Below are 72089 nucleotides of genomic sequence, written 5' to 3'. Positions count from 1 at the left end.
ATATTGAAATGAAAAATTAATGCCTTCTAGAAAACCACCGATTTTCTTATTTTGAAAATTATTTTAAAAAGCATTACAAATTAAGCCAAGAAATTCCTCTAAAAATTTATCATTTACCAAAGGAAAAATTCTATTACTTTCAGGTAAGAATTTCTCAGGGTGACTATTTTGTTAGGAATCAATAGGTCTGTGGACTCAGTTACCTGTATTATAGCGTTCAAGTTAAAATATTCAACCTGAATAAAAGCCAGAGATAACTCCTATACCGTGGCATTGTATTACCAGGGGAAGACAGGGGACAGTGGAGCGCAACTGGCTGTGTTATCTCTTTAATGAAGTAGACAGACGTTTCTACCCAGGTATCTTACAAATATTAACCATGGTTTAATTAAGGAAAATACTGCTACATGGTTTTATTTTATGGAAATTGGAAGTTTACAGAGGCAAAAGCTGTCCCCATTTTGACTGTAATGTTTTTGGCTTTTCCTGTTACTCTCTCAAATCTCAATCTAAAAAAAGTGGGATCTTTTCTTTACAACCTTTCTAAAAGAAATTTTTTTTTTTTTTTTAAACACCCACTCAATAGATAGTCAGAAGCGTAAGAACCAAGGGATTTCACAGACAAAAGCATTAATGAAATATATGTGTCTGGGTTTGACTTTTGTAATTGAAAACAGAAAGCATTTCTGTGATTTCCTGACTACATCTATACTATGCCTTTCCTTCGCACCTTCCTTCTCATTCTCTCCTACCAAGTGTTTCTGCAGTGACCCGCACGTTGCTGATGCCAGCCACAGAAAAGAGCCTACAGAAGTCTGACACGTGCCCTGCCCATCCAGAGTTGCTGTGAAAGCTTCATAACTCAGCCGGTGGGTTCGCTCAGTCAGCCGGGGGACACAGAGAGGCTGGGTGATTGCAAAAAATGTGTTTCCTAGGAAACCAGAAAATCCTGAAAATGCAATATCGCTTGATGAAAACAGTTCGTTCAGGGATTTAACTACTTCCTCTAGATTTAATTTGGTCTCAGTGACAATTTTTTTTTAATTTTGAATCTTTAAGTCGAAAAAACCCTCATTTTACTTTAATCCACATTTTTAAAATCACTTCACAGATAGTTCATAGGACTTGGGCAAAGATACAACAAAGGCTGCTGGCAGGACTGGAGGCTGACTTTTGATCTCTTGACCTTCTAGATCAGTGCTTCAACCTTTCTTTAGATGATTAATTTAAGATTTTTTTTTCAGAATTTCTGTGGTTTTGTTTGAAGGTTCAGGCTTTATCATTATCACGTTTCAATGACTGCAAGAGATTTCAAACCTATGGCTTGTACGTACCAGCTACCACAAATTAGTCACAGAGTTAAATGCAATGAGATTGCTCTGTGTGCTTTGCCCTTGATTGCCTCTACATTACAGAGTTGGAGATTTTTTTAACTCGTGCATTTTTTAAAACGTGGTTAATTTTGAAAGGTCAAGTAAAACGTTTTCCCATGCTTTGCATTTAATGTCATTTGAACAAAGGTTGGCACAAACAATTATGATGCAGCAAGAGATTATGGGTGCGCAATCAGTGCCTGCTTAGCAAGTCTGGCTTGGGAAGAGCTGGAAGCAGACGCCACAATTCTTGTTGTTACAGTGCTGTCTGAACAAGCTATCACATACAGTATTCTTTGTTACTTTAGGACAATCCCTAATAGACTGAATCACTACCTCACTGTAATCTGATTTAAAATGAGAAACAGCCATAAACATCTGCTGCATCACCAGCCAGTTTGGCTTTACTAAACTCCTGGGTGTATTGCAATGAAGAAGCCACCGTCTGTTGCCAAGGTCTTGCCCTTTCCATCTTCCATGCCTCTACTAACAACCTCCAAGAACAAGAAAATCCATAGAATGACTCGGAAGTAGAGCAGGACTGAGACCAGAGCTCAGTGGAATTTGTCACATTGCATGGTAGGTCAAAACACCCAGACAGTCACTCACGGCTTCCCACATACTCCCACATAAATACATGTGTGTATTTGGAGAAGCTCTGGCTGTGGAGTCATCCCACAAACATCAGTGTTATTTGCTACACTTCCTCCTCCAAAGGATCATGGCGATATGGGTCATATTTGGAGGAAGCTAATTAAATTTCCTGAGCCAAGGGGTGGGGCAGGATGAGAGAAGACTGACTGTGAATCTGTACTATGAAATAGGAATAAAAGCAACCCCAGTTGCTGTATATATTAGTATGCTCATGTCATGTTCTTGCTTATTTTTCTACTGTGAAAGAAAATAAACCAGAAGAGATCCATCAGCAGCTTTTTTGGGCTGCTTCCAGCTATGCTGTTACAAATACCATGGATTTGGAGAATGCATAATATTTCCTGACCTTCCCAGTGAGGACCCAACCCCAGCAAAACTCATGGGCAAGAGCAGCAAGTAGCAACATAGACCACTTCTGGGGTTATGGAAGACCCTTTGCCCTGACTGGCCAAAGATTTTCCCCAGCGTTTTAGTTCATCCTCAGACATTCATTCTGGATCCCAGTGTTTTCGTTTTCCAGTGACTTTTGTCAATGATAGACCTCAAAAAGTAATCAGGGGCATTACATTGTAAAAAGAAAAACAACCCAGAGAAACTCCTCGGCAAACTGTCTTCTAAAAAAACCCCTGTTATCTATACAATAAATTAAAAATAAAACACATGCATGATAGAAAAAGAGAGTAAGGAACGAGTCACTCGCCTTCACTGTTTGGCTTCCTGTGTATTGACTGTGTTGTGCAGAATATATTATTCAACCCCCCCCCAACAACCTTTCACTTTCATGGACCTAAGGGCCTTAGGATCTCAGAAGACAGTTCTCACACAGTTGTTTCAGTCTTAAAATCTCTCTGCTAAGTAAATGTACGTAAACCAGTGACAGACTGGACTCTTATTGTAGACAGAAGAAATAATCAAGTACGGGACAGAAAATCCCAGACACCCATATGACTTTACTGCCATAGAAACCAGTTGGTTTCTTAAATTACACAGAACATGTCAACAAATGGCAATAATGTAGTGAACTATGGCATGGAATGGCTTGATCCCTACTCTAACACAGTGCTTGGCGTGTCCAGCGCGGGTCTAATCTTTCATCTTTGCGGTCAGAGAAAAAGGAAATGCAAAGTTGGCATGAGTCTTGCAGAAAGATTTTGGGGGTAACAGAGATACGCTGCATCTCTCGTCGTATATTTCTTTGGTAGTTAAGTGGGATTAGATGCGGAAGGAAGACATTTTTCCTTCTAGTTTTTCAGAGGCTGACTCTTTTTAAAATAAGGTCTGTTTACATGTCAGAGCTCTCTGACCTGTGGCACACAAGTTAGCACATCCATAGCACAGGCAAGGCCTGCAGCTCCATGCCGGGAAAGGCTGCTGCAGCGTCTTGATACCAAACTCACTCTCCCTTCCTCCGAGGAAGTCATGGAGATGGGACTCTGCTCCCTGCTATATACTTTCTGTTCATTACAGTGAAACCCAGACCACAATGTTTACACATTTCAAATGTCACCTTACAGAAATCCGCCCTGTGTTAGTTAGCACAGGCTCCCCAAACCCTGTGGAAGACATCTGTCTTGTGTATATGATTAAATACAAGAACAGTAGTGTTGCGCAATTCAACCTCCTTCTCCACAGAAGTCAGGGGCCACTCCCAGAGAAGCTGCCTCTCCTCCTCATCGTGTATACAAAAAGGGAATTGAAGCTGATCTTAGCTGACTGATCTGTGACGAGCGTTTCAGCCCAAGACTCTGAAGTCTCAACTTTGCTGAAATAGGTAACAAAGCTCTCAAGAGTTTAACGAAGCCAAATCTCATCCCAGTTCCTGTTTTCCAAGTCTAGGGCTATTACATTTGTCCATGATACTTGTAAACAAAAGACAGTTTCCCAGAGATAAAACATTCAGCCATTAGAGCCAACAGACCGGACTTACCTAGGTAACTTTCCTTCTCTTCTAGATAAGCGTGTGAAATAATAGATGAGCAGATACTTCTGCTCTTCACATTTACAAACACACTGGCATTCATCATGTTGTCCGCCCCTGCCTTATAGTCACTGCTCGAAGTGAGAAAAGCACATTCATCTGTCCAAAGCCTCCAGCGTGTTTGGATGGAAGGAAAGGGGGGGAAAAAAAAAAAGGCAACCAATCTCCAGTGCAAGGGCTTGGGATATGCTGGTACAAAAGTTATCCTTAACACCTTGTGAAACATCATGGGCTCCAGCTGTTCTCCAGGAAATGAGAGGGAGGTCAGTGCCTGTGCAGCAGATACTTAGCACCTGATAGACACTGTTCCCTAAAGAAATCAATTGAAAATGTTTTCTTCTGGCCACCGCTGACTTTGTGTTAACATCTACCTTCCTCCCCACGTCCTGCCTGCTTTTTGGCTTTTATTTTGTAACGTTGCCTTGTTGAACCTGCGTGGCTGTAGGCTTATGCAGCCTTAGGCAAACATTAGCAGATCTCTCCCTTGTTTCTATCCAGACTAATTTTTAATACTTTTTAATTGGGTTATTTAGCATAATGTCACAGAACTACCTTTTCAGCTAAGAAATAAGAAATATTTTAACAGATGTTGTCTGCCTTGTCTTGTTTTTCATTCCCTGAGCAGCAGTCCCTTGCTCAGTGCCTTATGGAAAAGATGTTGCAGAAAGGTTACTGCATCCCTCAGACACTTTCAATGGTTTTTTTTCCCCTCATTTTTCTCTCTCCCATGTGATTTTTTTTCCTCCTCTTCTTCTCATTTTACTCTGTTTCCTTTGATTTTCTGTCGTCTTTATCTTTCCCCTTTGTCTTGAGCTGCAGGTGCCCTGCAACACCCCCAGTCCTTCCAGCTGCTTTTGTTTTTCAAATCCCCGCAGCTGCAGCCAGGAAAAAACCAGGAGGGATGAGAGTCCTGCAGTCATGTGCTGGGAAGCAAGAGGGAAGCCAGGAGCCAGAGGTGGGCAATCCAACCAAGGACTGCGAGGGACAACAGCCTTGAGAAACGAATACACTGTGAATGTTATTCGAAAACACAGCTAAAAAATATAACCAGAGAAACTGAGGGGGCTGAGGCTGAAAACTTCCATTTCATTTCAGTGCCTCCTGGACTCCTCACTCCCTTAAGATCCTTTCAAATTGAGTCAAATCTTGTGGTCCTCAGACAGGCAACTTTCCTACTGACTATTATGAAGTATCCTGCTCGCACACCTCCTGAAGGATGCATCAGGCCGTGTTTCCACAATGAAGAAATTATTTATTCCAAACTGACACACCAGATGGACATACAGATCTCCAAAGATGTTAATTCCAACACCCGTCCTCTAGTTTGTTTGAGGCAACCACAGTAATGAAAATAAATGCCTTGGGCCTGACAGAAAGCAGGCGTTTGATTACATTAACAGCCAGTTTTCCAGCCAAAAGTGGTAACAAATTAAATAGCCATCTGAGATGTTCAATAATAAACCCATGTATTCTGGCACAAATTGCCATCTGTGGCTTGCTCACTGAGGGTTCAGTCTTCAAAGGCACTGAGTGCCTTAGCCCGGATCCAGCAAAGCATGTGAGTGAGTGGTTAGTTTTAAACACGTGTAGTAGCAGTGAAGCCCAAGAAACAACTCATGTAATGAACATTATATCTGTATTTAATTACCTTGCTACAATAAAGGCAGAAAATTCAACTGAACATTTAATATATACATGAACATTTAATATATATGTGAGCAAGCACCTCCTTAAGTAAAGCAAGTGATGAGTCACTTCAAATTTGCACTATTAGGAATAATATCCTGCAGTAGATATAGATAGCCTGTATTACTTTACAACAGTTAATATTTAAACCTGAAGCAATAAAACTATGTTAGTTCAGAGAAAAGGTTGGAAATTAATTTCTAATATGCTTATTTTAGTAGATGCTACAAGAAGTGTTTCTCGTAAAGGGTGATTTCATGTTTCTGAGGTTCACACGCTCCCATGTAAACATTTGCTCTGCACAGCAATGCAGTTGAAGAAATGTCAGTTCTGAAGCATAAAATCCCACTTCTTGAGGTCTCACAGGTTGCTACCCAGGTGTTCAAGTTCTCTCCACGGGAGGTAGCTTTGTGTGAAAATATTCACTCTAAAAATTGTATGCTTTAAATGAAAAGCTTTCTAAGTGAAGTTCCTCTGCTGTATTTCCAGAAAGGATGACTCCACTACTCACACTGAAGTTGTGTTGACATATGAAATGAATGAATGTTGTCTTCCATATACGATGCCTGGCAACAATATGCAGGTTAATGTCTTCAGGGCTGGGAAAGTGAGAAGTAAGAGTGCCCCTGAGAGTGCTTCCAGATACAGTCACAACATACATTCTCAATAGGTCCGGGGTCAGTTAATTTTATAAAGATCATTTACAATCCAGGCATTTTCCTGCCAGCTATTCTGTGTTCAAAAATTATTACATCTATTCCTAACCGCAATAATACATTATGCAAGCCAGTCCCTGCTTTGCAGATTCAGCATATTCTGGGTTGCCTGAACTGTTGCCAACACTATGCAAACATCCTCAAGGGTTTGATCCTTTCCTAAGTCGGTACCAAAATTTCCATTATTTCTGAAAGTGCAGGATAAAGCTCTAGTCCTGTGGTTGCGGGCCCCCAGTCAGACTGCTATGCAAGGTGCTGCACAACACAAGTTCCCATCTTTACAATCTGAACTATTTTGGTATCCATAGCCCAGGGTTGTAAAGAATATTATAGCGTGTCTCTTGAAATAAGAGGGGAGCAATAAAGCTGACGGGAGAGCTGGAAAACATCACTTACAAGGAAAGAGTGGAACTGGGAATGTTTAGTCCAGACACTGAAAGAAGTTACAACAGCCTTAAGCTACACGAGATGATTTTGCTGACTGCTCTTCTCTTTGCAGTTCTCCATATCCACTGGCGATGGGCAAAAAAGAGCGGGCTTGAATTGCAGAAGGGAGTTTGAAAACTAGAAAAAACACCAACAACTGTCTTTCTGCTGTTAGAGAGAGTTCAGCACCAGCAGCACAGGAATGGATCAACGCAGGACGTTCTCAATTTGCCATCATGGCAAGAGAGGGAATGGACAGCAAGGGGACCAACTTAGGCAAGTATCTATTAGAAATGGGATACAAATAGTTTAAGCCTGCTTTGGAATCAGGCTTATGTGGCCTCTAGAAATTCTTTCCCTCCCTATTTTTTATTACTCTGTGTTAAGTATAGCTGGAAGATTTCTGCAGTCCCTGTAGGCATAGATGATTCTGCGACTGCTCAAAGGCAACAGTATTTCTTCCAAGGAGAGTCTCACCCAGCAACAGGGGATATATGGGTTGTGTTAACTATTCCGGTGCTCCTCAAGGAAGTAATTCATGTAAAATGCAGCATTAAGTACCTCCTCCCTCCGTTTCTTAACAAAAATGGTTAAAAAAAGCAGCAAACTGTTAGGTACTCAGAGGTCTGCGGGACAGTCTAAAAGTAAAATGCTTTACGATTAGACTTATCTCCTACTTATTCCAACCCACAAATAATTTTCAGTCCACCTGATGTTTAGAAACCTCCACAGTCACACTGTCCTCCATCCTAATGAAAACAACTACATGCACATTTTTCCCCAGCATGTGTATTTTTTGCCAGTGTGTAACTTATGATCTGGGTACTTGCCAGACTGCTGGCATTTCAAAATTTATCACATTCCCCTTGTTCTGTCCCTCCGAGGTACTCATGTTAGGCTGAAATTGTAATCTAGATATTTCGTTTTCCTCCATTATGTCACTCATTTTAAAAAGATCCAAAGAAGGAGGGGAAAAAAAGAGAAACAATTATTTTTTTTTATTTGGAGCACATCACTGGAACAGACAAGGTACTCCTGATCTATCCACTCCTTTCTTTCTGTTTTACAACTTCATTATTTACTCTTGATATAATACATGAATAGACATAACAAAATCCAATGGGAGATTTAGAGCAGTGAGAAAACTCACCACTGAGCAAACTTGCAGTGAGAGGAGTGAATGCTTTGGGTGGTCACAAGCTAGTGGGATTGACACGAGACCGGTGGAATCCATTTTGTGACCCTGTTACACAGATCAGAATAGATGCTATAAGATTGCTTTGGTTATAAAACTCTCTCCAGTACTCATGTATGCATGGAAGTAGAGAGAAAGGTATTTCACAGTTCTGCTAATGGAGCACAAGCTGAAGTTTCTCAGCTGGTCTTTCAGAATAGAGAGTTATTAAGGTCAGAGGAGTACGGATGCTTGAAACAGTACTACTGCTGGGAGACTGTCACATCCTCTGTATTGTAAGTACTTAAATTCCAGTATGCTGCAAGAACACCATGTATTTGAGATGAAAATTGTTGGCTGAATCATGCTCTGCAGAAGCCTGTTGACAGGTAAGAAAGAGGCATAATCAGGTACCAGACAAAATTATACTGCTTAGGGTAAGCTGTAGTCACACGACTCCTTCATTCAAAGACTACAGTAACCGTTGCCTGTGGATACACGGAACTGCAAATGAGTGCCTGGGCACCCTTATTATTCCTCGTCATTGAAACAAAGGCTTTTAGATTTAATTATGGCAGAGAACTGTCAGAAGAACATGTCAGACACAGGGAAAGGTAAGGATTAGTTTCTTTTTGCTTCATGAGCACTGTGTTGCCGGTGTCAGGTATACAGAAAACCAGTCTAGAGATCAGCTCCACATAAATACGGGTCACCAGAAGTTAGCAAGTAACCTGCGGACAGCTCACTGCCCTGCAAAGACAGGCTGTAACGGAGTAGTTTAGTGCTTAACAGTGACGTCACAGGCTGTCTTGTTCCCTGCTTGTTATAAAGCTAGAGTTTGCTTGTACATCTGCTTTTCCTTTTTCCCTTACAGATCTTAAGTGGACAATAATGGTTGAAAATATAACCCCTTCCCACAGTTTCAAACAAAAATTAGCACTAAGAAATAAAACATACTCTTATTGCAAAGGCTGAGTATTACAGCTACCACATAAATGGACTGCAAAGCTGCTCAGAACTCTGAATTCAGACCAGAAACTGTGTTTCATTATGTCACTTATCGTAAGAGAGATCTGACAGTTGTAGCAATTTGATGGACTTGACAAACAGAGTAATTTAATTAATTAACTTCTGCCTTGCTCACTATTCTGCTGTTCCCGAGACCGCTAGCATCGTTAGAAATCTCTGAGCACTATAAATCAGAATAAATGCACCAGTAAAGTTTGCTTCTCCTCTGAACACTCAGAAAAACCCACTTAAGAGGATGGCAGCTTGACTAATATCCATGCTTGGAACAACAACCTGTCTCTGAAGTGTCTCATTATTGCAGTTCTTCTTGGGTTGAACAACAGCTTTACATATGCAGAGACTTTCTAGTGGACTATGCAGCAATTAACTTGCTTCTAGTCCTCAGAATGATAATATACCAGATGACACTTTTTTTTAATAAAGACATTACTGAATTTGCTTTTAAACTGAAAACCTGTGACCAATTTGTCCTGAGTCTTAGAGAGAGACAGCTACAAAAACTACATAATAAAAAACACTGGGAAGGTTTTAAAATTCCTCAAAACGTTTTTTGTTTTGATCAGTGGTGGATTATGTGGGCACAGCGCAGGGTCCTGGAGGTGCTGGCTCACACCTGTGGTGACCACAACATGCTCAGAGCATCTCCACAGAGGTCCCTGGTGGGGATGGGGCAAGAGGAGCACACCAAAAAGCGTATCTTCAACCTCGCGAAGCCCAAGGCTACTGCTAACTGCAGTGGGAGGGAGGTCTGGAAGGTGAAATATCTTCTTCCACACGTTTTGGGCACCAGGGTAAAAAATGGCAGGAATACAAGTACAAAGTAAGACCATGCCCTGGTCAAGAAAAACCCATCCAAGAAGCACCAGAAAGTCACCTCCAGTTTCTCAGTGGTCCTGAAGTCAAGAAAAGTTTTTCATTGGCTTTACTGGGCTTACGCTTTAAAAATACACATATACATAACACATTCACATATGCGACATATACATTGTCACATAATCTTAGACACTAATGCTTGCATGACTAAAACACCTTACAGTTAAACAAACCTGACCTAATAGTATAATCACTAAAATGTTGTAATTATTTTGCTAAGCAAGTCTGTAGCTCCTGGACCCAGGCTCGTGACAGTCTGAGAGATGGGCAGAAGTACATGATCCTTTTAATTCTTTTCAAACTCAAATATAATCCTGAAGATATTAAAATATTAATGATACTAAATATTTAAATTCTTCCACTCTTCTGGCCTGGATACTTCTACATTCACCAAAAAAAAAAGAGAGAAAAAAGGGGAGTTCTAACATATGCAAAAAACATATACAAAAAGCTAAACAGAAAAAAATGTGTGTTCAGCAAACAGAGGTATTTGGCAGATAACAGCTTTTGTCGAACGGTGATAAAGCATTCCCTATGAAATAGAGATGAATATATTACAAAGGCATGGCAATAAGAAATTACCTTCCTCACTGTACAGTGGCACACAGAGAACTAAGGATCAGGGTCAGCTCATTTTACAGACCTTAAGGGTTAGATTTAAAATTTAGACCCAGATTTGATTCTAGAGCTCTTCAAACTTCAGGGTCATATGCCAGAGGCCTGCTGTATATTATTAACCACACACACTTTTCTTTCTCAGAATATCCAAACATGGGGATGGAAGGCATTAGTTAAACTCACAGACAGGCAATGGGCCAGTCACATTTGGGTTTGACTAGAGGGCAGACCTATTGAAAATATAAAGCTACAGATCCTCAGGTGAGATAGCTTTCCCTTTTTTTAAACATCTCATTCACAGAAAGTGGAGAGGGGAGAGAGAGGTGTGAGACAATGCATTAAAACAGATACTACTGGAGAACCCAGATACAGAAAGCCCTCCTTGATGGGAATCTCTAAGCCAGATACTGGTGACCACCGTGTCCCAGGAGCAGGCTTCAAACCAGACTTCAGATAACTTTCAGATGAGGAAGCACTTACTTATGAAGGCAACTGCCCCCCTCTCAACCAAGAAGGACATTCTCAAGTCTTGATGGGTGACCTTTTAACAGGGAACACTTACTTTATGAAATATGTTTTAAGAACAACTAGATCGAGTCCAAAATCACCTCTTCTCTTTAGACGCTTACTGACTGAGACATCCAGATCCCCTCTCACACTTGATTTTTACTGGTCAGCCTTTATGTTTTCCAGAAACACATGAGCCAGAATTATCCACAAATGCATGAAAAGATGTTGATGTCGGTATGCTGAATATAGAAAACACATGAGCCAACGTCTTCCAGATACATTATTAAAACTGAAGTAATAAAGTTTATCTGACTCTGAAAACATAAAGAGACAAAAAAGCCAAGCAAATAAAAGGCTAGTTTAACCTCGGCAGTTTGACTTCCAGATGCAAACCCAAAGCATTCAAAACAAATGGAGCATTTCTTTCATTTCCAGCCATGTGAGTGATGCTGAATTAATATATAGGTCACATTTGAAAGGCTTTGCTCCGACATTAGGCCTTTGAATAAAATTTTTTGTTCATTATTTCTTTCTCCCATTCTCTTTTCTATAATCCTGGGGTATATGAGGTATTTTAATCCTTTAGGTCTTCAAGGTTTTATTCACCTTGATACAGCTGTAACCACAGCACCAGGTCACTTTACTGCAATGCCAGAAATTTGTACTACTACTCGTTACGTTGTGATCAGCAACAAGAATTCAGAGCTCATAGGGAAGAATTATTCAAGAGTAAGTAATTTTCCAGAGAGGTTTAGAAATACAATTCTTAGAATTTGAACTCACTGAGGGCAAATTGCCTCAAGTTATGAAATTTTACAGATCATTTAATTTTTAAGGTTTTATATGAACATGATACAGGGTTCTTGGAAATTTCATTACAAATTTTTTAATCTAAATGATCAGCAATTTTAAAACCCATGTATTTTATGAAATGTTTAGAGTACAACATTTATACAACATTATAAAATGTATAAAATAGGTAGACAGACACAGTTACATCGAATATGGTGATTTTTTTTTCTCTGCACAGCCCTGTGGTGTCATGTGCTTCACATTTGCACCTATATTGCATGAGAGTGAGCAAAGAGCTGTGGCAAGGAGGGAGGCCTGACCTTTGCACTGGAGTGAGCAGTATTCACGCCTACATGAAGCTTTTTGTTCTTTTGCTTAATTTGGCCTGCTGGAACTGATTTTGCTCTGACCAGTAGGGTGTAGGCAGGAAATCAGCTTCTGCCAAACAACAGACTGATCTTTGAAAAAGCTGATGGGATAAATAGTATCCTGAAAAGCGACTCTGATTGTGGCAAGCAGCCACATGTTCAGCTCTGACCCTACTGAAACGTGATGGCAGGAACCTGAACCACTGGACGGGGCTTTGTTTCTCAACACAGCTAGTTAGCATAAACAAGGACAACAAAAAAAAAAAAACAGGAGGGGAAAAAACAGTGATTCCCACCCTTACACTTAGTGATGGGTTTGAACTGGATGGTTCACATGCATGTTTTGAACCCAGAAGTGCTCTGCAGAGAGGCATGCAGAAGGTGCATCTCATTTCTGGGTCCCTGTTGGACTTCGGCACGGGGTGAAGAAGCAGAAGCAAAGCACTGGGCTCCTCGGGAGACTTAAGAACTCAGGTATCTACGGAGGGCAGATACCTCCAAACGGGGGTGGAAATGAGTGTGGGTTTTTAGGATTGTAATTCCACCATCCACCATCCATCCCCCCTACCTCAGTCTCATTTTCAGTATCGGTATCATCCATTCGTACCCTGGCTTTGCCTATGGCATGGACTGCAGGAGCACTTCCACAAGGTATACCACAAGGTATTCCCTTTGGCTGCACTGTCATCCCACACTGCAGCAAGATATGGCAACGTGGGGAACGGCTCCTCGCACCATGGCTCCCGAGGAAGGAAACCTGCGTGCGCAGGAGGTACAACATGTTCTACACAGGGTTCATGGACTGGATAGCGAGGGGATGAGGATCCTGGAGTGCACCATAGGTCACTCCAGTAGGCAAGGAAAGGTATAACCTCTGCACCTCTATCTTCTATAGAAAAAATGGGGATAAGAGTTCCTTACCCCTCCTGAGATTGCGAAGGTACTTGCATTAAAGCTGGTGAGATACTCAGATCCTGTGATAATGGACCCACACAAGCAACTTAGACTGGAAGAATGCCATTTCTAGACAGCAATCTCTCTTACTGCCTTTTCTATCAAAGGTAAGATTTAGCTTTTACACAGTCAGTTTGTTCACTAGGACTTTCTATGCAATTTTCAAAACCTTTCCACACTCTGCCCCAGAGATACTTAACACAGGAAAGCAAAAGGGGTGAGGAGCCATGTTACACAACTCTCTGTCCTCACCTTTCCTTAGACAAAATGCTTAATATGTGCGCAGTCCGCCAATGTCACCCACAGGACGGTGCTCAGCATCTGTATGGCCGTATGATTGCTTAATCTGCCTGTTTTGTAAGGTAATTACTGAACGAGACATCAATATTAGCCATAACCCATAGCCTCACCAGCTGCAGTGGCTGGTGTTTTGCTAGCACATCTAAACTGGTCAAGTTCAGAGATAATTTTGCAAGGAACATTGAACTCTTCATTGAACATGGAAGTTGAAAGGACAAAATTAGGACTGAGCCTGAAATCTGCTGCTTGGGAGCTCCGAGTCCACTGTCAGTACAACACTTTTGATTGTTAGCAACAGACAAGCCAGTGTGAATAATCCGTCAGCCATTTAAATAACTTGCCCATGATTTCTCTTGCTAATAGAAGAGAATTAGCTCTTTCCGAATAATTGTATTGAAATAGAAAATGTTGTGAAGTATGTTAAATATCTTTACAGGAACTTATAACACTGAAATGTTATGCAGAAAATCATTTCTGCATTTTGTGAATCAGTCCTGCAGCAATGTTAAAGAGAAAACTCCCCATTCCTGTCTAGTGAGAGCCAGAGATTTCTTAAAGGATTTCTTAAAGATTTCTCAAAGATTTCTTGAAGCAGTGATTTTGCCTCCTGCATTTATCAAAATCAGGTATGACATCATTCATCATTTGTGACATGTCTATATCCTACAGTGGGTATGCATATGTATATTTACACGTAGACAAATATGTTCAACACAAGTAGTAAGAATTAAGAAAATAAAGTCAGGCAGTGCTACACAGTAGAGGTAAACAACAATTCTTATAAAACGTGCATGAAAGTGATCCATACAAAATGGCTGTGAGGAAATGCTCTTTATACATGATCTTCTGCATATACACTGCATGAAAATAAAATGCTCTTGAAATGACATAAATATGAGTATTTGTCATATTCCTCTCTCAGTAAATAACTGATCCTTGCCAATGCAAGAAAAAGACTTTCATTCCTAACAAAATGCTTCTTTACATGTTTTCTTTGGATATATTTTGTGACTGCTACCAAAACCCAGTGCCACTCTCCTGCAAACCAAGCGGCCGTGATCCGACACCTCGCGACGCTGTTGCGCTGGCAGGGTGTGAAGGAAGCCCCAGCCTCAGGTTTCAGCATTGTTGGGAGGACAAAGGCAGGCAGGAGAGATGCAAGGGCAAGGCAGAAGAGCAAGATCATCTGCTAGGCAAACAACACCAAACAGGCCAATTTCAAAACAAACACGATACCACTGAAGAGATGGGCTCTTTGACGACAGACTTCTAAACCTCCTCTCCTGGAATGATCCTTTCCATGACTGAGACACTAGTTTTAATGGTGATCTCTTGCTGCTCATGACCCAAGAGAAGACCTTAATCAAACCACTGCTGTTGGATGAAACCATTAATAAGATATTTGACGGCAGCAGGACTGTATATTAAAAGGAGAATAAACAGCCTTTGGGAAAAGAGGTATTTTCCTGCATTAAATGTCAGAGAACAGTTCCAAAAACTGAGCAAAACCAAGACTTACCAACGAAGAAAACTAATGCTCTGCCATGCAGCTCTACTGATTCCAAACAAAAATGACAAATTCACGGAATAGGGTGTTTTAACAATTGTTTGAGTTGACCCCAAATTTCTGGTCTTCTCTCCTCTTGTTGTTTGCCAAAGAGACGAGAGGTAACTCTTGCTGCAGAAGGTACCTATCCACAGCTGGCACAACCCAAGTGTGGATAGCTGGTGCGGCTCAGCAGCTGATTGCCTCCCAAATGCTTTTGAAGCATTCCCAGTTGGTTCCTGCTGGATAACTCACTGGATTAGGTCATTTTAGGAGCCCAACTGTCCCCCTCTGAACGAGCAGGGTGTCTGTCATGGGCCAAATGATGCAGAACCAACTTTAATAACAGATAAGTAAGAAACAACTTTTCCTTAAAAACAATAAGATTAGCAACGGTGGAACCAAACTGCAAAAGGATGAAGCAATGAAAAATATTGACAGTAGCATCCTCTTTAGATGCTATCAATGACAGCATTAAAGGCAGAAATACAGTCGATAAACGTTCATTCACAAATGTGATGACTCCATTTGTTTTGTAATAACATTATTTTGCATAAGTGAACAATTTTTAAAAGAACATTAAATATACAGTTTAATGAAAATGTGTCAATGCAATAAATACATTTCAACATCCCTGGCCTGATTTTCTACTCACGTCTCTCTTAGCTGGTGTAATCCCATGGAATATAATAGCTTTGCTCTTGAGGGGATAAAATCAGATGCAGAAATGAAGTTACAACTGGAAATGATTCCAAAAAGTCACAACGCAACTTGCTCTCCTGTGCAAGTGTCAGACAAAGTCAGAAACTGGCAGAAATTATGTGTCTATATTTTTGTCTAGGTAAGACAAATGAATAGGCAAAAATGAAAGGTCATGTTAATCAGCATTAGACAACACCATTTGAATACTCCCAGAGAGAACTGTCCAAGAAATTAATATCTAAAATCCAGAAATAACCAAGCAAAAAGTCATGGTTCACTACCCTTCAATATGTGCCTTCATTTTACCTCCAGCGTGGGTCAGACAGTCCAGACTCTGCAACTTCAAATACACGAGTGGACTTATTCCTTACTCATATAGGCATTAAAACATTCATGTCCCTTAAAAAAATAAATTCTAAATGACAGAATATAAAAGGCACTGAAAGTTTATTCACTGAAGCAGGCTGAGAAAAAAGAAAATATTTTTAATCCCTATCATTTTCACATCTCTGATCTGGAAGAACAATATGGAATATAAGCTCAAGGAAGAGATACCAGAACCCTAGAAAAATCACACTTTTATAAGATCCATGAAACTGGCTTTCTTAAATGAAGAGTGTTAATTGTCATTCTGCAGCTAGTTTGCATGAGAGTTCAGTCTCTGATCAGACTGCAGTTCATCTATTCATGCAGCATGAATTCCTTAAAATGAGTGTACGACCTACCAGCATAGAGAAGGGAAGATTCAGCAGTGAACACTAGTGTAAAAAACAAATACTGGTGTCACTAGTGCAAACCCAGTATTTCCTGCTCCACTATGGAGAGAGTTTGATGTTGGAGAAGTGCAACATACACAATAAAATAATGTTGGACTGCAGGGTGAGCGCTTCTGCACCAAATTTTATCATGCATTTTTCTATACATACCGAAAGCAAGCTTCCCTAATACCTGATTGCTTAGGTTGTTTGGATCAAAGTCACTGTATATTGCTTTAATTGGTTTATTGTACTGCTCTCGGGGACAAGTTCACAGGTACTGAGTCCCCCTCTTTTCATAAATATTACAGAGTTTCCTCCAAAACTTATTTTCTTATTATTTCTTTGCTGAGGACCTCCTAGAGTTTTCTAGTAGAAGTAGCCTCTTATGTACTAGGTCTTGTGCAGACACATACTGAGAGATAGATCATCTCCCAAAGGCTTTAAATCTACAGAGAGAAGAAACATCATCAGTCTACAGATGGGAAACCAAAGCACGAAGGATCGGATCTTCATTTAAGTGCATGCCTGGGGGAGCAGGAGCCTTGGGAAGCAAAAATGAGGTTAAGCCCAAACATGTTATTTGATATCCTCAGGTAACAAAGGAAAACTATGGTATAGATTAAGCATTGAAGGATTAAAATTGGGTTTCCTTGAACCCACCCAATAGGACAAATAAACAGCATAGCAGGTAACTGCTTTAAGAAGATGAAACTATGGGAATACACTCATGTACTCTTAGAGCTAATCTATCCACAAATGAATCCGGCTTTTTTTTTCCTCTGGTCTTTATTTGAAACAAATGTTACAAGGAACAGCAATAAAATCACTTCCCTGTCAATTATGTATTGAACTGCGAGGCAACTAAGTGAGGAGGTGATGGTTTCTGCATAAAAACGATCAAACATAACAATAAAAAAAAACTGCTTTGGAATTTTTTTTTATGAGTAATGTCATGTAAATGTTAATAATAAGCCAACTGGCACTTTCGGGGCTTTCTCATGAATATAGCATCTGAAATGAGTTAGTCATGAGACTGTATTTTTGAACAGTCTACATTCATACTAAAAGATGATATAACTCTTAATAAAATCAAAAGGATGGATAGGTTCTATTTTCATCTTTAAGTCAGCCTAAACAAACAACTGTAGCCAAGTATATCTAGAGAAAAGAAGGGAAACATTTGCGGATATTGTGACATGTCCCCCACAACCTTGTCCTATGAAGGGCACAACAAAGGACAATCTTGAATTCAGGAGCATGCAGGGCAGTGGGGCTGGGTGAGATGGTCACAAGCACTTTGCTATGCTAACAACACTAAAAGGGCCATTAGTAAATCAGCATTCTGCATTCTGGGCATGCTTGGCATCAGTAATTAAAAACTGATTTTTAAAAACTTGAATTTAATGGGAATACAAAGATATGGGAATGCCTATACCTCCATATTGCATCCCCAACCAGAAGAGTTTGCCCCTTATAACAAGTTCACTCCAGCTTCCTTATACTGGGAACATAAAATCAAAACACTTATTGAACAACTAGTAAGTGCTGCACATAAATTTTTATTAGAGTTGTAATTGTAATGAAATTAAAGCCTTTTTAAAAAAAGGTATTTTGAAGACTACACAATCTTTTATTAAGGTGTGTAGCTTCTGACTACAAAACTGCAATCTGCTCTTGCTATAAAGTCACCCTAGGACAGATACATGGTGTGAATCTAACAGGACAAAGCTTCAGAAAAGCAAAGAATTATCAGTGGAATTTATTATATTAAAAGATGAAGTTCAAACATATAACCATTAGTCAACTATGTCCATTGTAAATAGACTCTGGAAGGGACTACAATTCAAAGGACTTATTAGCTTAAGATGTGCTCCTATCAGCCAAAGACTCTTTTACTGCCTGAAGTAAATTTAAAGTTGAAGATATGAATGGTACTAACACTTCTTCTCTGCAGACTTTTCTGCATATGATCTACAGCTCAGCATTACTTTAGTCTAAAACATTCAGCTTTGGCCTTCGCCTGAAAATATATGGTCCTTCTTTATCTCGAACAAGTGCTGACAGATTTTGCTTGTCATGTCCATATGAACGTTTTCCACTCACAATTAACAGGACAGCATCTGGTATGACTGAAATGAACAGAATAATCCTGGGACAGAGGAAAACCGGATTTGGCCCTCTAAATTATATATATCAGGCAATTGGCCAGTTAATGACAATTACGGGAATTCACTCGAGAGTCAGTGAAACCAGAGACCTAATTTTGCCTTGAAAATGGTAAATGTTTTCATACCATACTGAATTCCAAACAAACGCACAGTGCCTGGCTTATTCTGTTGCATCTATTTCAAGGGTGAGCTTTCTGAGACAACAATCTGTTTGTCTTGTGTTTTTATCAAACAAGAGGGTGTTCAAGTCTATTCCTTGGATTCTTAAGCTCTGCTGCAACACCACTAATGACCAAGTAGCAGCAAAAGCAATTTTATCTCAGATACCAGAGAGACAGAATTGATTTCTAGACAATATTCATATAATAAAACATTGGGTTTTGCTGGAAATCAGAGCTGTAATATAGCAAAAACATCAGAGAAAGTACATGGCAAGGTGGATGCACTGCAGAGGTGGTTGTATTCCAATACCCCGAAACACTTCGTGCTTTGAGTTGGAATATAAATTATGAGGTAATGTCAATTTACATGAAAATAACTCTTCTGTAACAGTCAAATAATTATCAGCCCTACCAGAATGTGAATCTGGAATCTACGAGTCCTTCCAAAGCCCTGCAGCCAGCCAAAACATGTTGGAATGTGAAGCTTCACAAAGCTGTTTCTTAAAATTAAGATCTCATCCTAAAACCAGAAGAACATTATACCGCTTTCATTTTTTCCAGTCAGCTTTAGTTTTTCCCTTCTTATATCACCGGTAATGAAGAACTTGCAGTCCCAGCTATGCTCTCCGTGCCCTTAGGTCCCTTTTAGCTCTCGTTCATCACCGAACTCAGCCTGAACTTAGCGACCAATTCTGTTGACAGTGCACAAAAAGGAAGATGATTTAGCTGCTTTTCTGCTAGCAAGATTGCATCCCCAAAGCTGGAGGAGAGCAGCATCGTCAGTACCAGCAGCAGTTCTGCCTCTGAGTTCAAGCAGGGAATCAGAGGTGCTGAGTAAAGCAGTACAATTTTTTCCTTAGTCACTGTTCAGAGTAGACTGTGCTTTCAACTGATGCCCTCTGCTAATTTTGTGTTTAGATCACATCATCTCAAGTACACTCCCTGTTTTTATGTGCTGACGCATTTACAGATGAAAGGAGTAAATATCTGCATTGATCTTACAAGCTTTTGCAGTAGCATATGATCAGTAGGGCTCAGAAGAGAATACAAGCAATGATACACTATACTGTCACCTGATGAATAAACAGATGCACTATAGCGCCTGGTTCCATCAACATGGACTGATACACTGAGCTGATTCCTGAGAGGAAAACAGGCTGGTAAAAGTTCCTCTGAAAAGGACAATTCCCGCAGTAGCAGCACAAAATGGCAGCACCAACAAACCACAGCAGCAATCAGGGTGTGGAAGGTTATGAAAACTCATTAGATACATGATTAAGAACCAGGGAGTTGAAGGAGCCCATCAAAAATGGTACTAGAGAAAGCTTACTGATACTTCTGCTGCCTGTATTACTTTACGAGCTTATGACAATTTGGGTTATTTCATTCTAATCAAAATCTTTTTGTATTTCTAATCCCTTCAGCAGATTAAATATCGCCAGCAGGAAAATCAACACCCACGCACAAAGCCTGGACTCATCCATTGAGTTTAGTTATCTAATTGAGGTCATTAAGGTTGAAAGACAGTCCCTTTTGGCCAGCTATATTCCCAGTAGCGAAGGACAGGCAACAGGAGAGAGTCAGCCTTTCTGAGATCTCTATCACCCTCTAAGTAGTTTCTTGTTTTCTGCTATCCAAATAAATAGTCTGGAATGAATACATTTCAAATTAGTCTCCTTTGTTAAGTGAGATGGATCTATGCCAAGTGCTGCCATTTACTTAAGTCCTTCTACAACACTGTTAAAAAGGGAAGTTCTAAACAGCGACATCTTGGAGACAGAATTCGTCCTGTGCACAGTCTGCGAACAAAATGTATGCATTAATGTAAAATTACCAAGGACTTAAAGTTTCTGCAGCCCATGTCTAAACCAAGGATTTTTTACTGAGGGTAAAAACACTTCAACTAAATATGATGATAATTTCTGCTTACTTCAAGAAAAGGGGTGCATGGAGACATGTTTATTGTGTTTTTCCATGTAAAGTGGTTAAAATGAACTACAGGAATTCTGACTTCAATACATGAAGAAATATTACAGCCACAACAAGCCTTCAAATTCTCTTTTCCCTCTTGCTTGCTGCCATACATTTATATGGAACACAACTGTCTGCTTATTTCCCAGGCAAGCAATAAGAGACCAAGTGGTAATTAAGTTACCTCACTCAAACGTCAGGTGTATTTTAAGCCACGGTAATATCCCAGCATCTCACATACCTTTGATGTCCTGTTGTTTAATTATCAAAGGAGCAATGAAAAGGAGCGCTGGAATGAGGTGTAGATGAATACGAATTATTGAAAGGGACTAGGAAGAAAGCACTGCAGAAACAGGAGTATCTGTCATTTAAGCTCCACGTAAGAGGTTTTAAAGCACAAATGAGAGCAGTGAATGTGAAAATGCTCTGGCTGGTGTTGGTACTGCTTAATAGAGAGTAGGGGGTGTTTGAGTTCCCACACAACCCACCTCTCCGCAGCATGGGGAGGTCCAATACCAGGGAATACCCAACAGTACCCAACACGTGCAGCCAGCTTCTACACGGCTACCTCCTGTCGTCACAGCGTCAGGAGGCACCTCAGTGAAGGATACTGGCATTTTCCAGCGCCTCCTCTCTGCCCGACCAGCCCTTCAGGACCATTACTTGTACAGTTTACAACAGTGTATCTTGCTCTTACCTGACCCAAGGGTAAAAATCATTCCCTCAAACATTCTCTCCTGCTTACCCCAAGGGCTTGCACTCATCCAGACCAGGTGCTGGCTGCTAGCACCTCCTGCCAGGACAAACTTCTGGGTAGAAGAGCAGCTTCACTGGAAAAGCTCCCCTCCCTTCAGGAGCCTAAGTGACCTTTTTATTTAAGATGTTTTCTACTGTCTAGCCCAAGCATTCAGACTGAAATTTTGTGTCTTTACCCAGATCATTCTAAGCAGTATTTCCTTTCGCTTCATGTTAACACCCATTCAACAGCTGTGGATGGTTGTCATGTCACTGCTAATCTTTTAAGTTCTTCTTTTCTTTTCTTTTTTTTTTTTTTGTTTCCTTTTTTTCATAAGACAAAACTTTCATGTCTTTAAATGACTTTGCCAACACCACTCCTTTCAAGTTCTGCAAATCTTTTTCAAACAATGAAATCCAAAGCCACAGGAACTGAAAACTTAACACTATTTCCATTTAATCCATGATCCATAGCATCAGCTTTTTAACTATGTCTACAAGCATCTTTTGATTAGTTTGGTGGATGGACTACATGAATGGAGTAATTTTATGTTTTGCTTTATGCTACCCCATCATAGTATAAAATCGAACAGCATTTCTGCTTTCCAGACACTTGCTTTTCATTGCACTCATCTCTCTTCCTACTTTATGGCTGTTTTCCTTTAGGTTAGTCCCCCACAGCAGACATATTAGTCTGTTTTTCCCCAGGTTCAGCCTAATTTTATTAATGCCTACCATTTTCTCTAATCTCTCCGTCTCTGTATCTCTATCTATCCTGCCAGACGTTTGCCTTGATTTTATCATTAATTAATGCATCTTTGTAGCGTTTACAACAAAAGCTGGGTTATAAAAGTGAATCATATATCCATTTGTTGCCCGGTCGCTCAGTCACACCTTTTCCGAATCAGTATGCTGATAATATTAAGATTACAGTGAATGAAACACTGATTATTTTTCCCCTCCAGTATTTCACCACTCGCAGCTGATAAGTCTTCCTGACTTTGTAGGCTAGGAGGAGGTAGGGAATACAGATTGAGAACAGAATGATCAGTTTGCGAAAGGTAATGGCCCAGAATGTCAGCTTCGGGCAGGGAAGCTCACAAGGGGCACTGGTACCTTCCTAATCCTTGTGCCGTTGCATGCCAAGCCAGCTGTCTAGTGTACCTTAAAGCAATCCAAAAGTTCCTCTACATGAAGGGCTGACGAAGCAGCCAGAGATCAGGGAAAAGTGGAAAACACTTACCTGTTGACAGCAGGACAGGAACTTGAGCAATCCTATAGGTTTTGCAGTACTGAAGCTTTTCACTGCTGAAGCCTTGCAGCCTTGTATGCTGAGAGGAGTCTGTCCCTGGGTTGCTGGTGCAAATTTCCAAACAAACGGGGAAAGAGTTTGTAGGGAGAAAAGTACAAACCAAGGGCTTACTATTGAAAATGGCTCTGCAGCTCTTAATTCACTTTTGAAATATGAACCTGCAAAGAGTAGGTGTTGTCAGAGGGACTGAAAAATGGGTCTGAGGAGGGGGTTCAAGGAAAGAGCTTGGTTTCTCACCTGATGGTGGGCTTTTAAAAAATATTCAGTGTTGGCCTAATAAAGTTGTCCCCAGAGCAGATGCTGGAACTCCCAGAACCAGTACAAGGAGGAAAAATTCTCTCCTTTCCTCTCAAAGGGAAAAGTGAAACAGTTATTCAGAGCTCAGCGGATGGGGATCTTCCCACGGGTTTGCAGAGACTGCAATGCAAGCACATAGTCTCTTTGTACTAGTTTCATACTGGCATGATCAAATCATAATATCTTTGTATTTTAGCCTGAATGAGGCTAACATTTCATTGATTAAAATAGATATAAATCTCAATCAGGAACTAGCTAAGTTATTAAGAAGATCTTAAGGGTACTTTTTAAGAACTGGGTGGTACTATATGTAGAGCAATGTCTTTTATGTATATCGCTTTTTAACACAAGCTCTCAAGACTTGGGAAGAAATATAATTGGAATGATTCTTTTTTTTTGACATTTAATGCATCACAAATGGAGAACTGGATTTTATGGTAATTCATTTGAACAGTATGGTATTAGAAAAAACAAATTGAAGTAATCAACCTCACCAGTAACAACTATAATAAAATATCTGGACCTTCCTTTACTAGTTTTAAATGATTCGAGAAATAAATCCTAACAGGAGAGGGAAAAAAAATCAACAACATTCAGTATTCAAACCCACCTCACCTGCTTCGCATTTCACATTTTAATGTGGCAGTTCGTCACAGTAGCTAATGTAATTTTAACACTGTTTCTGCTTTCAATTTGAGAACTGAAAGCATTGCTGTATTTTATTCTTGAGCTACGTAACTTTAGATAATCAGTCTTACTAGTAACTATTAAAAAAACATGTCTCCAGCATAGTTCACTGAAGATCAACTTTTTAATAACTCCTGTCCTTCTCCCTGAATGGGAGCTTGCCATCATATCTTAGTATTATAAACAGACTTCTCCTTACAAGACCAAGGTAGTTATATTTATTTGATTTATGACTAGGTAACCCAGGCACAGAGGTATTAAGTGATATGCCTGGGAAGACAAAGACAGAATTTTACAACAGTAAGAGATAAACAAAGAACGTACGGTTTGTAACCGCAACATTACCTTTTCTCTCTCAATACTGCATCACCCGATGGCAGACATTTTAGTGTGCACAGTAAGTCAGGTGTGTGTCTATGTACACAGATAGACACCCACTACCCTGTGATCTCCAAAATCAACGTTACTTAGAGACATACATATCCCCCGAGAGAGCATCCTCCTCAGCACATAACAACAGCGTTCATGCTGCTTGAAACACCTGGTTAAGTGTTTCTCTAGTTTTTCTTCCTAGCAAATTTGCAACACCTTCTTCTGCCCATTTCCCTCCTCAAATTCTGAAATGGGTGTTATTCTTCCCTAATGCATGGTGGCACAGATACAATTTCTCTGTTACCTATCCCTGTGCAGATCCCCTTCAGATAGGCTCTCTTTGAAGCAAAGCTTTCTCTTTGTTATTCATGTCTCTTGTAGAAATGCATGAAAGCGGTAAAAAAAACCCAACCTAGACACTCAAATGGCAGTCAAATATCAGGTTTTAGAGGGTCTTCAGAAATAGTAGAAGTTATATGTGTTTAGCTTTACCCAATACTATATATTGGCCATTTGTGGTATTTCAATGATCCTGAGGTGGATCACTGAAATGACTCTTTCAATACCAGTCATGAAAATGGTGTGATTTGTAAATGCTTTGGAACTTTGAAATGAAAAGCACTTGGTAAGAAAAATATTTATATAATTTCCAATTTTTATCTCACCAAAAGTTTTACATTGTCAACTTTGATAGAAACATCAAAATGCGCAGTCCAAATCTGCTTGCAGAGTAAGAGAGAAAATGGAAGTTTGTACTCTTGAAGAAAACAAGAAAAAAATCAGCAACAGCCTCATGCTGATTATCACCAGGGACTCTGTTTAGGTTCCCTCAGTTGCTAGGCTCTCAATGAGGTCAGAAATGCTGACCAAATTATTTTCCTGATGTACAGCCAGTTAGACAGATGTGCCTTTTGGTTTGGACTCACAGAAAGGAAGGTTGCATGTGTTTCCCATAAAAAGTTTTGGCACCTCTGAATGGATGAGTGCTCAGAGATGGTAGAAAAACTTCTTCCTCAAATGCTCAACTTGTGTGTGGTGCTCAGGGTGAGACTGATCACCAGAACTGCGATCAGGAGGGAATTATCCTCCAGATCAGGTTTTGAAAGACTTGAGAATGTCTTCCTCTAAAGCACGACTCTCACATTACCTGGGCATATTGCACTTAATCAATCTCCTGTTATGTGGAGAGGTAACAGCACTCAGCTCTAAGCCATGGCATTCAGCTCTCTGTTTCCTCTGCCCATGCCACACAACATTTTAATCCCCTAAAACCTTTTAAACCTAAGTGATTCAGCCCTTATGCAAAATTCATTTGGATCAACATCGGAATGATTATCCATTTATCATAGAATCCTAGAATGCTTTGGGTTGGAAGGGACCTTTAGAGCTCATCCAGCCCAACCCCCTGCAGTGAGCAGGGACAGCTTTAACCAGCCCAGGGTGCTCAGAGCCCCGTCCAACCTGGCCTGGGATGTTTCCAGGGATGGGGCCTCCACTGCCTCCCTGGGCAACCCGTTCCAGTGCTTCACTGCCCTCATTGTGAAAAATGTCTTCTTTATATCTAGTCTAAATCTATCCTCCTTCAGTTTAAAACCATTACTCCTTGTCCTGTCACAATAGGCCTTGCTAAAAAGATTGTCCCCATCTTTCCTATAGGCCCCCTTTAAGTACTGAAAGGCCGCACTAAGGTCTCGCCGCAGCCTCCTCTTCTCCAGGCTGAACAACCCCAGCTCTCTCAGCCTGGCCTCATAGGAGAGCGGCTCCAGCCCTCGGATCATTTTTGTGGCATCCTCTGGACCCGCTCCAACGGGTCCATGTCCTTCTTGTGCTGAGGGCCCCAGAGCTGGACGCAGGGCTCCAGGTGAGGTCTCACCAGAGCAGAGCAGAGGGGCAGAATCCCCTCCCTCGACCTGCTGGCCACGTTGCTTTTGATGCAGCCCAGGATATGGTTGGCCTTCTGGGCTGCAAGCGCACATTGCCGGCTCATGTCCAGCTTTTCACCCACCAGTACCCCCAAGTCCTTCTCCACAGAGCAGCTCTCAACCCCTTCATCCCTCAACCTGTATTGATATCGGGGGTTGCCCCGTCCCAGGTGCAGGACCTTGCACTTGGCCTTGTTGAACCTCATGAGGTTCACACAGGCCCACCTCTCCAGCTTGTCCAGGTCCCTTTGGATGACATCTCATCTTTCTGGCATATCAACTGCACCACTCAGCTTGGTGTCATCTGCAAACTTGCTGAGGGTGCACTCAACTCCACTGTCTATGTCATTGATAAAGATATTAAACAGCACTGGTCTCAGTATGGACCCCTGAGGGACTCCACTTGTCACCAGCCTCCATTTAGACATCAAGCCATTGACCATGACCCTCTGGATGCGACCATCCAGCCAATTCCTTACCCACCGAACAGTCCACCCATCAAACCCATATCTCCCCAATTTAGAGAGAAGGATGTTGTGGGGGACTGCGTCGAATGCTTTACAGAAGTCCAAGTAGATGATATCCATTGCTTTTCCCTTGTCCACTGATGCGGTCACTCCTTCATAGAAATCCCCTAGGTTGGTCAGGCAGGACTTGCCCTTTGAATCCATGCTGGCTGTCTTGAATCATCTCCCTGTCTTCCATGTGCTTGAGCATAGCTTCTAGGAGGATCTGTTCCATGATCTTGACAGGCACAGAGGTGAGGCTGACAGGTCGGTAGTTCCCAGGGTCCTCCTCTCTTCCCTTTTTAAAAATGGGCACAGCATTCCCCTTCTTCCAGTCCCCAGGGACTTCACCTGACTGCCATGACTTTTCAAATATCATGGAGAGTGCCTTGGCAACTATGTCAGCCAATTCCCTCAGGACTCTGGGGTGCATCTCATCAGGTCCCATAGACTTGTGTACCTTCAGGTTCCACAGGTGGTCTCGAACCTGATCTTCCCTTGCAGTGGGAGGGGCTTTACCCCCCTGGTCCCCATCTAGCAGTCCATCGACTCGGGAGGGGTGAGGAGAGAGGTTGCCGGTGAAGACTGAGGCAAAGAAGTTGTTGAGTACCTCAGCCTTCTCCTTGTCTGTTGATACTAGGTCAGCATTCTTGTTCATCGGGGGGTACGCTTTCTTTAACCTTCCTTTTCTGGCTGACATACCTGTAGAAGCCCTTCTTGTTATTCTTTACATCCCTTGCCAAATTCAGCTCCAGCCGTGCCTTGGCCTTCCTGACCCCCTCCCTACTCAACCGGGCAGCTTCCCTGTATTCCCCCCAGGACACCTGTCCCTGCTTCCACTGCCTGTGCAGTTCCCTCTTGCTCTTTAGTTTGACCAGCAGGTCTTGACTCAGCCACGCTGGTCTCTTCCCTTTCCTGCCTGATGTCTTACACTTGGGGACTGAGAGCTCTTGCGCTCTCTGGATGGTATCCTTAAAGATCTGTCAGCTCTGTTCCGTTCCCCTGTCCCTGAGGACCATTTCCCAGGGCGTCCTTCTGACTAACTCCTTGAAGAGCTGGAATTTTGCTCTCCTAAAATTTAGGGTCCTGACTATACTCCTCTCTATATATATACTATATATATATATATACACTATATACTATACTATATTTGCAATTAGTTTCCTTGGGTACTGTCCATCAACAGGTATAATTTTCTAGACAGCCCAGAGGAAATGAGCACAAAAAACTTTGGGAAACTTATCTGAAGTTAATTCCTAGGTTCAGCCTTCATGTGTGGAGAAGAGTGAAAGGACACAGAAATTTGTGTGTTACATATCCTGAACCTTATTTTACATTTACACAGCAAAGAAATTCTCCGAATAGTTCATTTGTTTTAGTGGTATTTCGCCTAATGAGAAGTGGCCCCTTTTGGCTTTCATCAAACTCGACAGAGAAAAAAGAAACAACTTTTACAAAGACAAGGATGGAAATAAGGAATAAAACACTATCAACAATATGTGACTCAGTCTTCCAAGACAGTTTGTGGCAGAACAGAAGCATAGATCATGACTGGGGTTTCTAGGGGCTGCGATGAACTAGCAATATATAACAGTATATTATAAAAGTGCTTAACAAATCAAGGGTACCCCTTGCCTGATTTACCACATATTCCTAGCAATTGCAGCATTATTCTGCTGGAACCAATAATGCTGCAATTCGGTAAGACTTGAATAATGAAGAGGTGAGTCTAGCCCTTTACTGTCTATTTAATTATCCATACAAACTAGGCATTTGGCAAGAAAGGGTATTTCTATTGCTCCATAAAGACAAATTATGAGGAAATAAACAGGAACATGAAGCTAACATTGCTGGGCTGAATAAAACGTGGCATAAATCCTGAAAGTTTACCTTGCAATGTGTAATGTCATAATTAAACTAAGAAAAGAAGGCTAAGCTATTCTTTAAGCCCAATGAGTAATACAAGGATCTGAAAAGATGTTGAATTTCCATGTAACAAAGCTATCTAAATCCAATTACTTCCAGAAGTGTTGACCACCTGTGAACACAATGGAAGCATTTAAACTAATTTTCGAGTGTTAAAATGCTCTTTTCAATCCCATGTCAATTGTTTTGCAAATAAATGAAAAATTATTTATCGTACAAGTTCACATGGCACAAACATAAAGAACCTGGGAAAGGCCAGGTCCATATATTGGCTGAGGCTTAGAGAAGAATTAGCCCTCACAGACAAAAGGCTGTATACTCAATCGATAAAAGAAACAACATTAAATAATTTTGTGATGAAATTGCACCAACTGAAGATTCAGCACTGGGCTAATTTCTAAGCCAATGAATGAAGACAGTACAGGTTTTTAAAATTTCTTTCTTTCTTTCTTATTTTTTCTCCTCTTTTTCAGTGCATTCATATTTCCTTAAATAATTATTTTGATTTACACTTTTGTTTTCTCTCTGACTTTAAAAGCCTAAAATGCATCTTCTGTTATAGATGCCAGGCAAAGTAATTATCTTTGTATTATATTTAAGTGTTACAAAAAGCGCAGTTGGGAAGGAAGGAAGATTGACAACAGTGCCTTTATTAAATTACATGCCTGCTCCCTGCAGAATGATTGGAAGACCTGCAAGCACATACAATTTCAGAGTGTACAGCCTACCCCTTTGTGAGATTGCCCATTCTATGCAGACATCATTAGTCTTGAATATATGTACATGCACCTACCTATGTAATCAGAGTTTTGTCTTCAGCTCTTTTTTGCTGTTGTGACAGAGAAATACTGTCAGGTAAGTAGTGAATGATCAAGCCAGAAACGTGTGACCAAACCAGTAGAGCCTAGGCCACCCTCCTCAGTTTTCTCAGCATAAGAACATCTCCACAGGGTCACACCAGGGTCTGTGCAGCCCCCATGTACATCTATCAAAAATCTAGGAAAAAACAACACAGGGCAAGCATATACATTGTGGTAAAATATCTCTCTGCTGCCCAGCAATATGTGGGTTACTGACTTCCCATGCCCGACGCTGGATCTACCTGGTGGACCTTCCTTGCACAGATTTGCTCAGTCCTCTTCTGAATGCTTTACACTTTTGGCCACCACAATGTCATGTGCCAATAAATTCTACAATTTTATTATCTGCTTCGTGAAAAAAGTGTTTGCTTCTGTATATCTACATTCTGTATGTATTTGCTGCTTGATACAGGATTCTGGCATAATTGCAGAGAACAAAATACAGAAGATGAAATCAGAGGTAAGCAAGCGACAGTGAACATTGCCAGCTTTCCCACCTTCTACAGCATTTAGCTATTATCAACACCTAAATACTAGCCCTGTGAATGATTTCATGATTGAACTTTGCAAGAAAAATCTGCTCACCATAATGGATGTCTCTCACCAGATTCTCCTGTGCATGTCACCGGGACATGCTGACAACTGCACCGTCATACCCACAAGGTTTCAAGCCAGCCTAGATCTCTGCTGTGCGTATTTGAATTTGAATTCAGTAAGAGTTACACTATCAATTGCCGTACAGCCTAGATTGAGGCTTTTACCTTGGTTTACATAGGGCCAGGCTTAGTCCAGCTGAGAAAGCTGTACAACAGCGTGCAATTGCTTTGTCCCTGGAGTCATCTGGGTAAGAACTACCTCTTCTGCTCAGCTTTCTTCTCAGCAGTAGCATGTTGTCCTGGTTGTACAAAGGGGACATGAGAGGCAGGTCTCAACCAAATTACAGTAGAATGGCAAAACAACAAAAGGGGGGAAACAACAGGGAGGAGACAGGAATCTCATTCATGTCAACAAATAAATAAAGCATATGGAAACTGCATTTAAGGCATAAAGGGCATGTAAAAGAAGTTGATACAACCAGATGGCTAAGGAGCAAGGAGAGAGCAATTCCAGAAACTGTAAGGGAAATAAAGAGCAGAAAAACAGAATAAAGATTATGAACTTCATATTGAATAGGGCAAATCCAAAGGGAATTTAACAGGAAAACTACAGCAGTAGCTATGAAAAACAACAAAAAAAGTGAAAAAACAAGTCAGCAGGGGTTAGAATTGAGCCAGGAATATGCCTTTCCCACCTGGGGAGAGATTTCAATTTTGTGGTGTCAGCATGAATAGTTTTAGATACTCCACTACTAAGTAGGATCTCATACAGACATGGTAGTAGGGTCCAGGAGAGCAGAAGGCAGGGACTGGCCAGGGCAGAAGGACAGCTCTGGGGGTAAGTTGCATGTTTAAGGCCTTCAAAGCTGGGTGCAGGGCAGGGCTTCCTCAGACACCAAATAAAGTATTTCTCTTTTTTGTGCCTTCATCTCCCATTAGCATAATTCAGATAAAAATATTTCTATCCTTTCTCTGTCTCATTTATGAAGACAGATGACTCTTAAGGACTGACTGACGGATACTTGTATGGTTCTAGCCGGCAATGAGGTCCTGATCTAGCTATGGACATGGCTGCAGATCCCAGTAAAGCAAATATTAGAGTACCCAGTATTGGAAGTGAAGTCTTAAAAATTAAAATATAGGTATTTCTTGATAAATAAGTATAACACTCAAATTACTCAATTATGTACAATATTTACTCATTGTTTTGGATTTATTCACCTTCTTGTCAGGTGGTTTCAGAAATACAACCTTTAACAACACCACACAAGGGCTTCACAAGGTAAGAAGGAAATGCTAATTGGTTTTATCCTTTTGTGAAACAATCCATCCAAAGTTAATTAGAATAGGTTTGCTTTCTCTTTGCAAAAATAATCCTTAAGAAAGACTGATAGGCAGAGCAAACTGCGTCTTGCACAAAGGTGGTAGGATTTAAGTGATTTTGAGCTATGCTCCCAGAACTCGGTTGCCTTGAGGCATCCATCTGGTCTTTCTCTGTGGATGGCATAATTAGGGCTTGAGTGAAAACCCCAGTGGTGAAGCCTGATAAGAAGTTAATCTTCTGGGCACCACGTGGGCCAAGAGAGATGTGCCAAAAAGTCCAATTAGCAAAGGCGTCCCAGCCTAGCATTGCTCAGCGCCGATAAACAGCTGCAGCACCCACTTCCGAGGTGCGTCAGTGGAGCAAGTCCCACGTACATTACAAGGGGAAGCAGCACAGTGCGAGCAAAGGGCACTCCCTGCACCTTGTACCCACTGTGCAAACGGCAGAAAAGCAGCTCAGTGATCCAAGCTCATAACGCTTCTCCACGCAACCTTCATATTCACGGTGGGACGTGTAAATCCTACAGATTCGCACACCTCTAGTAATAGCATTCAGGTTCAGTGCTTTCAGCCACACTGGGGAAAAACATAAGCTAAGGCATTTCTTACTGCATTTGGGAGTATCACAGAGGGTACTCGTCAATAGGATCTGATCGTGGGCTACTTGAACCCACTGACTGAGGCCAAGCAAGCAGAATATGGGTCAAATCCATGTGACCCCAATTTTAGACTGAGGCAGCCCAAGACCTTCTGGCAGTACAGAACCCAAAAGCATTACACCATGCTCACCCCACACACCCCCTACATCCGGGTATGAGAAAAGTGAGAAAAGGATTATGTTTGATTTCCCATCATCTGTAAAGAAGAGAGGAGAAAGCTCTTGGCTGTTGGAAAAACACTGCAGATCTGGAAAAGAGAGCGCTCAGCAGCTGTTCTTTGCATGCCAGAGACCCTTTCTTTTACGGGAGGAAAGCACGTCCCTAGTAGCCAAAGGAATGTTGAGGCCCAGCATCCACGGACCCAACAAACTTCCCTCTCCATCTAGGGGTATCTAAGAGCAAACCCCAGTTCCAAGAGGGATGCAGGACATGGAAACTGCTTCTGAGAAATTTGACTGGTGTCTCCAGAGCAAGCAACTGTGGTATGACTACAATGGAAGGAGTTAATAGACACTGAAATTGCTTTAATAAGTAGGTTTGCCAGAATTTACTTATTATTAAACCTCATTAGTCGGAGACTGTCCTTGTACTCCATGTTCTCACCCAGTTGCTGCCTGCTGCCTGCTGAATAGACGGAGTGCTGCTGGAGAGATTATTCCTAAGCCCTTCCCCCTTCCCTCCTCTCCCAGGACCACACTGACAGTCCCAAGGGAAACCGAGGAGAGGCAGGGAGAGGGCAGGGTCCACCAGCTCTCACTCAGCATATTTCACTGGGAAGCCCCAGGAGTCCAGAAGAGGAGCTGCCACTTAGGACACCGTCTCCTTTGCAAAGGATCTGTTAGTACAACGTATAGTATATGAACACAGACGAATATTTTCCCCTTCCAGGGAAGAAGGAGAGAAAGAGAAAGAGGAAAGAGACTGCGATCTCCAGAGTGATTTTTCATGTAATCAATACTGTAAAATATCCCCAGGTCTTTCTGCTGGATTGTAACTCAGAGGACAGCTGATCAGTTTGCGGCATGTGTACTTCACCTGCGGGGAAGCCAGGCACCGGGCAGCCGCCCGTGGCGGTGGTAAGTAACTTCGGCAAAGTTTCCTTGCAATTTTTGCAGTTCACTGACTTGGGGTAATAAATGCCTTTGAATCTTTAGAGATTATGAAAAAAACCAGGGGTTTGTTCCTGAAAGGGGGAAGTGAAGGGGGGGGGGGGGGGGTGTGTCTTTCAATCGCTTCTCCCCCCCACCTCCCCCCAAGCTGATAAATTATTTTGCTTTCTATCTGTGTAACAAAGTTTTCTCCAGGGTGGGCAAATGTTCCCTGCATCTTCTCAGTAATTGGCAGTGACGTGAGACCGTGTTGATAAGAATAGTCATCCTTAAAACAGCACTTTACCTCTTAAAGCATTTGACAAACATCTACTAGCTAATCCTTGCAATACCCCTGAGAGGCAGGCAAAACAGGCGTGCAGAAAGCAAGAGGAATTGCAATCTGAGCATTCAACTTAAAGCAATTAAGAACTTCACATCCAGCTGACGGCAGGTAATTCACCACTCTAACTCTAATAACTATTAAGCAGCTTAGTTGAGTTAGCGTGTATTTAAGGGTTTATAGAAATAAGAAAGCAACGTGACAACCACTGGAAAATACAACGATCTAACGATGACCGAGATCTGCTCGGAGAAGAGACCGATCTATTCACATTTGGATTTGCAGGCATCCAACCCTTCACAATAATTATGAATGAGGCTTTAGCTCTCCTCTGTGTCTGTGTGTTGCCAGACAACCAATGAGGCTGCAAAGCAAATTGCATTCACAGGCTGCAGATTTCAGGAAGAAGCATAGAGGTGACTTTTACTTACAAAACAGGCACTCATTAATTTTGTGATTTAGGACAGTAGCCTGAAACAGCTTTTCTCTTGCAATAACCTCTACTATGTTTTCTCCTCCTTCCTATATCTTTTTGGCTGACAGATAACCCTGCTCTGATGCCATTTCGGATGTCCCGGTGAGAACTCTTAGAGATGCCTATTCTCTCCGGAGGCAGTGACCAAGACTATAGCAACATTAGCTACACTTCTTGTAATTCCTTGAGCCACTTCTTTCCTGTCTCCGTTGAAACCCCTTCTGTCAAAGGGGTCCATTACCAAAGAGCCAGGAGGATTTACCATCCTGATCAAGTCTCTGCGGTCGATCTAAAGACAGAGATAATGATAAATGTTGGAGGCATCAAGTACCTGCTGCCTTGGAGTACTTTAGATGAATTTCCCCTGACCAGACTGAGCAAACTTAAGTTTTGCAGCAGCTATGAAGAAATAATTCAGCTGTGTGACGATTACGATGAAGACACCCGTGAGTTCTTCTTTGACAGGAACCCTAATGCTTTTGGGATGATTGTCAGCTTTCTAGCAGCAGGGAAGCTGATGCTCTTAAGAGACATGTGTGCCTTGTCTTTTCAGGAGGAGCTGAGATACTGGGGGATTGAGGAATCCAACCTGGAGAACTGCTGCTTTCGAAAACTATTTCAAAAACTGCAGGAGTTGGCTGAGGTGCGCAAAGAAGAGGAGCTTTGGAGGAGCAAAGAAGCTACATGTGTCTTGGATGAGAAAACCAAATTTGGACAGTTTATGAACAGACTCAGAGATATGGTAGAAAATCCGCAGTCGGGACTCCCAGGCAAAGTCTTTGCTTGTCTCTCCATCCTCTTTGTGGCCACCACAGCTATAAGCCTTTGTGTTAGCACAATGCCAGACTTAAGAGCTGAAGAAGACAGGGTAAGTAAGTCCTTTTTATCTGGTCTAACTACAGAATTAAAAGAAATTTGTCTGTCTTGCTAGGCATACATCATTAAAAAGATAAAAGAGATACAGAAAATCCATAGCGATGAGGTTCAAAACTGTCACTGGTAATGAAACGGTCTATAACAGAAAATGCAACAATGGCTTAAATTAGTTCTGTCATTTTCAAAGTGATATTCAATGAAGAATAATGTGAACAAAGTATTTTGCTAATTGTTAGCTAAAATACAGGGAAGAGCTCCTGGACAGGATAGCTATTGCAGCTCTCTAATACAGCATTGCTTTTCCTTCTTAAGAAGCAGTTGCTAGTATAAGTTATATTAACTTGTTAGCACTGAGACTCTCAAACTGACATTGTGGAGTTTTCTCTTCAACATGCTTTACTCTCTAGTTACAAGCAATCTCTCATTTGGCACATCAGCTAAAGAACTCTATTCCTCCGACATCTTTACTTTTAAAATAGCCTGGTAGCTTCCCTTGTGATAATACAGTCAAATCTTTAAAGAGGAAGAAATATTAGTTAATTTTTATCATGTTATAATGTTACTTTTCAATAGTTGTGTAAAGATTAAAGGATGAGAGACAGATGAAGTATTTTCACAGATACTGATACTTAAAAGCTGCACCTCCAAAAATTGTAATTCCATGCTAATAGAATTCTGTATTTGCCCACATATGTATGTACATATGGCAGAAGTGATGCCAAAAACTAGCTGAACTGCTAACTGCATTTAAACCTCTCAAGTAAGTCATCCACATTAATTCAGGGCAAATAAATCAAGCCTGTACATACATGAAGGATCTTCTCTATAACATTGTTGTGAATATTTCAGCATTTTAAAGATTTGTTATTCTAATAATAAAACAGAGGAAAGTAACAATCCAAAGTTATTTCAGATGTGGTAATGTCCAAAGTCATCAAATAGTCTTGACTAATCTCTCTAATGAATCCTGCACTTCATTTGCAAACTGCCCTTCCAAAAGTGTTGAGGAAACCCAGGTCAAATAAACTCCCTGCCCCAACCACTGCTATAAGACAAGACACTCCTCAGAGTATTGTATATTGATGAATAAAGTCACTTTTACATTTATGGCACAGCATGGCATGCATAATACAAAAACCTGTATATATTTTACTGCTCAAGCAGTAAGTCAAAGCAGCACAGTCATGGTGAAGATATGTCATGATATTTGATGTCTTTGAATAAAACTAAGGACTGCACAGAAGGCTGAAATTTAAGATCATTCCCTGTTCCATTTCAGTCCCTGAATATTAACTTACATTTGCATAGGAAGACTATTACCTTTCTGTAATAAGTCTGGTGCTTTTGCAGCCTTCCACAGCTATTACTTTTGGCAGGAAAAACTGTAACACTGTTCCAATGCTTCTTCCAAGGAAGTGCTTTAAATATAGAACATCCTTCTTATAGCTAGGTGTAAAAACATTACAAACTCTGCTTTAGCAAGTGCTTCCTACTAGCTTTGTTAATGGAAGTAGCCGCATGCATTTTATCTTAATTTCCCAACCACAGCAGAAAAAGCTTTTATAAATACTTTTCATGGAAAAGAACAAGCACATAATGTTTCAGAGCTCAGCTAGATGTAATATGTTATGTGTTTTAAAAATAATTAACTGTATGCTAGAAAAGGAAGCATGTTGAAGGTTATATCTGGTAGCTGCAGTGTAGCTGCTGTTCCTGGCTTTCCTATAAAACACAGATGACGTTCCTACTTAGAGATTTGCGTATATATCAGTACTTTAAAAACAAGCAAACTGGATTGAAACAAGCTCAAAAGATGGAATGTTTAAAGGGCAGAGGAGAGGATGAAGGATGAACTTGAGCGAAGGACCACATTTGTCCAAATATTTGGAAACACCACATAATTTATACTTACAGCACCAGTCTAATGCACTTTGTCATTGTGTCCCAGAAACACAGAAGAGAGTATTAAAAGTCTTATTGTTTGAATCATTTAAAATTATGCCAGAGAAAACATACGGGAATATACAAGGAAAAAAATACTCATGCCTGGTGGAAAAGCAGAGAATATGAACTACTAAATAGTAATTTTTCCATCCCTAGGGATGGAAATTCCCTAAATTTCCTAAATTTCCATCCCTAAATTCTTAGCCTGCAACACCTAAGATTTTCTTACTGGGACCTCAAAAGTTTTAGCTAGAACTGGACAAATAACTCAGAGAACTTAACTGACTAAAAATACTACCTCTTGGTTGTGGCTGAGTCATACCCAGGCAAAATGCAACTCTACATTGATTTGTAACTCAAAGTTGTTCACTGGCTGACTTCTGAAAGTGATTCCAAGATGTGGCCACATTTACCAGCAACCTGGGACAGGCATGCAGAATCTGAAATTTTGGTTCTTTGGGCTAAACATAAAGATCACACTATATCTGTTTGCTCAGTAACAAAAACCAGTCAAATTCCTTCAATAAAGTTTCTGAGCAACCTGTAATTCCACACCTAAATTCAAAGATGCCCTATCCCGAGGTTTAGAAATTTCTGAGTTAAACCTTGGCAAAACCTCTATGCATAAATGTGCTTACAAGTACTGCAAGGATCCATTTTCCAATGTCACTAACACTAGAAACTGAATTTGTCCATTCTGAAATACAAATAAAAAAGGCTTTACCTCTGCTGCGTATGTACCACTCTAGGGTCCTTTCTCTCATCATCACAGACACTTTAAGAGAGTGAGAGCTGGCTGGACTCCAGCTCGAGAAGGATCAGAGTCAACAAAAAAAGGAAAAATAATACAAGGTGGTTTCCACTTCACTCAGAGGCTTGGCTGAGCCCACCCTGCAGGCACATGAAATCACTTGTCCTTTAGCAGTTGCTAAACCAAGTCTGCTTAGAAGGGAGAATAGCTGCCTGGGCAGGCAGAAGAGCAAACAAGAGTCCTCACCGTCCGAGGGAAAGTGAAAACTCCAGTCTCTGGGACAGGGATGCCAAGGAGCCAAGGCAAGAGCATCCTCATCGGGGAAGCCCAGTCACCCTGACAGCCAGAGGGGAGGGAAGGAACCATCTCTATGGGCAGCAAAAAAGGGAGGGAGGGTTAGCTTAAAGGTAGGAACACAGCCGAAATTAAAATAAAGAATGAGTTATTACAGTCGATACCAGGCACACACTCTAGAATATGTCAAATGACATTCAGGAACCTCCTCATCAGACATACAAAAGAAAAACACAGCTAGATGGGCAAACAATTCTGTAACTATATATCACATAAGCACCTGCAGTGAATCCCAACCCAGAGGAACAGCCCCAGGCGAAGGAGGCCAAAAGTTCAGGAAAAGTCTGGAGCAGTAAATGTATAGCTCTAGTGATCTCAAGTTTAAGTCGGACCATGAAACAGATATACAAAAGGATTTATCATACATGATGCTAAGGAAAGAGGACTCATTAGTAATAAATCATGTTATTTGGACATAAACCAACTGAAATGTCCCATCAAATCCTCCAATGGCAATACATCCTTATCTAGGATATTTGCATCTGTTCTTTATGGAGACCACACTGTCTTCAGTAAGGAAGCAAATATAGCATCACCAAAATGTAGTAATCAAGGCACGAGTGTATGAAGAGATAGAAAAAAAAGGAGGTGAAGAACTCTATTATTGATCTGAACAGGTAGTCTGAGAGAACTACAACTCTGAATCAAAGACCATGCATATAGGATAAGAAAGCTGAAGCAACAAAATCTACCAGTATTTCCCTCAAACAAAGGAATTAAGATTATCCCACTAGAGACAAGGCAAAAGTCCTATCAAAGTCCCCTGGAAGTCCTAGTCCCAAATAAAGTTACACTCAGGATCCAAGAGGTGTAACTGAAATAGTCATTGCTCAGAACATCTAACCCAAAGGAAAAAACATAATTATAACAGAGAACTACGGAATAAAACCACTGCAGAAGGGCTTGGGCAGGGAGAGTGCTTGAAGCACTCTTGGGATTTTCTTTAGGAAGAGAGATTTCTTTTAATGAGTCCCTAAAACTGGCATCCTCTAGAGAAATGACTCAGTAGAAAGGACGCAGCAAGGTCTTTTCTTCAGGAAGGCAAGCAAATTAAGGTTAGGGGGGAAAAAGAAGAAAAAGAAAACCCAGATATTTCCATTGCCTGTCCCTCAGCACCAGTAACAACCAAATCATTTTCTCCCAGTGCAGATGGCTCCCAAAAAATCGCACTTAGATGATGTTGTATGTAAGTGTGGTTTAAGGGAGATGGGAATGTCTATTCTCTGTTGTCCCTCTCTTCTCTGGTGATCAGTGAGTGGTCAGACCTTGATATTACCAATTTTTGTATTTGCTCTTAACTGACCTTGAGAAGCTTGTAATTGCTTTCTGTATTGTATATAACCTAATGAAACATAACCGACATAAGCTGCAACCAGTATTGTCAGATCTAATGATTTTATCTTGAAACTTAGACTACTCTTTTTTTTTTTAAAGCTCCCATTCCTGGGGTCATTTGATTATGTGAAAATCTAATTCCCTTTAAAAGAGTGAGTTTTTAGTCTCTGGTATCCCTGAGAATCCAGAAAACATGAACAGAGGAAAAGAACCCAGTACCTAATATATAGAAGCATTTTTAAATGATTTTTTCATTCTACACCATTATTCTGGAGGCCCTGCCATGTTTTTCCATGTTTGATGTTGCTGATGTTGTCCGTGTGATACTAAAACGAGCATATTTGGCTTGCACACTAGAGAAAACTGCCAAGAAACACATTTTCTTTAAAAGTGGAGCAATTTTACTTTATAGGGGAAAAAACAATTTATTAGTCTTACTGTGAAGAGAAAGAAAACCAAACAAGATATTTGTTTCATCAGGGTTACCATTGCCATAGCTAAATGCATTCATTATAAAAATTCACATTGACTTGTACCCAGCCAGTTTGGTATGTGAAGATATGCTTGCAAGAGGAATATCCTCAGTATTCAAGATACTAAATCCATTACAAAAGCATTAGAACATAAAGCTCCTACCCTGCCCATGGCCTGCAGAGAACATTAAATATCTCTAGTGAACTTATTAAAGGAAAACCCAAGGAACTTGGGAGTGACTAATAATAGAGATGATAATCCATATGGAGAGTGTCAGTGAGAGGAGTGTAAACCTTGTTCTGCCGCTCAAGTAGTCTGCAAAGATAAGACTCTTCATCAAAGAGTAATTTGGCCAACTGTTAGAAGCAATCACCTTTGGTAAATTGAATATGACAGCCAGATTTTGAGGGATACTGCTGGCTACCAGTTTTATAGCTTTTAAATAAGAGGGTCTAAATATTGATTAAAAAAAAAGAACTTTCTAGCTGATTAGCCAGGGCAAAATGATTCCTGCTGAAAAATATCTTTTTCACTGACTAGCGCAGAGTACTGCTAATGAAGTGGGGCACTATTCAGAATATACCTGAAAAGTAGGGGTATTTCACAGCAACTTACCTTCTAACACAAGCATACATCGCACAAAGCATGGCCCAGAATGACTTGCTCTATTGCAAAGAGATGAATGAAATCCTGACTTTCAGAAACACTTCTAATACTCATTTAAAAGTGTAAGACTATAAAGGCGTATGTGTACACACATATCTATAAATATATGGGTATATACATATGACTTGAAATTGCTTGGGGCAAAATAAAGCTGGATGTGCTTTGGTTTTATTGCACCTGCTGTGTACCCATTTTCTGGGTTCTTATCAGGACACTTACTGCGGACACTCACTCTAAATTATCTAATCATTTAGTACTATTCCAATTTCTTCTAACCATTTTGATCAGCAATGAAAGTATCGCAGCATTTAAAGTGTGAAAAAATGTTTCACTGAAGTACCAAAAAACTCCCAGTGTACTAGGTGTACTCAGCACAGTAGAATACAGCTAACTTATTTGCTTCATGGATTGAATTAGTTAAATTAGTAACAACTGAAGAAAGATATGAAATAAGAAGCCGGGAAACAACAGAAATCAGAATATTCAAGCCTGGGACTCTGATAAACATAGAAATTATTGCTTTATGGGATCTGGCTTTTTTTGAGGTTTGCATATCCATTCAGTAACATCAAAAGCTTTGACCTTGAAGTTGCACCATTATGTTAGGACTCTGATTTCATAGGTCCACCTTATGAGTAACTGCTTTCCAAGCAGTTTCCACAAAGAGAATTGCATATTTCAGCATTCAGCCTAATATGTAGAACATTGGTGAAGTTCACGTGACTTAAGCCCTGCTCTACAAAACGGAAGAGGGGCACCAGTGGGGGGTGGACGCTGCTGAACATCTGTGTCTCAGCTTACCCTTGCTGCCGTAGAAAGCAATTTTCTTCAGAAAAGTCTGGACACTGCACTTCAATGAGTAAATGGATTCTGCATGGTTTTCAAAAGCTGGCTCTGCCAGTACAAGGTCCAGTGTTCAGAGAGCACAATTAGACATTATTAGTTTGCCTTATGTTCATCCAGTTTTGGCTGTGTCCCAACAGCACTAAGTCTCCGGGCTTTGCACGCTATCCTGGGGGGACACCCAGCTGTTCCAGCTGCTCTGCAACGGGCAGTCAATCACCCGCTGATTCAATGTGCCAGCACACGTGTTCCTCACTGGGAATCATGCTTGCTTTTCCCTTTTGCTGCTTTCAAGTTTGTAATACTTACAATAGGAAAAAATCCTGTTTACTTTCCTCACTTGACCCATCGCAAGGGGTTCAGCAGAGTTGATTGCTTAATAAATGCCTTCTTTGGGAAGATGGGCATGTCCTCTGAAGGAGGCATTCTGTCTTTGGAAAACACTCTTTGAAATCAATACATCCTCCAAGTTCATAGCAATAATGTATCAAGTATTAAAAATAAACAACTACCCAAATCTGTATGTGTTTTAGAACTTCCTCTTTGAATATGATGGAAATCTTTAAGGACTCTTTAGTCTACTGCTGCGGTCAAATTCACAATCAGGTATTTTAATTCTGAGCAAATCTAATTGCTAATTTCATTGCAGCATTAGGGCTATGAACTGCATATGTTGTGTTTATTCCCACAGTGTCAGCACCTCCTGTTAGCACTAGTATTTTCCCTTATAGCAGATTCAATGATATTTGGGACCGCGCTGCACACCCTGTACTACACAGGTACTATAACAAGTAGTTTCTGCTCCAAAGAACTTACAATGCAGTGAGGAAAGAAGCAGAGAAGAAACAGTAACACGGCAAATGATTTGACCAGCAGCAAAACTGGAAATTGAAGATCATCCTCCTAAGTCCCAGATAAATACCTTGTAATTGTGCCTATATTGTTCTTCACAGTTACAAAATGCAGTCTGTTAATTTTTACTGGAAAAAAACCAAGAAAAAGATAATACTTCCACATCTTTCTCCTAACACAAACACTCTGGGGTCACCAATTGGTTTAAATCAAATTCAGCTTCTCCAGACTGATTCTCACGGTGTTTGTAGAATAAGGACTGAAGATTAAAAGTTAATTGAAGTATTTTATTTTAGTTACACTTCTGCCCCAGAGGAGATAATTATGTGTTGGATACAGAGATAATAATTTCCTTCTATGTTCTTTTTAATGTCCACATTAATATAATCCCAATATTAGTTTAGTTTCCTCAAATGTACTAGTTGTAGTACATGTTTTCATAAGTCCAGGCTTCTTTCCCATAAAGAAAAGTGAGTGGGAAATCGTTCCGTGATCAGAATACGCAGCGCTCCTTTAACAAGCTCATCATTCTGTAAATCAGGTTACAGTCTCTTTCTCAGCAGGCTGTAAACCTTTCTGATTTTATTGCATCAGTCTGCGACCATAAATCCAAGTACTGAAGTGATCCATAACATAGGGTTTTCAAGTTCTCCCCAACCATCGTTTGATTCAGCAGAGCATGGTTTAATTATTCAAATAATAGCGGCACTGCGGTCGCAGTGATTCAGCAGTACCTGCAGCACTGCAGCCGGATCCCACGGCTCCAGGTAGGCAGGGAGCACGGACTGGCACCACACTTACTAACCGAATCATCACTTTACAGCCAAAGGGATTTGTCCCCTGCCTCTGTTCATTTCCTGCTGCGGACTGGGACAAGAACCACTTGCACTGGTTTGGTGCCTCCGTTCCCTACACTGAGGTCTGGATCTGCCTAATCACTCTCTAGGCTTGTAGCCTCACCCTGTAGACCCACTGCCGTGGATTTGTGGACAGGCAAGAGCAAGAACTGAAGCTTGTTTTTTCACTATTATGTTAGCTCGTATTTTTTTCCACAGAGGGAATTGCCTGGGGAGAAGCTGTAGAGCAGGATGCAGAGCCCGTGTATTATCTTGAGGGAAGTGCAAAAGGCTGGAAATCAGCACCCTGCCCAGGAAATGTCAGCCTGGGGCATAGAGAGGAAAATTCCTGCGAGTTTTGCTTCTAAATCCTCCACACAGAGGGCTGAATGTTTTTTCTCTGAGTGGGCCAAAAGGCCAGACTGCAAGCAGAGCAGTCGTGCTGAGATAAGCCTCTCTTCTAAGTGCTGGATAGCACAAGCAGGCAGAAGGCTGGTCGATAGCCACGATACAGACTGATCCCATCTGCTACCACTTCAGTGGACACTGGCCTCTGTCCACAAAACCGTGTGTGGATCAGAGGGAAGGATCCGAGCAGTAACTGGCTGTACTTGAATGTGCCAGACAAAATCCGGACCTGCCAGGGTAGGTTTAGCCGTTGTGAACCGTGACCTTGCATCAGCCACGGAGCCAGGCTCGTTTCTGGGGTGATGGATGATGTTCTGGCAGCATGTCCTTTGACTGCAAAGCGCTAAGCAGGCCCAGGTCCTATGTTTAAGGAAACTCTCCTTTAGGACTCCAGCAGGAGCCTGAATCAAGATGAGTCAAGCATATTGCTTTATGAGTTCCTTCCCTGCTTTGAGACTGTTTGTTTAGTATGGGTAACTGAACGCCAAAACAGCCTTTACTTGGAAGCAATCACTGCTCCATCTAGGGCGGATCTAGCTGGGAAGAGGTTTCAGATCCTTTCTGTCCATCGCTCATCTGTTTTATGATGATGAGCCAGCTGGTTTCTGTAAATGTACCCTGGGAATAACAGTGTTTGCATACAGTGGTTCAATCGTGACTTCTAGCTGGGTTCAAGGACTTTTATCAACTTGGCTTCATAAATAATATTAGCTGCCTTTCTCATAAGTATGCTGTACAAGCAACATATATACATATTGCTGATGTACATGTTGATTTTCACTCTGAAGTTTTGAAAATAGTCTCCGTAGCGATGACGTGATTATGAAATAATCCATATACTGATCTAGCAGTACTTACTAGCAAAGTGTTCTACAAGCATTGGTGCAACTTTTGCCATTTAACTAGGAAATAGATTATTTGACACAAGAAACGCTTAAAATCACTAACGCCGTCATGAGCCGTGTTAACTGGCAAGCACAGAAAGGAGATGGTGCGAAATGCTGCAGGTTTGCCTGTCTTATATCCCAGACTCCACCCTATTCTAGACTGTGAAATCCCAAATTACATACCACAGAAGACAGGTTCAGATTGCTGCCGATGAACTTCCACTTAGAGTCCATCATACCAAGGACAGAAAGTTGGTACCCATCCAATTCCTATCCCAATACAGCTGCAGCACTGCACTTCCAATATAATGGGAATGACAGGATTTCTTTCCCCATTTTTCCTCAGACTAAGAGAAACTTTGCATGCCTCCCTCTCATGTTTTCAGATAGTTTCAGTTCCCGTTTTACACTCCAGAAATTGCTTTAAAAGGATGTGTTTGGGATTTTTTTGGTTTTAATCAGTAACAAAACATGAAGAGTCCATTGCTACAATATAGAGCAGGAAGGGATGTAATACCCCTTCTCAGAAAAGTGCCAGACTTCTCTAGCCTGCTGGTAAGTAGTCAGCCACTACCTTACCATCAAAATTGTGCCACCGATTTCCCTGGTGCTCTGCAGAGGATTAAAAAGAATGGATCTGTTCCACTTGATACTGGTGTGGGGAACAGCGGTAAAACCTGACACCCTTTCCATCAACGTGCAACACAGATTGATTCAGAACAAGTTTTCCAGAGCATATTTTAGTTATAAATTGTCTTAGAGTGTAACCAAGTGGGACACAAATGGTCAGCACAGAGCAGACCCTGAAGGCATAAGAATAGTTCCTTGGTGTTCTCATCCAGTTATCTATAAACAATAATTTTTTTCCCTGTCTAGAAAATGTAACAAAGTGAGTTGCATCTGAAATACAAGGTGGATAGACAAGATAAATATTCCGCAGGGGAAATTCTGACTCAGTCTCCCTAGGCATTGCTACAATTATTCATGCATGTAAAGATATTGTTTTCACTAGATGAGATTTATGTCTTTTGTAAGATAGGTTCGTGCAGCATAGCTCTGAGATCTGGTTTTGTTTATTATCCTAGATGTCATTATGCCTTAACTAACGTTTCTGGTAAACTAAGAGGGCACTAGGCCAGGAAATTTATCTTATTTATTTTATCTTGTGAGTGGCACATATCTCAAGTTCATTTAGCTTGAATTCACAGTCAGTGAATAAATTTCTCTTCTGTAAACTCACCTGGGCAATTGAGGTCTGAGACTTAGCCACCACACATTACCCTGGCCAGTCCTGGCCTCGGAGGTGCTGAATTCTTGAACCTCAGATCCTTTCAAAAAAGACACTGCAAGAAAGCTGCAGTAACACTTACCCGAGTTACACAATTTCTCACTATTAGAAATATAACATTCCAAGCATTGTCCCTACAGACATCCAACTTGCTTAAACATTTGTAAGGAGTGCACAATAAAAAGCAAAGTTTATTGAACTCTTGATTATAAAAATATATAAATTTGACTATATAAACCTACAGTTCACCCACAGTTTAAAACTGCAGTCCCAGTCCCTTAGACCTCAAAAAGGACAAGGGCCAGAGAAAGGCAAGGATGGAATGACTTCACGCAAGGACTAAGGCAGGCAGAATTCCTCAGGGTGGGAACAAGCTACAACAGTGGCTGCCACAGAGGTCTACAAAATTGCAAATGGCAGGAAACAAGTAAATGTCAATCAAGCAACCAGCGTCTCTTCCAGTGGCAGAGCTTAGCGGCATCAGATGAAACTAGCGGGAAGCTAGTTCAAAGCAAAGATGTGAGTCTCCATGCAACAGGCAGCAGATGAAAGAACGGCCAGACTTTCTAGAAGAGCAATTCGGTTTGCTTACACGAACACCACCTTCAGCTCAGGAAGCTCTGGAGTGGAAAATAGAAGCTGGGAGATTTGCCTTGGGCATCTGTTTTCTCAGGCTGTTGGAAGAGAGCACTGGGCTAGCTGGACTCAGTACTGCTGTTCTTATATTTTATTATGAGCCTACTTTTTCATATCTAAAGAGAAGTTAGTAGAAGTATCCTAAACTAAGCAATTTTACTGTAACACTATAAACATTCCAATGCATAAGGGAACCCAGAAAATGAGCCATTGCCTTACACAGCGGAAGGCAATAATGAAAAGGAGGCATGAATTGCTTATTATCTCTGGTGGCACAGAAGTTTGAAACGGCCACTTTGCTTCTTTGAGGTGGTTTATAAATTTAAGAAATCACTCAATATTTCAGGCGTCAGGCTCAGTATATATCTTTTTACATACAAAATATTGTTTCCTTCGCTGCTTAGCCAAATGCTCTTTTCATATGTAAGATCAATACCAGGCACTCATTTTATTACATTTATATCATACGTCATGGAATTTCAGCTTGAGACAAGTTCCATAAATCCTGATAAATTCTTGCATTGTTCAAAAGTAAATCTGCAGGATGAATAAAGTATAAAGAGTTAGATATTCACCACTGGCTTTGTGATAACTGTTCCCCGATCAGAGTTGATGATAGTTTGAGTACTGATGCACGCTATGGTAATGTAAAACATGTCAGAGGGTTTTGCTGAAAAAGCTCACCCAAAATACGTTGTGGTCAGTTATAAATAAAACCTCATCTTCCCCTCATGTTCACAGTCAACACCATACTGGCTTGGAGTTTTTATAGGTTCCACTACACCATGGTACTTCAGGTGCCAAAATGCAGACAGGAGGAGAAAGAAGTCAGGGACAAATTTGACTCAAAGATCTGAAAACAAAAGCTCAGAATTCTGCTCTAGTTAATGGCGAGGTCAAGAGAGGGAGTTGTTTGTCATGTTTTGTGTTGGCAGGCACTGATCACTAGAATTTCCCAAATGTGTTTGCTTTGTTCAGAAAGAGGAAATACATAGACGTCGTTGTGGCACAGAAATTCCATTAGTGGCCATTTATGCAAAAAAATCCTTTCATGGATCCATGTCTTTGGGCCATAATTTGACAGTTCACTGAAAGCAACTAACATCTAACGGGAATTTGGTGAGAACAGTAAATTTGAAATCTACCACTGACATAGAGGCATCTATATTTTGGTAAGAACATGGTATTTGGAATCAATACGTTATTCTGCCTGCTCTTTGGACAACGGTTGTAAGTGGAACATAAAGCACTATGAAGTCTAAAAATTATCAAAAATACTGGGAGAAACAGAAATTGGCTTTGGTACTTAATATTTCCTCTTTTCCCCTCTTATTCCAATATTCGCTGCTTTTGAACAGGATGTTCAAAAGGTCAAGAATCTTCAAACAGACTGACATTAGAGAGGGATATTCTTTATATACCATATAACATATATTACATCACATATACAAATATTCCTAATATATAAAACATTCACATACAAACTCACTGGATGAAATCTATCTCCCAGTGTGAAATCAATGAGCATGTTCTCATTAAATCCCATAGAGCCAGGGTCGTACACTCTCTTTCCAGACACTGGTGTCAGAGAAGCAAAGACAGGCAGAGAAAGAGGCTTGGAAGCTTCTGGCAGGTGTTGTATATGGACTGACTAAGTCCTGGGACGTCTACACTATGTAACAGAGTGAAATGGCCCTGCTGCAAGACGGTAGCCCAACTGCATTATTTCTAGGGCTCGAGTTAGTCACGTCCATACAGAACTACTGTGCTGCATGGATAAATCAGTTCCCTCTGAGAGAAACAGGGCTGGTTTTGCTGCAGGCCTTCACGTAGTGTAGGCATGTCTGAAGCAAACACATCCTTCTTTTTCTGCCCCTTCCAAAAAACAAGCAGCACATAATTCTCTGCATTAGTCACAGTGTCAGAGACTGTGATATTGTCACTCTTTTGTTTGCTGCAGCAGAAAAAGGGACTGTGGTTTGAATCATATGCAAACATTTCTGAAATGTCTTTTGCAAAGTACATAAAAAAGATGAAGTGTGCTAACAGGGGAGAACTCCCCATTCTTTTACATCCACAACTATGCACAAAGGAGAAATAAAATGCACAGTAACATTCCTGAAAAGTTTGATCTGAAGGTTGCTCTTCTGAAAAATGAAATACGCATTTAGGAAGCTGACTGCACAAATTGCTTTCTCTAAATATATATAACTTTCCATGGGGAATACTGAGGCAACAGAGGATGGCAAGAAGAAAAAAATCTCCCAACCAGTCCTTACAATGCTACACCTTGACATTTCACACTCAATTCAAAAGACACCCTAGATCTTAATGGTTAAAACTTCCAGCAAACAAAATTTCTTTTCTTGTATTTTGCAAGGAAGGAATACTGAAAGCTACATGATGATCTGAGAGCAATGTCACCTGTAAATGTATAAAGGTAAATAAGTAACAGATGTACTGGAAATTCAGCCCAGTTAACAAAAAATAAAATAAATCTTGATGGAAACAATGAATAATTCACAGGCCACATCACTAGAGCGGCCACAGGCAGGTCTGTGCAGAGTCCAGGCTGCACTGTACAAATTATTTACAACTCAGGAAAAGTGAAGACTACATAACACAACTGCTGATTGCAAGCAATCTCATCAAGCCAAGTCAGCAGCCCTGCAAACATCAACGCGCCCTAGGCACTGCCATGGCAATGACTTCAAATGGGGCTACAACCTGATCCTGTACGCGTAACTCTAGCAGGGCCAAGTCTTCATTACCTTTTGGGATGTTTAGATAAGCTTTACGTGATAAATTATGATCTTGACAGTCTACTGTCCAGAAAGAGGAAAAATCCCCAAATGGCGCTACGGAGCTAAATTGTTCTGAGGGTTAGACAGGGTAAAACATATACGTAAGGGATATATTACCATTTTGCTTGAGGAACATCAGATAGCCAATAATATAAACACTGCCTGAACAAAAAGACTTGTTACTCCCAAGAATAGCAGTAATTCTATCAGAAGGGACACTCTAAAAAACCAACATCGCATTGCAACGCAGAGGGTAACTGGGCATTGGTAGTAAGTTTAGGGAGTAGTAAGTTTAGTAGGGGCATGTGTTTCCCATGGTGTTTTTAATCAATATTGCTTGTAAAATTTGGCTGAGAATGCATAACACTGTATGAGGAACTGTTTGTCTAAATTGTTTAATTTCAGAGACAGGCTATCAGGAAAGATGCATACAGCAGCCTGACTTCATTCTACAGAAGTTACAAAAAAGCCTTTCATGAACCAAGGGTCTGCAGTTATTCCTGAGTAACACATGGCCACTCTGCTCTCCCAAAAGGAGGTTTGTTCTCTGCACAGATCCTCCCTTGTCATCCCTAGTTCTGCTTGATCTTCTGCAGTTGTGAACATCTCAGAGATGCAAATCCTGTTCAGCAAGAATACAAGTCTTTAACCTTGCTAAAACTTCTTGTACCAAAGTTGTAGCTGGAAAGAGCCATTTACTAAGTATTACTTTTCAAGTAGCTTAAAAATCTAAAATGTAATTACCGCCTTCTACATTTGGGTTTTCTGGAACATGCAGTGACAACCCAGATTCTGAGTCCATCCTGGAATTTCAAAGGGTTGCGATACTAGTCCATCCCTTTCTCTGGTTCCCAGTTACAGCTGAGATTTCTCATCTTCACCAAAAATTCAAACCCCGTACGTACACTTCGCATGCCGGTGTTTTAATAATGTGCTCAGCAAAGGAAAGCACACAAGGCTGCTTCAAAGTCAGCTAAACTCTGAAAGACTCCAGTTCACTTAAACTGGTTTTGGATTAGAACTGTAATCCAAATATTTTCACCGATGCAAGAACTTAATGTAAATAGCAGCATGCCACTGTGAAAATATCATACAAGTACCTGTTAGGTGGAATTCTTCAATAAACTTATTCACAATGCTTAAAAGCAAAAAACCCAGCATTAGTCCAATCTCAGGACCAGGGAGGAATAGCCCCATGCACCAGTACGGGTTAGGGGCTGAGCTGCTGGGAGGCGGCTCCGCAGAGAAGGACCTGGGAGCCCCGGTGGACAAGAAGTTGACCATGAGCCAGCCACGAGCCTTTGCGGCCAGGAAGGCCAGTGGTATCCTGGGGAGCGTTAGGAAGCGTGGCCAGCAGGCCGAGGGAGGTTATCCTCCCCCTCTACTCTGCCCTGGTGAGGCCACATCTGGAGCGCTGTGACCAGTGCTGGGCTCCCCAGTTCAAGAAAGACCAGGAACTACTGGAGAGAGTCCAGCGCAGGGCTACAAAGACGATGAGGGGACTGGAGCATCTCTCTTATGAGGAAAGGCCGAGAGAGCTGGGTCTGTTTAGCCTGGAGAGGAGGAGACTGAGAGGGGATCTTATCAACGCTTACAAATATCTTAAGGGCGGATGTCAGGAGGATGGGGCCAGACTCTTTTCCGTGGTGTCCAGTGACAGAATAAGGGGCAACAGGCACAAACTGAAACACAGGAAGTTCCATCTGAATATGAGGGAAAAACTTCTTTACTTTGAGGGCGACAGAGCACTGGAACGGGCTGCCCAGAGAGCTTGTAGAGTCCCCTTCTCTGGAGATATTCAAAACCCACCTGGATTTTTGCTGTGCAGCCTGCTCTAGGTGAACCTGCTTTAGCAGGGGGCCTGGACTAGATGGTCTCTAGAGGTCCCTTCTGACCCCAACCATTCTGTGATTCTTAAGAACATATCAATTCTCTGTACAGGAATGTATTTATCAATAGGATGGATTAGGGTATGTAAGAAAGCAGTGACACCAGTATTTAAAAACAATGTGTTCCTTTCAGGGGGAGGTGTCCAGGTGCTAAGAAGCACATGCTGCTTTCATTGCTATTTCCTATCTTCTGTAAGACAAAAACCAGTGGAAGGACCTGGTTTGTTTTCTGCCAGTTGAAATAGAGCAAGCAGACACTTGTGCATGTGAAGGAGGCAGCACATATACCTCAGTCCCTGTACCCAATGTGTCCATCTGTCAGCTCGCTCTTTGGACAGATGTAACCTAGTGGCCGCCCATCACTAAGGGACAAAGTTCAGTGTAGTCTCTTGCTTACCCAAATAATGAGTTAATTTACATTTGCCTCTTTGTTTCACTGGAGTAGGCCAAAAGAAGTTTTATTTTTTAAGCTCAGCTCAGGAAAATAAAAAATGTGATTCCAAGGTGTTCAACTACAGCAATTCCTTTGATAAAAAAACTGAGAAAATACTGCTTGTAGCATGTGGCCTCAATACTGGGAGAGGATTCTTCAAGGCAAGTTTCACCTACTGGGTGGGTATTTATTTTCCTTTACATTAAAACATTTGCATGTACAGAAAGAAACATGATTTATATATGGCATAACTGAGCCAAGGATCCAGATGACCTAATGAATATCTCTGAACCACTTTTAATTGCACCAGAGTACACAGCATTCGTGAAAGCACCATGCATTGAACAGCACCAGAAGTTTACCAAGACATTCAAACATTATTCTTTCTTTTGAAGAGAAACTGATTTTTGTACAGGCTTATAAACCAGTCAAGTTTAAATCAATTTCTGTTTGAGAGCAGAAAGTGGGACTTATTTGGGAATTACAGGCTGCATGCCAAGAATTTATACAGAGACAAGTTTCATACATTTAGACTGGAAGAAGCAAAATCATAAAAATTAAGCAGGTAGATGTATCTGCTCATGCAGAGATTTCACGTGCTCATTATCGTCTATACACCATTGAAAGATGGCTGCCATACGATTACCTGCTAGCCGGGATTTGTTCATTTCTGAAACCAGCGTCTCAAGCAGATACATATTGCTTCTTCCTTAGTGTTTCTGGTTGCTGGTTCACAGACTGTTCTTTTATTTGATTCTCTTTTTGTTTTGTGTCAGGGCGAGTGTTCCCAGAAGTGCTATTACATCTTCGTCATAGAGACCATCTGTGTGGCTTGGTTTTCCCTGGAGTTCTGCCTCCGATTCATCCAGGCAAGGAGCAAGTGTCAGTTCTTCAAAGGACCCCTAAATATCATTGACTTCTTGGCCATTTCACCCTATTATGTTTCCCTCATCTTCTCAGAGGATGACTCAAATGAGGAGGATGACAGGCCAAGCAGCAACACATATTTGGAGAAGGTTGGTTTGGTGCTACGGGTTTTACGTGCCTTGAGGATCTTGTATGTCATGCGCCTTGCCCGACACTCCTTGGGCTTGCAGACTTTGGGCCTCACAGTTCGGAGGTGCACACGGGAATTTGGCCTGCTTTTACTCTTCTTATGCGTGGCTGTCACTCTGTTTTCTCCTTTGGTCTATCTCGCTGAGAATGAGTCTGGGAAGGTGCTTGAATTTACAAGCATACCCGCTTCTTACTGGTGGGCTATCATTTCAATGACCACTGTGGGGTATGGAGATATGGTACCACGGAGTGTCCCAGGCCAGATGGTGGCTCTGAGCAGCATCCTCAGCGGGATTCTCATCATGTCTTTTCCTGCAACGTCAATATTCCACACTTTCTCCCATTCCTACTCGGAGTTGAGAAAAGAACATGAACGATTGCAGTCTCGGCTAAACAGAGTAAAAAATGCCAATCACTCTGGTGAAAGTGATACTTTCAATGAGACAGACAGCTTGATCCTGGAGGATCAAGCATCACCAATCAAATACATTTACACAGGGAACTAAGCCTGGTTGTAAAACGTTCTGAAGAACAGGAATAGAAATACACACATATGTATGTCAACATAATACTCAAAGCAAAGCAACAACATAGGTTACGATGCTAATTTTCTCTGCCAGCATAGGTATAATAAGCAGTCAAGCCAACACAGCTAGTTCCAACACATCGTTATGGAGCTGGAGGTTTTGAGAATGTCAGGGTTTATTCAATAATAAATATTCATTCTTCTCTATGACTAATAAGAATAAACTTTGTCTCTGCCAGTCATGTATCTTGCTGAATACCTAATAGTGAACGAGTAACAAACAAAACAGCTTCTGTTGGCACAAATACACTTGTTATTTTATTTGCCTTTGAGTTTCCAATGTTCTTGCAATTAACATCTTGAGCCAAGCATTAGAATGGATTCTTCCAGGGCTATGCACCAGTGTTGTTTATACAATGCTCATCCACCAGACATACAGAAGAAGCCTCGATACAAATATGAATTCTGTATCTAAAGCTACTAATAAGCTTAAAATAAAAGCACTGTATGTGAAAGCTTTCAAACTTTGCCTGTAGCCAGATGATCAATCTATAAATAACAAATTGCACTGCTATTGTATAAATTACATAGTGTTTGCAAGAGAATTTGCTTGAAACGCAGTTGCAGTCTGCAAACTGTAAAAGTTCATACTAGACAGCAAAACTTTTCAAACTTCTTTTTCATATACTTACTTAAAATAATAATAAGGAATAAAAAACCCAAGCTTATTGACCATATTAAAAAGAGTTGGTGTTATCTTTTTTACTGAATGATGATGGATTCTCTGGAAGAAAGATAAAAAATAGAGTTATTGAAAATGAGATGACAGCTCAGAAGTATCCAAAGGTATAAATAGTAAAGAATGAGGTGAATAGTTGCCTAAGGGGCAGTGGGAGTGATTTCCTAATGCAAATGGAAGATGTCTCTTTTGGAATATCCAAGTATAGCCAGAAGAAAGCGATACGACTACACAGAAGTCAACAATGCTGCTTCATGGGATAGTCTAGATGGTCTTTTACAACTGGACCTTTTAGACGCTGTGAATGCAGTCAGTGACAACAGATACCAAGACATGAAGGCCAGGTCTGGGCAAACACCTATGTGTTTAGGGCCTGCGTCAGCTCATGGGTCCTCAGTTTGTAAGCAGTGCTGTTGATACCCGCGGAACTTCGACACACTGAATGTCAGGCATGTATTTAAGTGCTGAGACGAATCAAGGCCTAAATTATTTTTTTTAATCAGATTGTCAGCTTTCATTATTCCATTTCTTAAATCTTACCAAGGTCACCATGACCTTGTGATGGAGCAAAGCTCAGTGAAGTGATGATTCAGCTCCAGTTTTCAGCAGGCACCATTCTTGCACAGTATGGTGCAGTCTGGAGCCCAGGGGGTGCTTCCAAGCGTGGTGACCCGTCTCCCACACAGACACACACACACAGTCACTTGCAGAGTTACGCAACTTCACGCAGGCATTTGGGAGTTTTGGGTTTTAGATGCTATCCTCACTGCACTGCATGGCTTAAGTACAGAAAAGCACAGTTGTTGGCACAACTTGTATTACGTGACTCAACTTTAATCTCTTGGATTTATCTTGCTATTGACCCTATGATTTAAATCAGAGAAACTGTGGCGGATTATAGATGGGATGTTCCAACACAATTGGAACGAGTCGACACTGGATGACAGGCATTTATGTGTGCCACATAAAGGTTGGAATTTTTGCTGGTTTATGCATAGGTCCATCTGATTTTTTCTTTTAATTTTTTGCAATTAGCATTTGGTTTTTGCCAGAAATTCTCTACAATAGGACTACTTACATGGTAAACCAGACAAAACCCAACCCTGATCTGGACCATGATCCAGACCTCTCCAGGGTCCCATGCATGGTGATGGCCACCTGCATTTCTCTGGGAGAGTCTGTGTTTCTTTACAGTTATTCCAGTTTCTTAGGAAAAACAATTACACACTGCCCCAATACCCAGCACAGTCCACTTCTGCCCTCCTGCTCTGGCAGAGCCAAATACAGTGCTTGCTCCCTGCTGACTGATCCCTGCTAGAACACGTATCCTGATACAGAACAGACACATATTTAAAAAGACATTTCCCCCCACTGACACACTCTCTGGAAATACAAACAATTAGGAAGTGCAACTAATTTGCTTTTTCTAATTAACAGTTTTCTTGCTAGTTCAGGAGTTAGTTTAACATGGTCCCACAGAAAATTAGCCCAGCCACATTGCTCTACACATGTAGATAGCTGGAAAAATATTGGAGCTTTTACTGCCGGAGTACTCATAACAGCTTAATGTCCAACAGGTTCAGTGATGTAGGTGGGGTTGTGGACATAACACGCATCCAAACTCACAGCAATCCAAACCTTGACTCAGTCAAGCATTTAAGCTTGTGTAAATTCTTCCGAAACACAATGTAAGAATGTGCTGAAACATGGAGGCAAAACAAACAAACAAAAAATCACCAGTGTTTAACAGTGAAGTAAGTGCTTGTACTTTCAGCAGAATCAGGACCATGACATACATTGCTGTTTCTAACAATCTCTTCCTATAGCTGGGTCTGGGCTGCAACAGCTTTCATAGAAGATGTCCTTCATGATTCATTGTGTTACTAGGGAGGGAAAAAACATGTTGAGAGGAACATTTAGTTCCTGTGTAACTCAACTGAGTAACAAATTCAGAACAAGCAGTTACAATTAGCAGATATTGCTGTTGCCAAGATCATATCATTTCATAACCAGACTTAATTAAAAGAGCAGTTTAGGTGCCTGGCATCCAGCTTCTCTTAGTTCAAAGCCTTTTCCCTGAGTCAAAACCCTAGAAGCAGCAGAGGAACAGCACCCATTATCCAGGAGACACCATGTTGTTCAGCGCTCACCAATGCATTACATCTCTTTTTAAGGTTCTAATTGCTACACTAATACAGCAACAACTCTACCGTGTAACAAAGGGACCCACAAAACTCCCCACCATGCTGCTTTGTTTGGGGAAGTTGATAGATATCCCGCTCTGCAAACCAGCTAGGGACACCAGACAGATTGCGACAGAATCACATGAAAATGCAATACAGAACTCTTCCAATTAGTGGTCTGACTTGGAACCAAAACACAGTGAATGGGTTTTGATCACAGACTAAATGCAAATTTTCTATGATATTGAAACAGTACTGAGGGGCTAAGACCTTTGCTTTGACCTAACTCTCATTTCTTCAGGGATTCTGCAGACTGTTTCAAATTCTCACTGCAGCCCTCGTACCGCCCGGCTATTCTCCAGCTGTTTCTCCTCTTTGACTTTCATCAGCTCCTCTGGTAGAGAAGCATTACATAAGATGGACATATTATTATTTCAGTAATGAACTCCCATTAGTTTCTTAGGTTCAGTATTCTACTATTTCAACCTACTGTTAGACCTCCTGAAATTTGCTTTTCATCTGTCTTTGGCACTCTGAGGTTTGCATTCAGTCACTAGTATTCATAATATAATTACAGTTACCAGGTTTATTATTTAAGTCACATAAATTCATTGGAGGGAATAGTATATTTACGAGTAAATTGCAAAAGAATTCACTAAGTGTACTGCATATCCTATGCACAATTATAGCAGAACTATTTAAAACTTGTATTGGTCAATATTTTTTTATTTCAGACAAACCCAAACAGTATTCTGCAGTTATTTTAAACAATTAAGCACATCTGCTGATAAAAATTACACTCTGCATGCCCCCTCTGATTTTACTTCTAATGAAAGATTTTTTTCCCCTTTTTCTTTTGTTCAGAAAATTATTTTAGTACATTGCAGTAATGTATAAATAATGATGAAAACCTAGAAGGTCAAGGAAATGAAAAGTACAGCACATTCCCTGAAGAGGTGATAGAAAGCTTTTACTTCTACAGGTAATAAATTGTTAGCTGCATGTTAAAGTTAAAACTGAAAAAAGGCTGATATAATACTCACGTTTCCTAAATGAAGTCTGTTTTTTGCATAGTAAAAAGACAGATATTCTAGCACATTTTACTGAAAGTATTAAATCCCTTCCTGTGAACTATTTTGCTTCTGTAGCAATGGCTTATCTGAGCTAAATGGGGTTTTCACCACTTCCCGTAGTCCTAGCCATGGCACAATACCTGGCAAAACTCTAAGAAATGGGACAAGGTTGTGAATATATCAGGTACTCAATATGCACGCTGGGTTCTCTGCTGGCCTCTGACATGGGGCATTAAACCAGATTTTCCCAGCAGGCAAAGCACAGAGTCTGAGCAGAATACTCCTCTGCTCACAGAATACTCCTCTCCTCACAGAATACTCCTCTCCTCTCCTCACAGAACACTCCTCTCCTCTCCTCACAGAACACTCCTCTCCTCTCCTCTCCTCACAGAACACCAGCGTTCAGCTCAACCGAGGTCTGCAGAACTCCCCAACTAGTTTGGGCAAACCGATTGTTGCATATGGGGTGCAGATCTTGTTAGGAACCTTCAGTTCTTAATTTGCAATATTAGGATGAAACCTAATACTCTTGGTTACTATATTTTTTTTTTCTGGATGACAAAAATGATACTCACAAGGAAAAGATGATGAAGAGAAAGAACTAAGGTGTTTCCCTTCCCCCTGTGCTCCTGTCTTTACCATTTTACTTCCAATGGAAGCTAGCTCTCAGAAACTTATTTTCCCCAAAGTTTAGCATTCCTGTAGTTCCCTTATGCCTGTATCTAATCACCAGGAAAAGCTCAGAGAGGGGGGAAAAAAACCTAACCCAAAGTAACTTCACTGTAAGAGAGACCTGCATTCAGAACAGTACCAAGGAAACTCATGTAAAAATTGCAGGCCTGGATCATCAGCACCAAGTGGAAGTGCTTAAGGAGCACCTTAGCAGAATATTACGGCAGATTCAGCAAGAGGGATAAAAATCCAGCTCAGATTTCATTATTTCCATACTTGATTCCTGCCATAATTACACCAGTTGTAAAAAGCAAGCTTATGTCCAAAAGGGAAGGGCTGTAGAAGACCCTCTGGGTGTTTCTCTTCCGAAAGTTATAGTCTGTTATATCACCAGTAATAAGTACCATAACTAAGTAATAAAACTTAATCATCCTGAAACGACACTTAAAAGTTTTTAAATCTTAAATTAAAAGGTCTACTGCTTGATACCTGACAATTTTGCTTAAAAAAAAATCCTTAGGATTTAATGTATTAGCATAGAACTCTACGCACGCATATAATGAAGTCATCATATCACCCAAAATTTCCTGCTTGCCAGTTCTAGCATTCAGCCAAATATTAGTCAGTTAGACACTAACTACAAGTCAACAGGTTTTATCTCAGTTCTTCAAAATAATTTCTTTCCATCAGCTTTCAAGAAACTGTGACTATTCTCAGTAAGAACAAATTAAGTGGTACAGAATCTTTCTTCTGCCTAAAGTTAAGGTAGATGAGGTACAATTTATCTTGACCTTGTAGGGCAATGAAGCCCTCACAATGCCTCTGTGAGAATCCAATGATGTTTCACTTAATTTCAGACGAACAGCATGATCATTTGCTGATGTTCCACCATTTGCTTTAACTCCGCATGCAGGTCCACATCACTTCCCACACAGACAGAACGCTGACCAAGTACCTTCCTAGTTCCACAACTTCTTTTGTTTTCGCCTGCCTGCTTTGGAACCCCACATCAGGAATTGTTCATTTGCTATACAAAAAGCCATCCCATTAAAGAATTTTCTTATTAAAATTCATAACCTTAAAGGTACTGTGTGACAAATACTACAGGTAATTGGATTGCACTCATGAACAGAGAATACTAACAAAACAAAGGAAGTGCTTTTATGTCCTTCAATCAACAGGTCTTGTATGGTCCTTTAAGTGTCTCATACTGTCTTTTAGGAAAATATCTGTTAAAATTTTCTAATTAAAATTTCAGTTGCAAATCACTGCTCTTGAAGTCTCTTCACCAGAACAACAAAGCAGGTAACAATCATAAAACTTTATGCCTTGAGGATCTATTTCTCCAAATTATATAAGTTTACATAAGTCTGATGTTTTACTTTTATCTAGCTATCCTGAAGCTTTCCTAACTGCCTAGTTCCACACCAAATTAGTTAGAGCTGTTCTACCTCTGAGAGACTTTTATATGAGAATTTCACAAAAATCATCTCAGCTCAAAGACAACAAACTCCAGGAAATTTCAAAGCTTCAGAGAGACAAAAGAGCTATGAGCTACTCATGATTAAAGAAAAAAAAATTATTACACAGTTCAGCAAAGATACATTAATAGACTCATACAGCACAATTACTATGTTTTTTACAGTATATTTTCAGGAAAGAGAGGGTGCAACCATATAGGTTGAAACCAGCTCTATCTGTAATTCCAAGTCTGATACATAAGTTCATACCTTGAGTGGTGCTTGCAGTCAGCAGGATTTAGTACAGTCATTTCCAAAGTTGATAAAGATAACGCTATCAGCTCATTAAGGTGTAAGCATGCATGCTTAAACAAATTAAACTAATTTCATACTGATACAAAGATACCTAAGGGAAATTGAAGGTCAAATAGATTTATGCCATAAGTGATCAAGAATATTGGAGGGAACACTACACAGAACAATAGATAAATCAGTTTCAAATTATCTCCCCAAAGAGCAAAATATGTCAGCAGTACAGGATAATAGGTTTGTTGGTCCTTAATCACTGTTTGTTGAAATAACAGCAAATTAAAGGCCCATTTTTGCAGGTTGTCGGATAATTCCTTTGAGCTGCTAAGTGCCTCTGGCTTTGTGAAAGTCTAGAGAGCTTGAATCACCCAGTATACTGAAAACTCTGAGAAGTGCAACTAAATATTACAATATGGTAGTTAAATTTTATACTTGACTATAACTTTATTTCATTGAAGTAACATAGATTCTGCCTGGTTTTAGAAAAGATCTCTCTGTTTCACACTGCCTGCTTCTATATGTCAAGTTGGGATACCAAAGAAAAAAAAAGCAAAGCAAAGCAGCCTAGATGTGGTGTAAATCACTATCACTCTTAAAATCCATAGACTTAATCCAACTTAGAACAGCTGGGAATAAGGCTGTAAGCACTTCTATGTTGCTGCAATATATTTGCTGTCATTCTCTTCCTTCCTCAAGTGATTCTGAAATGTAAAAAAGTCAATCAGAAAGCTGAAGAGAAAGATCAACCTTCCTTTTACCACCAACCATGATCAACATTTCAGGCCTCACAAGTTTTGTTGGGCCTCTGCAACCTGTTGGCAAGAAGTGCAAACCGAGACACAAACACAAGCCTTTGTATTTCCATTCTTATCGATACTCCTACCACTGCATACTGTGGTTTTATGTATACATTTTCCTAAAAACACAGACCATGCGCTCTCTGAAATGGCTACACCAAACACTCCCAAACAACTGCATTTCCAAAAGGGAGGGAGTTTCCCAAGACCTTCAAAGATTTCCACCGTGGCTGATTCTGGGTGGGAAACTGGAAGAAAAGGGATCCAATTCTTGATTCACCCTGTTTCCAACAGAGAGAAGAGGGGCCACCAAAGGGCCTCTAATAGCAGGGAGTATCCCAACCTGTAAACCACTATTAGACAATCACTGTGTTCCTGTGCATGGGAGACAATACACTCCAGTTATAACTACAAAGAGGTGCTGAACCTGCTCCTTAAGGGCGTGCTTATTTGAGAGAAAAGCTGGCATAGTCATAGCTATTTGCTTGCTCAACTCTGGCTTAAAAGCAGCACTGAGGACTGCCAATGTTTATGTGATTCTCTCATTTTATTCAGAGAGCAAGAACCACCAGCCAAAAAGTCTTGGAGCACCCTGAGCATAACAAGACAGCAATAGCACTCATTTATCCTAACTGCTTTTCTGTTGAATAATCAAGCTTATATTAGTTTTGGAAGTTCTCCTCTTCCAAGATGTGGTGGGTAAGTCAAGTGGCTTCTAAGCTGGACTCTGCACAGAGCTTAACTCTGCCAAAATTTATGCATGGGAGTTTCTCCCAAGGAACTGTATTTGCATGACTGGGTCTCATGAGATAGCAGCAAAGCAGGTCTAGAGAAACAAGTACTAATGGAGGTTTTTCCTCAGGAAACTTGTGGGTTTGCCCATAAGAAATGATTCAAATTTCCACAGCTCACTGGTTGCCACAGATATAGTTTCCTCTTTCTTTCTTTCCATTCATGCCTTTTGTGCTGCACAGGGGCAATCCGGTTTTTTTTTCATAGGCTTTAGGAGGATCAGTAAATATGCTGTGCCATGGCAGACAATTTTTAAGCTCACATCTCCCCAGCTGTGACCTGCAGTTGCATGTCTGAGGAGTGAAATGTATCTTTGCAACACTACGTTGGCTTCCCTCCCAATACAGTCACTCGGTGTACTTTTACTGACTGAAGAAAATTATTGAAGCAGCATCTTCTCAACATATGCGCTAAATGTCCAGATGAGTGTAATGGAATGGGCAGGAACACCGCTTTGGTGTTGAGCCAATATTAAGACATCAGTGTTCAGGATTTGCTCCCACTCTTCCAGTCCATCAAGGAAGCGAAGCACACATGGACAGATGATGCGCTCACTCTTCAGGGGCTCTGTTCCAGCTAGATCTGAGCCTAAGACTAGGGGCCAAACAAGACCCCCACATTCAAGTCACTGTGCTGGTCCCCTTCTTATTCAACATCTTCTCAATTTTGTTACTGCCTTCTGAGACAAACACTTTGTATTATCACAAGGCAACTTTAAGATACACTTCTAAAGCTGTTACAAAAATTATGACACTAAGTTGAAAAAAGGAAAATGCTCCAATGATTCAGGCCATTTTCCCTCTGGGACCTTCTGTCTCTTCAACATATGAACTACCAAAATAAAAGTTCACTTAACCTGACGCCAGCAGCTCATAGAGATGCCTCCAGCCTAAGAAACCCCATAGCAGACCATGAGCACCTTGCCTCTGCATGATGCTTTCCAAGCCAAAACATAAGTTCATTTATAATTAACAGTGACAACTCCCCATCATACAAACACAATTCGGCATGATTAAGTCTCTCCCCCACTCCGAAACTTTCTGATAGTTAAGACCCCTTTGTAAAGGCTCTGCACTGAATCCTGCCCTGCCCTGGGTGCTCACCCAGAGGTCCTCACACCTTCTGGCTGACAGCCATCTAGTGGTACCTGCACTACTTCGCAAGGTAAAGGAGCAGCCAACTCAGTGCTCAGACGGATGGGTCCTCTCCTGTTAGGACCAGAAGCTGTTCTGGGAGCATGGAATGTATCCTCTATACTTACGCCACTTTATTTGTCATTATCCTATTAAAAAAATACTATGTATAATACATTAGACACAACACCACAATGCTGTCTGTGGCTGTCAACTTTTTATGGCTGCCAGCTGGGCTCTCCGATGCATCCTGCCTCTGAGGTGAGACGAGATAACAGATAACAGGGCTAGCACGGCTTCTTCCTTAAACAAAAGTTGGTGCAACACCTCCCTCCTTCCTGCAGCCAGGCCTCACTTCCTCTCTAGGGGGAAACTAAGCATGGGATATTCCTGCTTTTCTCCTGCACTACTGCCCAATGAATGATTGCTCCAGGACATGTACAAGGTATACACGTGGTTCAGCCATGCACAGAGACACTGAAGATACCACTCTAGCCTCTCTGAAAGTCTTGCTGAAAGGTTTTCATTATGAAACGCACCCGACAGCGATCCTTACGGCTGCCTTTAGCTGCTGCATACTCCTCCTCAGTGCCCCTCTTATCCCTCCCCTGCTTTCAAGCACGCATCTTGTGCGACTCAATTAAAAGCTGTCACATTCCTTCTGCAGACTAACCTCCTTGCCACAGTAATTTCCAGTTGACTCAACAAATACCACCTGAGCTTTTCCAGTTTCTTCCTCAGTTACCAACTGCATCCTTTTGTATTTGAAAAGCTCAGATTTACACCACCTGCCCAGAAACACCTAGAGATCTTTGTCATGCTTTTGTCTTCACATATCCCCTTCTGTAATACCATTTCACTTGAGCCTCAGCCTGCATTGTCCCCAGCAGAAGCAGCGAGAGCTAGAACAAGTCTACAAGATACTTTGCACGACAAAGTAACAGAAGCCCATGTAATGCTGAGCACATTTCTAAGCTCAGTAGACCATTGCACTCATTCCTAACTATAGACATCATTCAGTAGCTTTGAGACTTCACAGGTGCTGCATTGCCCTGAGGTTCTGAGAACTGAAATTAACAGTAAAATATCTTGGGTAGCTTAGCATGAAGGCAAGAACATTGCAAATTAACATTAAGTTTTATTCAGGTTTACCCAGAGGGCAGGAATGTATTCTAGTGTTAAGGGAAGAAAAAAAGGAAAAAGAAGATTTAAAGAGTCAGCATGAGTATTCAGAGCCAGGTATGATTATTCTATATATTACAAGCAACCCAAAGAAAATCAACTGCTTCTGGTGTTTTCTTTCAGCTGTACAAGTAGGGGTTAACTCATAGTAGACAGATTGACACAGTTCAGGGGAACACCTCATTGCCAAAGCATGATTTGACCCCAGAATAGAGTAGCTAGTCAAACTACTATCCAAGTGGCATCAGGCAGAGGGTTCCTACTAGAAAGAAATGTTGTAAATAGGATTTGAAGGACCACGAGTTCTGGTCAGCTACAAAGACAAAGATATTGGCAGATCTCAGCAGACTGGACTTCAAGCCTGTTTTTCCTCTACCTTCAATACATTGAAGCCCTAACTTAATTAAACCCCTCAGCTTACCTCAGCAGAGATGCCTTGTAGGGAAATTGTATGCAATGTTTTCCTCCAGCACTCAGAAGGGTTACATAAAACCCTCTAACCAATAAATAATGCAAGAGAAACTACTTCTAACTTTAAAGATTGACAGACACACCCCCCCTTATTTCCTCCAGCCTGAATTCTCTACAGAAAAGAAGATACTTTTCGTTCTGCCTGCCAGCATGCTGACCACCCAGCCCCAGCTGTCTGAACTTTCCATGAGGCCCAAGCTGCTGCTGTTCCTAGCAATTTATAATGATCCCAGCTGGCCCTCATCCCCCAGCCTGATTAATTAGCACAGAGATGTTTCTTCACTTGCTGTGGCTCTAAGTCTCTTTGTAAAGTCCTGCAAGCAACCAAAAGGAAGAAGGGAAAGGGAAAAGCTTTAGCTGGCACTCATCCAAACATATATCTTTACGTGGAAGATAATATCCTTAGGGAGGAAAAATGACACAATAGGTTTCCCAGGACATAGCGCAGCAAAGGAATGCTGTGTTATGCACTCTCTGAGAAATTCACTTTCAGCTTTTTTACCCCTATTAAAAAAGGCAACGGGTTTTGTCATAGACTTTATACTGGCTCCTTTCACAGTTCAGAGGCATCAATCACAGAGAGGTCTCAGGACCGGCCCTCCTTCACAATGAATTCACACTGGAAGAAGTAAATAGGCTTGATTACTGATGTGTACCTTTCCAGAATGGAGGCTCCAACTAACAGCTCAAAAGCTACCTGGCAGCTCCCGGTGAAACAAATGTCTTCTTTTTTTGTTTCAGAGCAAGTGGACCAAATTACAGAAGTATTAAAAACCAGGCTCGTATTTTGTCATTAACAAATGCAAGTACAATGTGTGGAAGCATACAGAAAAGCAAACAAATTACTCCCTATCCCTCTGAAACTTGAAAAGGTGGGTAGGAAAAAAAAACAAAACAAAATGAATTGATCTTTAGACCTCAGCCTTTTCTCTGCAGATAAATCTCTGTTGAAATTAAACCCAAGTAAGCCAGATTAAAAAATCTAACCACAAAACCAAACGACAATTCGAGTTAGTAATGTAAGAGCAATAGGAAAATAGGGAATATTGAAAATGAACTCACATCTTTATATTGGCAAAAGAGTAAACGCCACATTTAGAAGATTTAGATTCCTTCACCGTGTTTTTATATTACGTTAAATTTATTTAATGTAATATAATTGCCATATTTTTGACAATGGTTTGTTTTTACACTGAGTAGCAATATCCAATGCTATCTGAAGCACAGCGTAAAATTCTTAAAACAATTATTCTTGAACACAGTGGTTATTACTGTACCATGTTACATTGACAAGCACCTACAAACGTGGTTCCATTGAAGTGGAAGCCCAAAACCATGATTTTGATCACCCAGTCTGGCCTACAGACCTTGCCTTCACATTAAGCCACCGCAGTGACTGAATTGAAGCCTGACACAGGGTTACTCATCGCTAACTGTCTGTAGGTCCAGCAACATTGTACGCTGAGTGTAATACCTGTAGGGAGAATTAAGATGCCTGCTCAAAAGAGTTCACAGCCGATGCAAAAGGTAAAGGAGGGAGAGTGATTTATTATGAACATTTTCCATGTGTCTTAGTGGTTCTACATTTTTATATAATGTTCTTATTTTCAGCCATCTATTTTTAAAACGTCTCAGAAGGCTGTGCTAGTAAGTGAGTCAGTGGGAAGATCTGAAGGAGGCAAATTAAAAAGAGAAAAATGAAGCACAGTGGACAAGGTTAAGAAGGCAAGCCTGTGCACAGGGAACTGGGCTGGATGGAACATGTACAACGTAGGAGAGCTGTCTCACTGCCATAAAAGCACATTTTGAAATGTGGCTTTAATTGTAGTCCTAAAGCTTGTCATCTCCAGGTCTCACTGATTTCCACTGTACTACGGACTTCTCTGTGAAGTACTGTCAGGCCTGCATTTTGTGCGGTGTGCCCACGACAATAAAAATGTGACCATTTCCCCCGCCACACGACAGCACTAAATACGCACTAAGGTTAACAGTGGAAGCAGTATGTTCATCACTACTATTTAACAAGGACATTTTCCCTACTTCAAGAATAGTGCAAAACCATTAATCACGTTATTGACAACATGTGAAGATTCAAATCCTGGGAGGGCACCACACAAGATTTTCACAAATTCCAGCTGAAAACCAAAGCTGACACCTAACTTAAAGTTACAAAGCTCAATCCTGACCCAGTTCTCTACTCCTCTGCCCCTTACATATTAATGTACTGGAAAAGCCCTTCAGCTGTTTGAGTATCACATACTAAGCACGAAGCAGCACAGCAGGTTCAGGAAGAGTAGCTTCAAGTGTACATCTCAGCCTGGTCAGACATTTTGCTGTTGGCCTAGTAGTTTTTAAACTTACTTAAAGTTTTTGCCAGCTTGTATGATTGCTGCTGTGGAAGTCTTCCTCCGGAAGACTTTTTTATGCAGAAAATGAGCGGAAAGTGGCAGACTAGGAATACATATCTTTTGAAATAGCATAATACTGCTGAAATGTCTTTAAGAGAAATTGTTGATACAACATTTTTGTCTCAAACTGTCCTTTTTTCAAAAATAAATTTTTCCTCATATCAACAAAAATATCGACATTTTGCAGATTTTTTTATGTTTATAGATTTTTTTCTTTTTACCAAGCAGCTGTTTTTCTTCCCAAGACAATTAAAATTGTTGATTTACATGAAGCTAGATCAGATCTTTAGACATAAGCACCACCTGGTTTTTTACAGGTTTTCTTTTCTTACTTGTTTACTGATGAAGTGGAAGGCTGGACCTTTGGTCTGCTCTAGGAGAATATAAAATGAAATCCAGTAAGAACTGACCATCTATGATGAGGATGCCTGAAATAACTGAGAATAGTGTGATTTGAGAGTTCACTGGAAAAAGAAAATAAAATTGAGGAGAAAAAAAAAATCACATTTATTTTTTTTTCTGGAACAGCAGAAATTTTAACATAAGATTTTAGCTGGCAGCAGTAAAACATGAATTGTTTCTTAAGCTGAATTATCACTACATGTTTCATAAGGATTAACTAGTATGTTGTTATTAGAGTAGTCAGTGATTCAGTATGCCAGAAGATTGGAAGATTAAACAAAAGCTAATCTCTAGAAAAGTAGGACAAAATCCTTTGTCTCTTTTTCAGGAAAAAGAATTCACAGCTTGCAGGTTCTCAAAAGCTGGCTCCCCACTTGCTGTCTCGGTAAGACGAAGTTTTTCTCAACAGCAATACTTTCCCATCCACCTCTCCCAGAGGAATGCAGCTTCCAACAATGGTGTGTTACAGAACATTAGGGACCAGGAAGCACTCGTGTTGTTCATTTTTTTGACAGCTTAGCACTAATGATAATGAATTTTTCTATAAACCAGGCAACTCTTTTGTTCCACTGGTGTCCAGAGTTTGACACAACTGGAAAAGGCTGACACATCAGATTGCCGCAAAGTTTGAAGAGGTATTCGGCAAACCACTGATAAACAAAATGCAGTGAAAAGCATTTGTGTGTATTTTAAAGAAAACTGTCGGCAGATTCAACATTTATTTTAACTTGAAGGCACAATATAAAGCATATTTCAAGTTCTCGTCACTGACTTAGCTGTAGGATCCACCTTCTAACAGAACAGTGAGATCAGTTCGACACATCGTGTTCTACCAAAAATCCCTTACTACAAAGGATGTTGTCACTCTCACATAACTGCGAGTGCTGCCAACCCTTAATTATTTTCAAAAGAGAATAACAATCCGAGTTTTGGATGCAAAGCCTGAAATCAAATTATACTGGGTTATAAGCAATGCCTCTTTATACTTTTCTTGTGTTTCCATGATGGGCTGTAAATCTAATCCAAAGCAGATGCATGTTCAAGTCTTAGCTTTTGGCACTCTGTTTCTAAATGTAGAAACAATGTACTGTTGACATATTGATGGAAAAGGTTATATCCAGTTCTTAACTAGGCAGCAGTGTCATTCTTCAAAAGAACAATGAAATAGATACATTTTCATTTAGCATGATTTTAAATAAAGTTATTTTTTTATATGAGAAAGACGGTGAATTTAGAGCCAACCTCCTAACACAATTCTACAGCAGGTTTTCCTTTTATATTTAAGTATTACATTTTCAGTAGCACCTCTCACCAAGTTCTCTATTGGAAATATCAGTGGCATTCCGGACTCTGACAAACAGGTAAAAGATAACAATGATAAATACAGTTCCTGGTAACATAAGACACAGAGAACAACTGATATGCCTCCTACACAATACTTAAGATTTTCAAAGGTAGCTTAGGTTCTGGACATTTTAAAGAGATATTTAATATTCAAGGGACCTTTGACAGCTATCAACAAAAAATCCAGGAGTTTAGCACTCAACTCATGCAGAAAATTATGAAAATGGTACAGCCTTTGAAATGTCCAAATATCTTCAGTAGTTCTGGCAAATATTCAGTATCACGCTATATGACAGAGAAATGCTAGATATTAAGTAGATCTCTTGTCTACTTCTATTAAATAGTCTCCTGCACTGAAGAAACCTCCCATGGAAGTGCAGGAGATTGGCCAGGAACAGCAGTAGCACAGATGTTGCAGTTCCTGGGAGGATTTATCCAGGAGAGAGTGAAGCTTTAAAACATTTGCAGTTCATACCCAAGTGATCTCTTACTTTCCTCCAGGCAAATCTGCAGTGATGTTCTGCTGAGAGTCCCAATTAAACAGATGAAGCTGCTAAAATTAGTTATCTTACCAGCGATGCATAGGTTCATGCCTCTCCTTGGGATTAAAGGCACCTCAGCGGGAGTGACTCTCTGACAGCTGGGAAGGTCACCTAGGAAGTTCCTGCTCATCTGCTCCAGGGTCAGATCTTTCCTGTGGCAAGGTCTGGACCCAGCAGTTGGTAACGGGCACTTTCTGCCTTCAAGGAAGTTCTGACATGGATGCAGTGATCTGCTAAGAAATTGGCAGCAGCAGGACTGGGTCTTAGGCCTGCACAGTGCATTCCCCACAGTTGGGCTACGTAGGAAAATGTAAGAACCAACTGTGACTTCCTGAATTAGTTAATTTTACTATTTCTTGTCAGTCTTGCAGCACACAACTGTCTATCCTTTCAGACTGAAACACAGCATAGATTGACAAGCCATAGATAGTGGTAATCTGCAGGCGAAAAATGTCAAGACTACTTATCAGAAATAAAGTGCATGAAGCATTCATCTCAACAGAATTAGGCAAATTACAATAAGCTTAAAAGTCCTTGTTCCTTTTATATCTATTTTGCCTTGCTCTCCATCTCCTGCGTATCCCACTTACAGTACCTGACTTAATGTTGCTTTCTACCTCTCTCAGGAAACATGAACCAAATCAGCGTTCAGTGAACCCATGGGACACCTCTGATCCGTAGTTTCAGGGAGGTCCATGTGTTAAGCATCATTGCATAAACAAGTAAGAGTGTGAGCTAGCTTTAAACTCAGGATACTCCAGGCTAAGGGCTAGTATGGAATGTTTATTAATCAGATCATATATTCGCTTACTAGCTTGTTCTGTTCCCACAAGTTCCTCTATCCAATCCCTTAAAATTAGAGCAACCATTCCTCAGAAATGAATGAAGTTGCTAGAGCTTCAGATCTCTCCATAAAAAAGTAACTGTTATTAGTGTTACAATATTTAGCACCTGCTGCAAGTCACTCACGGCTAGTTATCAGCTCTTCTATGGCTCCCTAATGATTTTCTTAGAGAGGGAGAGGCAAGGATGAACTACATTCGATCCACAGTGAGATGATTTAGCTCATGCTGGCAGGCGGATCTGGCAGATGTTTCTCTTGAGTGACATTTTTGATGGACATTGCTGCAATGACACTTACCAGAGCAGTATCTGTAAAAGCGTAAGAGATGAGCACGTCTATACCCGTATTCTGTGCAGGCCAGCTGAAAAAAGCTATAAGGAAGAACTTACCAGATGTTACTGTTTTCAAACAGCCATTCTGGAGGATTAATAGCTCCTGTAGCCTAAATAAAATTGCATAGTTCGGGGTTTTTTTCCACTGGAAAATAACTTTCCTAACAGACCTAAAATCAGAAGGCAGAAGACCTGTTCAGAATTTTACATGCATCATTCTAATTTCAGTGAATGTTCCACTTTGAAATCAAAGGTATGAACAGCAATGTTTCCAGGGCGTTTTGGCCAAAATGCACCTGAATATATTTGATAGGTAGGGCCTGGATTCCTTCCATACACAACATATCTCAAAAACCACACAGCTGGAAATTTTTATTCACATTCAGACGTATGTATTCCCAAAAGACTGTATGCGCAGTGATTAGTGGAAGATCCAACAAAATATCCATCATATCCTCACCTGACGTAAACAAGCATAACTCCACTGAAATAAATAAAACCAACTTCTAACAGATTCAGCTAATAATTTCTCAAATGAACTGTATGAGATTGCCTCTGTGCAGTTCATTTCTAAGGGAACAGAAAGGTGACACAATGATGTCTCATTTTTAACAGGCTACAAAATGAACCCTAAGCACCTATCAAAATGATTAAACAGTGAAGACTTACGTCTCAGCAGCTGACCTCATTCTGCGATTCAGGTATGGTTACCTGCCTGCTCAGTTACTTACATTTTCATTGAATAATCATTTTGGTTGACACGGATTCCATCGTATTTTATTATTCTAGGCTCACCATTCACTTGAAGAAAGAAGCTGAAAAATTGACTATTCATGTCAAGACTTAGGGAGTGATGTTACAAAGTGTTTTGTTAACTAAACATATATCGAGACTTAGAGTTATGGTGACAATTCTTAGTTTTCCTGAAACAGCTGGAAATTAAAAGAATGCAGAATCTGGAGACTTTTATGATCTTTTTACTAAACATGAACTAGGCACAAAAAATCATTTTCTACATACTAACTTACAATTACCTGAAGATTCAGGCTTGAAAATAGGGATAATTCTTAAAGTGTCTTTCAGAGACATACTGATTGCTCTTTCTCAAATCCACTTGTTTCCCTGTACATTAACAGTTGCTTGGTAGGCAGTTTTTTACCCTGAACACATCGCTGATTTGTAATCTACTTCTGTATCTCCATACAGTTAAATGCCTTAAGAAATTTTTCTGTGTACATCCAAAGTTGTAGTGACTGGTTGGGATCTTAAAACACACAGTAGGACAGCTATCCATCAGGAACACCTAGCATGGCCTGGAGAAGAGGAAAATATCATGGGCAAAACCCAGTAACACATCCCTCCCCCAAAAACCAAGCACAATCTTACACAACTGGTAGCTTTTGGAGTAGTTGTGACCAGTGAGAGAAATCTCACCAATATGCCATATCCACACAGAAGGAAATGGTAAAGTTGGAGGATGCCTTGTCCAGTGCTCAGTAATTGGGGTCCCAAATTATCACCATTTCCACTAATATCTTGTATGAGTGGTATTAGAAAGGCTGAACTACTGTTTATGACTGTTACTCAGGCTGAGGTGCATTAGTAAGACTCAGAGTGAAAGGGCATTAGAAACCAAGAAACCTGGCTTTTATTCTTTGCATTTGTCAGAGGTCCTAACAACAGGGTTATTCTGTACTCAGTCTACTAAATGGACATAGAACAAATTACAGTTCCCTAGTTGTGAATGATTGATTACTCTCCTTGATTTCTAATTTTGCCTGAGTAAATATTTCAGGTTCTGGTCTTGAGGTTGTGAAATAAATCATAATATAATTATACCTTGCCAGTGTTTCAGACAAAAAAAGTGCATGAATTTATTATTTCTGATAAGTAGTCTTATAATAGCAGAAGCCTGAGGTTTACCAGCAAGACAAATAAATTAAGTTCTTTTATCCATGTTTTTCATTCCAGATTAAAATGGCTAAACTCAGAATATAAAACTGACCTATTTCATTCTGGAAGATGAGCAGGCTAGTGCTTATAGACATAAGGATCATGCAGCAGAAGAAGCACTTGTACATTTGGAAGGCAGCTAGTCTCAAGCCAAATAGTGTGCACTGAAGCATTGTATCTACTGTCAACGGATATAAATTGCTTTATTTTACATAATGAAAGTGCAATTTGTAAAACCAGTGTTTGGAACTTAAGATAGTGAATTTATGTTGTAAGCTACCTGATTTTTGGCTGTCAAGCTAAAAAACTGTCTGGGGAGGATGGAAGCCAAAGGCTGACATTCACTTTAATTCCAGAGCAAGATTGCCATGACAGATTGGACATCAACTGTGTGACAGATGAGAAAAACACTTAATCGTATGTGATAATTTTGTATGTTTGTAGTTGGGAGTGTAATTTCCTTGTAACCTCATCACTGTCTAGCTGCAGACATGCCTGCCTCTTCCTTCCATTTTCTCAGGCACATAGGTAATAACTCTTCTCCAGTGCATAAATAGGAGTTGGCCTCAGTCAACATGCAGAAGCAGAACAGTGCAATTTGGAAAGGCTGAATTAGCTCAAACACTTTTGATTTACCCAAGCAAAAGCATGAAGACTTGATCCTGAATTCATCCTCAGATGCAAGAGGCATCTTGGACACTTTCCTACCCACCCTGTTGCTAGAAAAACTGGGCCTT

The 72089-nt window shown here is 40.7% G+C and overlaps 1 protein-coding gene across 1 annotated transcript; it reads left to right on the top strand.

The window, feature by feature from the left end:
• The first annotated feature begins 33976 nt into the window (after positions 1 to 33976).
• KCNG4 (potassium voltage-gated channel modifier subfamily G member 4) lies at positions 33977 to 52696 on the top strand. The gene is made up of 2 exons (XM_075715633.1): positions 33977 to 34726; positions 51911 to 52696. Exons 1-2 carry the CDS (start codon positions 33977 to 33979, stop codon positions 52694 to 52696), a joined length of 1536 nt encoding a protein of 511 aa, XP_075571748.1.
• Positions 52697 to 72089: the final 19393 nt, after the last annotated feature.

This window comes from Pelecanus crispus, chromosome 8, assembly GCF_030463565.1.
Source record: "Pelecanus crispus isolate bPelCri1 chromosome 8, bPelCri1.pri, whole genome shotgun sequence".
Classification (NCBI taxonomy): Eukaryota; Metazoa; Chordata; class Aves; order Pelecaniformes; family Pelecanidae; genus Pelecanus; species Pelecanus crispus.
Note: the sequence above shows the minus strand (reverse complement) of the source record. Positions and strands in the feature narration are given on the sequence as shown.

Coding starts and splice junctions, on each gene's coding strand:
- KCNG4 (XM_075715633.1), top strand. CDS start 33,977: ATGCCTATTCTCTCCGGAGGCAGTGACCAAGACTATAGCAACATTAGC. Junction 34,727..51,910: donor TAAGAGCTGAAGAAGACAGG/GTAAGTAAGTCC, acceptor GTTTTGTGTCAG/GGCGAGTGTTCCCAGAAGTG.